The 72089-nt window shown below is 43.7% G+C and overlaps 1 protein-coding gene and 1 long non-coding RNA gene across 4 annotated transcripts; one reads left to right on the plus strand and one right to left on the minus strand.

The window, feature by feature from the left end:
• The first annotated feature begins 7668 nt into the window (after positions 1 to 7668).
• CD47 (CD47 molecule) lies at positions 7669 to 29830 on the plus strand. 2 transcript variants are annotated; one of them, XM_034074594.1, is made up of 10 exons: positions 7669 to 7790; positions 11146 to 11496; positions 12736 to 12783; positions 15706 to 15795; positions 17893 to 17994; positions 18386 to 18478; positions 19056 to 19151; positions 20838 to 20930; positions 22376 to 22407; positions 27444 to 29830. In XM_034074594.1, exons 1-10 carry the CDS (start codon positions 7745 to 7747, stop codon positions 27459 to 27461), a joined length of 969 nt encoding a protein of 322 aa, XP_033930485.1. In that variant the 5' UTR covers positions 7669 to 7744; the 3' UTR covers positions 27462 to 29830. The 2 variants fall into 2 exon arrangements, with proteins under 2 accessions (XP_033930485.1, XP_033930486.1); XM_034074595.1 differs by lacking the exon at positions 12736 to 12783.
• A 29855-nt stretch (positions 29831 to 59685) lies between these two features.
• Positions 59686 to 61586, minus strand: LOC117435873 (uncharacterized). Of its 2 annotated transcripts, none has more exons than XR_004549404.1 (3): positions 61227 to 61586; positions 60697 to 60806; positions 59686 to 59799 (listed from the first exon to the last, which is right to left on the minus strand). It is a non-coding gene; the product is annotated as an uncharacterized lncRNA (long non-coding RNA). The 2 variants fall into 2 exon arrangements; XR_004549403.1 differs by lacking the exon at positions 59686 to 59799 and having other exon boundaries at positions 60283 to 60806; positions 61227 to 61299; positions 61384 to 61586.
• Between the last annotated feature and the right edge of the window lie 10503 nt (positions 61587 to 72089).

Genomic DNA, 72089 nt, shown 5'->3' on the forward strand with positions numbered 1-72089 from the left:
CACAGACCAGCCATATGTCTCCGTGCCCTGGGCCTGGGCCAGTCTGCCTGGGAAGACTCCTGGCTCCATGGAGATCCACCAAGCTGGAGATGGCAACATCCCATGGGCTGTGTATACTGGCTCTGGAAGCTTCATCAGCCCCAGCTTTAACAACCACTTGAGTGTACAGGTAGGTGTTGGGATGAAGGCTTGTTTGGAGATGCAGCACTCTGCTGAACCCACAGCAGGAAGACACAAACGTACAACCCTGGGAGTTGCCTCCTGTCTTAATCTGATAGAACAAGAAGCTGCTGTGGGGAGGTTCAGTTGCTGTTTTGTTTCCTTATCTGCATCTTTTTACCACTCTCCCCACGTGAGTTGCCAGTGTAGAGCAGTGTGATGAGCTGGAGCAGCCCTCACACACCAGACTGGAAACTAATCCCATAGAAGCTCCCTCTACCCACTCACCCCATGCAGTCAGCTCAGCAGCCCCCTGAGAAGACACAGAATTGGAAACAGAGGAAAGGAAGGCATGGGGGAGTTTTCTGTTGGCAATCCACAGTTAAACCAGCTTCCGCTTGTGGTCTGGGTACATCCCACAAGGCCAGAGTTTGTGATTCCCCATTAGTGGCTCCTACCAGTAGTGAAGAGTTTCACCAAGCAGGCAGGCCAGCAGCACAAAACAACTAAAGCCATAGCACTCTGCTAAGGATTCCAGTACTTGGTGTTCCTTGCATCTGAATCGGATCTTGAGAAGTCCTGTCAGAGAAACAAGTAATTGATCCCACCTCCACCTCCCAAAAGCTTTTAATTTCAAGAAAGAACAGATGCCTTGTCCCTCACCCCTCTCCAGACTCTCTTGAATACAACTTTAAGACCTTCATGGCTCAATTAAATACTGGGCAAGAGAATGGCAGAATGCCAGACACTTTCATAATATTCTAATAATAAAGACCTCATATAATATTATTATCTTTTTACACTAATTTTGGCCCTCTCCCTGTTGCCTCAGAACATCTCCTTTGTCATTCATTGATTTTATTCCTAGTAGTAGCATTACCCTGAAACACAGGCTAGACTGAGGCTCACGCATGTAACCACACAAGAAGACAGAGCAATCACATTCACCCACGGTGCTTTTCAGTGTAATATCTGTTGTCTTCAGGGGAAGTTGCACCTCCTCTCTCTCCACTGAAACCAGGAGCTTGGGGAGTCTGAGCTAAAGAAGCCTGGAGGCTGAGGATGCAAGAAAGTGACAACTACCACAGTAAGAAAGTAAGAGCTACCACAAACATCTTCTCCAGGCATCCGAGTCTGGGCAGTGTCGTTACAGGACATGGGGCTAAATAGCTTTTTGGGCAGACCCAGCACAGCCTGTTCCATATATGCTGCAGCACCTGAATTTGGCTCTGGGAAGTGGTCCGAATTAAAACCTGAATCTCATGGGATTGTCATCGACTGACAATCTTTGTGATTAGCAAACTACACACCATCACAAATCATATTGCACAGTCACTGAGGAAACATTCCTCCGTCAGTTCTGTCTCCCTGTGCAAACAGCTTTATGTGCTATTCATAATGCTGTACAGCAATGGCATACATGACATTACATGCACATCAAAACCTCGGAAAAAATGGCACACTTGCTAATCTTGTGGAGACATTGTGCTAAAAGTGGTGTATCCATCAAAGGAGAAGCGAATTCCATTTCATGCAAGCTCATCAAGAAAACATACACAATATGCAACCATTTCACAGCTGCCAAAAGAGATCAGTCTAATTTCTGTTTTTAGCTAGAAGGGGAAATCTATCCAGGCAAAGCTGCTGGGAGCCAAGAAGACTATTTAAAACAATAGCAGAAACTGTCCACAGTTTCATCCAAAGACAGAAGAGTTTGCCAGTGAAATGCACGTGCCAAGTGGAATAGTTGTGATGTTAATGTGGCTGCACGCAAGGTATGTCCATTAGGGAATGTATGGAGGGTTGTTGGTAATCCTGGGAACTAGTTCTGTTTCTGGTGTTCCTCTGCCCTTCTCTCTCCCATTCTCACCCCTCCCTGTTCCCTTCCCAGCCCTCTCCCATACAACAGGCGCTTGCATGCTCACAATCTTTCTCTTTGTGCCTGTGCAAATACCCTGAGATCCAAGCATCTCTCATGGAATTTGAGGCTATCGTGTTCGGGTGTACTGGGTAGTCAGTGACTCCCATAGGACAACTGTTCTCAATCAGCTTTCATTTTCTCATAAACATCTCAGGAATGGTTATGAATTGTCCAAATGTTTTAAATCAGTACCAAGAGAAGCCCTGTGCCTCCCCAGCCACCCCAACCTGTGTGCCCCCACAGCCATTCAGCCCAAAGAAAGGGCAGATGTTAGAATCATAGAACAGGATGTTAAGATGTTAAAACCAAATGAGTATTAGGGCTGTGGGCAGGGTGGCTGGATTGTCCTGCCCTGCTGGAGCATGAGGCCTGCTAAGCCAGGATGGAGGGAGGACGAGGGCTGCACCGTCCTTGCCTGGGCTCTGCTGGGAAGTGGAATGGAGGCATAGGCTCCTCCTGGGAGCTGTCACATGTAAGATGGCTCCAGGAGGCTTTGTGCCTCAGTCACACCTGGGAATCAATGCTTTTCCACTCTCTGGGAGAGGGCAAGGAATGACTTCCTCTGGAAATGAGTGTTCCATGTCCAGCTTTGCATCCCAATGTCACTACCCGTTACAGATGCTATAGGGATATGCTTACATGTTTCTGTGTCTGTGGTGCTGGAGCTCTTTAGGCCCCCACAGCTTCCAGCCACTTCATGAGCCTCTTAGGACTGCGGTCACTGCCTCTGAATGTGGTGATAATGTCCCTAGCTGGCTGTTCCTGAGATGAAAGAAGTGGTATTATAATTACTACAGCCCCATCCTGCTGCAAATTGACTTCTTGTGCTTGGTTACCTACCACAGATCTAATCCGTGAGCGTAACAGGCTTTTCTCTGTGTTTTCACAGCCTGGCTCTTCAGAGGAAGGCGCTTTGTTCCCAGCTAGGATGATAAATGGGTTTTAGCTGTATTTTCTCAGAGGGAAGCTTATGTGATTGCGTTGTCTGTCATCTGTCTACACCGGTAAGGTTTTAACCACCACAGCCAATTGTAATTATCTGCAAAGAACAAAATCGCTAGAGGCAGCCGTCTCCATGATAATTGTATTTCTATGGATCTTGTGAAAGACTGCAGCAGGCAGGGATGGGGCTAGGGAGGAGGAGGGAGAGGATGGAGTGCAAGACCACACTGAGAAATGTGTCAGGGAAAGCTGTGAGGCCTCAGCTGATCCTCCTGAAGGCAGGCAGCCAGTCTGCAGGCACTGGAGGGTCACTCAGCACCGGTGTCTCCCCAAATGGCTCACCAGATGCACCACCTCTCACCAGTGGGTACTGTTTCATAGGGGCATTGCTGTGGATGCAGCTTCCACTGTGCAGAGGGGGAGTGGGCACAGACCTTTCTTCTGCTGGCTGTGATGGAGGGGAATGATTCTGTTGATGCAGGCTGGTAGGTGCCTCCAGGGAGGATGGATTGGCTCAGTGCTAGGCACGGTTGGGCTCCGTGCTGTAACTGAACATAATAGGTGTGTTGCTAACAAATACTTGTAACACGGAGGACAGCATGTTCCTGTGCTCAGAGATCTGCCAACATGCTAATGAAAGCTTTTGAGGCCAGGTTTGCAAATGCATTTAGGCGACTGAGCCAAGATATGGGAAGAGAGGTAGAGCCTAATTCTCTCTGACATCAAAGGGGATTCTGACTTGCCCTGCCTAGGAAGTCACGTCTTGAAACAGCTTTAAAGCTGTGAACCTCTCTTAAATATTTCAGAAGCATTGACCCTCTCTCTGAGTGGATCTTGACTGCAGTGAGAGGTTTCTTGAACTGTCCTTAAGAACTGAGTAGACAATTACAGCTTTTGCTAAACTGAACCATTCCCTGCAGTGATACATACTGCTTCACCATCTCAGAGCTCCCTTGGAAGGGGAAAGATGGCCAGGGTGAAAGCAGATCACCACTGTCACCACCTAAATACAGTTAAGGTGAGATTTCTCTAAGCGTAGTCTGTTGTTCAAGGTAGTCTGATCCAGGTCTGCAGGAGTCTCACTGAAATGAAGGGCAGCTGCAGGTAACAGCCAAGACCCAGGTAACATTGGTAACCTAAGGTGGCTCGGGAGTGGCCTGCAGTGGGTGTTAGTGACCTCAACTGCACATCTCAGTGAGTTCAGGAGCCCTCCTGGCAGGAGAATGTTTCCTGGGTTTCCAGAGGCCACTGAGTCACTAAAGGGATAAGCTTTATAAGATGAATAGAGAATGCAACACAAAAATGGAAATGCAAAAATATGCATTCAGAGAGACAACAGCAGAGTGAGGAGGGAGAGGGGGAAGCATGAAAGATGTGCTATTTCCTAAAACAGTTAGTTTTGAAATGGAGGAAAAATGACTGCATTTTAGCCCTATCAAGCAATGTGAAAGGTTAGCACTTTTTCACAGCATTGCTTTGGTTTTGACTAAGTCTCCAGCAACCATTACTCAAAGTTAATTCAGGCTTTGGAGCTTTTTTAATGTGCTCATGCTTAGAAGACCATTAATATTTATAATTGTCCCTTGAATCCCATTTTTATTCTTGCCCAGGCAGGGTCTCACATAAGAAGAAAATATAGTTGCTCTTCTTTTTTTTCTTTTTATAGAATTATAGTAAGTTTAGGGTTGAAGCTGTTCTAAAAATGTCATATTCTATGCATCTGTGATGTATAGTTTTGGTAGCCTGCCTGTGCCCCCAGGATGAATTGAGGGATCATAGGCCTGGAGAGATGGGTATGGAGTCTATTCTCAGCTCTGCCACTGGCTAACTATGCAACCTTAGTCAGTTTGTTTAACCTCAGCATGCCTCAGTTTGCAGATGAAAAAAGAGAGGGATAACAGGCTCCCTTGTGAATGCTTTTTGGTGCTTGAGGGAGAACAAGGTATTACCCATCATGTTGCTGCTGCGCTGTGACTTCTGCATATGGATGGTTTCTGTGAGTGTAAGGATACATACGTCAGGGGAGCCCAGAACACAGATGGAGATCTGGTAAGTGCATTTCTCACTGAGGGAGACAGCCCTCACAGTCAGTTTGACAAATCACAGCCACAGACACCCTCTGCTTTAGGCACGAAGGCTTATATGTCACTTTTCAGTGTTTTCCTGCCAGTCTCAGCCGTAGCTGTCTTCTGTACATGGGCTTGTGTATGTGATTAATGCCTGCTGCAGCTTCACTTGCTGACCCCAGACAGTGATCAATGGCACTCTGAAGAACAGTAAATCAGTATAAAATAACAGATCAGTGCCTAGTAGTGGTAATAAAACACTTGCCTAATTTAAAGACTAAGTGTATGCCTTGGAAAGCATAAATGAGGGACTCAGTTGTTGAAATGTATGACCTATTGCTTTTGGAGCACCTAGACCCAATACTGAAGTCAGAGATGGGTCACAGCTCTAGAGGGACATGCAGTACTGCTGGGAAAAAGAGAGGAAAGTGGTCACAGTGTTGTTAGAAGAAGCGGTTAAAAGCATGCAGCTGTTTTATTACAGCAGGATGTGTTTTGTATACCTGGCTCAGAAAGGAAAGCAGAACTGCCTGAGCTTTCTCTCAGCAGGCATTAGAAGCACCAGAACTGCGTCGTGCTGCACAATCCTGTTTCCTGTAAACATCAGCAAGCAGAGGCACTGCAGGCCTTCCTCAGCAGCAGAAGAGGGAGCATTACAAGACAAAGTAGTGCAAATGCGTGCCTAGCTTGATGGCAAAGCTATCTCCAGATAAGCTGCATGCAGAGTCTTATCTTTGTGGGATTCATGCAACCCGATTCAGTGGTATGGAGAGACAGCACCTGATGCAAAGCAACACTCTCTAACACAAGACTCCTGGCTGTATGAAATCTCCCATGTGCTGTTTTCCTTTTAGGCTAGCGTGGGTGTGCTACATTCCACCTTAGCAACGGCAACAAACGTGTGCTGCAGCTGCAGCCTTCTCCTCTTTGCAGCAGGAGGAGAGCATCCCCAGTTGTCTCACAGCCACCATGCTGCTCAGCTTCCCATAGAGCTGACCATGTCCCCCACTGCCTTGCTGTGGCTCTCAGCAGGCTGGCACTGTGTCAGGAGCTACAACTGAAGCAGACAAGCCTTCCCAACTGCGCTCTGTTCCAGCCTGTTTCTGCTGGTCTCCAGAGAGCATCATCTGAATCAGTCTGGCAGAGGCAGGATCAGCTGCTTCATGCCAGCCCCCTCCATCGTTCCTGCAGTCAGATGGCTCCCACTGCTCAAACCCTTTGACTAAACTTGAATGCCAGAGAATGTCTGAGAGCTTTATGAGTATCTGGAGAAAACACAAACCGTAGTCAAGGCATCGGTATCCATTAGTAACTTATGGAAGGCTGGGGAAGGATTTAAGAGGATAGAGTCTCAGGAAGAGGGGCGTGTGGGGAAGAACCAACCCAAGCCAATATTAACGTTGGAGCTAAAAAAACACCCATATAGTAAAACCATGTGAAACATAAAAAACATGGAAATTTGATTTCTCCTAGAATTTTTATTCTGCCTGGGTTTTCATCCTCTGTTGAACTTTGGGACTTGTAAAAACATTATATATATATATGTGAGTGTGTATAGAATAGATATATAGTATATATAGATATATACATAATAGTATCATAGAATGGTTTGGGTTGGAAGGGACCTTAACGACCATCCAGTTCCAACCCTCTGCTGTGATATGGGCCACCATCCACTAGACCACGGTGCCCAAAGCCTCATCCAGGCTGGCCTTGAACATACATGTACACACGTGTGTGTTCCTCAAGTACAGTCAACAGTCTGTCTTTTAATGCTTCACCAGCACATGTACCTGAGAACAAAGAACACATTTAGGGTGCGAGTATTTACAGATCCAAAACTTTGAGATAATTCTATCTTAAAAAGGACAGCTTTTGGAGAAAAACAATGTTTGTCAAACGAGTGCTGAAATAGCCAGCTGTGAGTTAAGGGGGTGCAGAGCACACTTCTCGCTTTTAATTGCAGGGCCATAGTGGAACATTTACAAGCTCCTCATCGTGTTTTACGCTATCTTCTAAGGCTCTTCCAGCCGTACGTGGGGCTCGATACCGGCTGGCCGTTGAGGAGGCTGTGGGGAGCCGGTAGGCCGCGTCCCCAGCTCCGCTGGCCGGGGCAGGTTTCACACCGGGGTCCTAACGACGAGAACCGGCTCCGTTCTCCTTCCCTGGCTTGTCTGTTAAGGGCCGTGTGAGGTGATTACCGACAAACGGACCGAAACCGACACCGACCGCAGCCCCTTCCTCCCTCCTCGTTAGTCAGCCATTTTATCCAGCCGTTACTCAACACACGGCCTCGGGGGAACACAAACGAGCCGCCATGACTACAGAGCTCAAGCGGCCAAGGGAAACACGTCCTCATAACCAGATAAGGAGCAAGGACATAGCACTGCTGGTGCTGCTCCGAGGCCGTTCCTGCCTCCCAGGGCGAGCGATACGAACAGGGACCTCCCGTCCATGGAGCCCAGTACCCCTCACCGCTCTGCGGGGGCGGCCATGAGGGCCCCGCAACGTCAGCCCCCGCTCCAGCGGCCGCAGCCAATCAGCGGCGGGGGACGCCCCCTCCTCAGGCGTAGGCCCCGCCCCCTGCGCGGAGCCGCCCGCTGCGGCGCCCAGCTCCGGAGGCCGAGGGGCAGCCTGGCCTCGCCGCCGCTCCGCCATGTGGCTGCTGCCTGCTTGGGTGCTGCTCAGCGCCGTGGCCGCCGGTGAGTCCTCCCCGCTCCCCCTTCCTCCTCGTTCCCCCTTTGCAGCTGGGACTCAGGCACCCGGTGCGGGTGGGACAGCGGAGCCGCCCCCCCGGCCTGCGCAGCCGTTGGGCAGGCGGGCAGCTGAGGGGCGGGTGCATCCTGAGGCGGCCGAACGGGGCGTGAGGCGGCCGGTGCCCGGCATGGGGCTCCGGGTGTCCCTGGTGACCGCCGAGCACCACCGCGGCGGTTGGATTAGCTGTAGTGTGCTATGATCCGGGACACGGGGGGCTCCCTCCAGCCCTGGTCGATTTCCTCCTTCTCCCGGTTTCGGGAATGCGTTGTTGCTTGCAGTAAGTGCGGGGGAGACGAGAGCCCAGCGCAGAGCTCCTCGTCTTGTGCCTAGGAGCGTTAGGGCAGCTTAGTTCGGGGTGCTTGCTCGGAGAGCCGACGATGATCAAACGGGTTGGCTCTATAGGGTTGACGGCATTCCTCGATCTTAAAGTGCGTGCCACTGATGCGTCAATGCCATCTCGCAACCTGACTTAAGTGCCTCAAGAAGAAACTCGGTGGGAGGAGGGAGAGTGAAAGAAACCCCCAAACCCATCACGTTTACATTGAGATGAAAATGCTGCATGTGCTCTTTACTGGCAAATCCTCTGTTTAAAGCTAACATTCAAATTCATGTCTGGGTTCCTGAATTAGCAGTAGACTGGCTTAAATGCTGAGTGCTGTTGCGTGTTTTGTGGTCAGTGGGAAATGCAGGTGTCCATCAGGCCAGGCTTAGGCAGTGTTGACATAATGTGCAGCATCCCCAGATGTGCACTGCATCTGTCTTCCTGTGGCAGCTTCACAGTTCAGTATTCTTCAGGAGTAGCCTCTCCCAAAATGCTTAGTATAAGGCTCTTTTAAAACGGTCACTTTAATGACCATTTTAATGAAGTTTGGGCTCGTAGTCCACTTCCTGCAGGATCTGGGAGCTGTTGCCAAAGGGTTCCTGTGATAACTTCCTCACACCATGAGAAAAACCGTCTGAAGTTGGTAGTGATGGCACCATCTACAGCGGAGTTGTCAAGTCCCCTTTAGGGGGATAGCAGCTATGCAGCCTCTTCTGTTAAAGCAGTCATATTTGAAGAGGACTGATGCGCATGTAGTGTGCTGCTTCTGTTGGTGCCTGTCTGCAGCCTGCTCCTTATCTCCCCAGCACTCTGCTGGTGGAGCAGTTTATATGAGTGCTTCTTATTTGGCTTCAGGCACAAATACGCCAGCTCTCATAGACTGCACAACAGCAAACTGGTGGAATCGGTAATTTACAGCCCCCTGCCATTCTGTGCTAATATGAGGGAGTAAATTGTGGTAGATTGGTTTTAATTCCTTCAGGGTGTCTGGGTTTTATTTCCTTTGGTAAATGTTTGGAAGTGGAGTTGCTTCCTTTCATTGAAAATCCCCTTTCTCAATGAAATGGAGCCAGCAGTGAATGAATTCTTCTATGAAATACAAACATGCTAGCTCTAGGGCAGAAAAACCCCTCCAAATCCAAACAAAACACCAAACCTAACAACCCCACACTCATAAACCTTTTAGTGTGAAATAGCATTAATATAAAACAGATGTGATTCCCCCCCAAGAACTGTTGAAGCACTACAGCTTTCAACTGTGTGCATATGGTTTTTATTAGGGCATAGTTTGAGGTTTGGCTACAGTTTGCTTTTGTTCTGCTTTCGTTACTTCCATTTTTTCGAGGTACAGTTTAAATAATGCCACGCAGCGAATAAACCAGAGAATAATTCCTTCTTCATTGTAAAAGTGCTGTCATGCATTATATACATGGAGCCGGTTTATTATAAGCTTTTGATATTCAGGAGTAATCCAGTGACCCGTGTGAGAACACTAAAGCAATATTTCAAAGATCAGTGCTTTTTAGGTTTGATCTGAGACTCTTTGGCTGCTGCAAATAGTGACACAACTTGTACTGGTTTTTACTGGTTTTTCCCTTTCTCCCTTTCCCATAACTGAATTTAGTCAACAAATACCTGCCACACTGCAGAGCTGGTATATACCTGTGAATACCAGTGGTTCCTCTGAAGTCACTGGAGATACTCCAGTTTGTGTGTGTGCTTATGGTGTTAGGGTTTGTGGTCTTGCTTTACAGCACTTATCTTTTCCTGTATTTGGGTTTATCAGTTGGATATAATCAAGTGTTTTGAATGTTTAATGCCACCATGACTCTGGGGAGCGATGGCTATCAGGACAGCTATTAAACCAAGTTACAATTTCACGTAAGTGAGGAAAAACATGGAAAAGATTCCAAGCCTTCATCTTTTGCCGTTAAGCTAGTTTAATTAATCTCTGTCTTCTGGTGCCGGGTGCAATTTAAATACTGATGTTATCATTTTTAGTATTCCCAAAAACAGATGAAAGATCATCATTTCCAGTAAAAGCTCGGCGTGCAATGAGGTCTTTCTTGAAACACTGCTCAGTCACTACTGCTGCTTTAGATCTGTGCTACAGTGTGGGAGAAGAAGGGTAACAACCAGCAGTGGTAACCTAGCCCTGTGTTGTGGTGATTTTTCGTTGCCTGCATTTGAATGGTGTCATTAGTATTGCCTACAGTGGTTTGTAATAAAGGTCGTTTATTGTTACAAATTCTCAGTTTTCAGTTCTATTGTCTATATGCTCAAATACTAAGTAAACAGTAACCTTATTTAATACATGGTATTGTGAGTGCACCTCCTCTGTCAGAAAGGAAAAGAGAGAATTTGCAGGGAACCATCCAAACCTATGGCATTTGGCTCCACCTTCAGAGGCAAGAAGGAACAAATGACAAACCCCTGTTGACTAAGCTGCCCTGCCAGCCTTCTCTCAGAAGCATATAAGTAAAAGGTGCTTGTGTGGAGCTGATGCCCAGACCTCCCTTTTTATGTCCCCGTGTGATCAGCAAACGTTTGACCATCAATGAGACAAGCTGTGGTTAATGTTATGTGTGTGCTTTGCAGAAACCAGGCCTTAGTGCAGTATTTCTGCCTATGGCATTCTAGGGGAAGTGTCCGAGTAAGTGGCAACTCAAGGCTTTATTTCTTCTTTTCTTTCTTTTGTTCTTGTTTTTTGATTTATGATAGGCTGTGGTATCTCTGCATTAAACGGATGTGAGAATGGCTAAGTCTGTCTAGCAGGGCTGTGGTAGAATTAGAGTGATTATATAATTACTGCCTTTTTTCCTCCTTCTGTTGCTCCCTTAAAAGATGGTTCTCTCTGTGGTTTCATGGGAGAGGTTGTTTCCTTTTTCCCAATTCATGTGTTGTAAGTATTTTTTCTTTCTTCCTTTTATTGTATATTAAATAATTCTGAATGTTTCCCCTTTCGTTTTTCTTTGTAGGTTCTGCCCAGTTGATATTTAGTGGGACAGATGTTGTTGAAAGAACTGACTGTAATAAGACTGTCATTTTACCTTGCTATGTGACTAATCTGAAGGAGAACAACACAAATGTCATGTTTGTGACATGGAAAAAACAAGGGAAAATCATTTTTTCTTTTGATGGAAGAAAACAGGAGTTTTTCAGAGATCCCGAGTTTCGATCAGCTGAGTTAGTATCTCAGGCGGATTTACCCAAAGGTATTGCCTCTCTGATGCTTAATGGTGCAGAAGCAGCTGTTGGAAATTACAGCTGTGAAGTAACAGAATCAAACAGAGAAGGAGAAACAAGAATTGAACTTAGGAACCACTCAGGTGAGTTGCCTGCCATTGTTTTAGAACCTGTTGGGAGAGAAAGCAAGTGAAATCTTACAGGCAAGAGAAAAGGAATGACTGACAATGTATTACTTGAAATTGAAAATAGGAAAACTGTACCACGCAAGCCTTCTCACTTGAATGCTAATATGAGTTATTTTGTATAAAGTTATAAGGGAGTGCTTCTATGGGGAAAGATCTGAACACATTTTTTGGTTCTATAATCACATCTAAAGATCATTTACATACTAAAACGTAGTCTTAGTATCTTTGTAATACTGACGTGAATATGACTATCACAGTAGCTGCAGAGATCTTTTCTTCAGAGGATTGCTTCTTGGAATCTTCCGTGATGCTGGGAAAATTACAGGCAAAACTAATAGGAATTCTGTATAAGAACTTGAATACTTGATCTGAAGATAGGCAGTTTTCTAGTGAGGTTGAAAATGCTGCTACTAGGTAGTAACCTGTAATGGTTGTCTGGCATTAAATGTCATCTTCAGAAGGCAATGTGTAAAGTAATGGTGACTGAGTGCTAAATTTCTCCTGTAGGGAGCCATTTGACCTTATTTTGTCAGACACAGTCCATGTGCTCTAGCTCCTCAGCTATCAAATAATGGAATCTGCTGTACATGTGCAGTCTGCCTAGCGTTCTGCAGAAGTGTGTTGTTTATCTGTTCTGCGCAGGAGACTTCCCTCTTGCTTCTGAGAAGCTGCTCAGAAGCGCTGAATGCGTAGCACATGGAGTCTTACTCATGCACTGTAGAATTGCCCTAGGATACTCTTGCTGTTAGTTTTTGCATTAGTTATACTATTTGTAAAGCTCAAAGAGATGTAACTTCTGGCCTACTGCAAACATCTGTGTAATTCACAGTTGGGTCTTAACCATGTACCCTGCAAAACAAATGTGATCCTGAAATGGATTGAGAGGGGCACAGACGCTGAGAGAGTGAGGATGCTTCAAAATCATTCAGTTCTTAGAACACGACAAAATAGGGAAGAGTTATAGGCAGTTTCCTCCCTTCTCTTAAAGGTTCTTCATTACTCAACCATATTGGGCTGGTTTTGCCACTCAGTTTTAAGCTCTAGAAGAGGAAATGGTGCTTGAGGACGTAATAGAATTGGGTCCCATTTGCAAGCTTCACTGTTTTGTTTTCACTTTGTGTTTAGAATGTTGAAAGCTGCATAAAGAGTACAAAGCAGGAAACTGATGTGTTTTTTTCTAATTTCATTTTCTAGTTGTCCGTTGCAGTGAGGAAAATACCCCAGCATCAAAGGAGATATGTGGTTGGTGACGTTAAGCTTGAAAATGTATGCTAGGGAGTGTAGAACTTAGTCTTAACGTTTGAAGGTTTAGCTGGAAGTAAACTAGTTGATTGTTCTCTCTTCCAATTCTGGTGCATCATTTTGGAGGGTTTGTTCCTCATTGCTCTGGAGATGATAAGCTAAGAGAAGAAAGCACAGCGAGGGTGTTCTGAAGAAGGTTAGTGAGGAACAGAGGTGTTCCTGAGCAACAAATTCATGCTGTCACTACTAATAGCTTCCAATTGCTGCTTTCACAAAGATGGTCTTAAAAGAGCCAGCTATTCTCCATCTCACTTTACAGAATTCCTGGATTCACCTGGAAGTGGGTAGCAGAGTGAGCAAGGTTATTTGTGCCAGTGCCCTTGTCTTTGGGCATGCTCTTAACCTCATCAGTTCTCTTCACAGGAGAGTGACAATAAAGTTTCCTTTTTTTCTTGTGTTTTCCTTATTTTCTCTTTTCTCATCTAATTCTTTTCCCCTTTTCCTCGTCTCTTCTTTTCCTTCTTCTGCCTTCTCCTTGTCTATAAGTCCATCTTGTTATTTTGGAACTGACTTCCTTATATTGGTTTTCAAAGTAATACTTTTTCCTAGGAGTTTACTGCTATAAAACACCAGAGTAAGGGGGATGTTTTGCCAGAAAAATGTGTTCAGCTGTTTCTCTTCTTTGCATGTTGCATTTATCAGCAGTATTGCAAGCATTTCCATACCATAAGTGCTTTTAGGCCCTGAGACTGGACCATACATGGTTCCATGTTGCATGCTGAAGTCCTAGCACATACCAGGCTTCACAGCTGCTTGCTTTTTTTGTGCATTGAAGTTAGAAGCAAAAGGGCTTCCTTTAAGCAGTGCATTCAATTAGGCTTGTTTTGGCTGTAAGGAAGTTGGCAGATATTCCTGCATTTCTCTGCCTTTAGTATATTTAGTGGTTGCCTTGTATGAATGCTGTAACCATTAGGAATTTGAATTTGAAACTGTCCTGGAGGTATTTACTTGGCATTGAAAGCTGAGGGATTGCTACTTGATTTCACATTTCTGGAGCTGCGGATGCAGCTTTTCAGTACGGAGAGTAAGTGCAAGGGTTATGTATCTTCACGATGCCTAGAAAGTTCTGGAAGCAGATGTGCAGGCAGAGGACCAGTGGCAAGTGTAATGTAAAAAATGAAGGCTTTGGATTCCACTGAGTGAGTCTGAATGAAGTTATGAGCAGAGATGCAAGAATCAGCTGCATTTTCTAGTTCAGTGGAGATATTTTATATCGGAAGGTGGCTTACATGGTTTTACAGCACGAGTGACTGAACAGCCTAATGTGATAAACATATATGTATTGGCTTTAGCAAATCATAGGTGTGGTTATGTGGATATAACTATACAAGTTTATAGTGACAAAACCAAAGCTTGATAAAGGCACAAGATGAGCAAAATGGAGTTGCATAGTAGAAGAATCTGTAAAGGTAAAGGGGGGGGGAGGGGGGTTTGCCTGCTTGATATAAGCTAGTGCCTGTAAAATATAAAGTACTTTTTAGCTTAGCTTAGGTTGTAGAAAGAGAGCAACGTTTATGTTGTTAGCCTGTGGAATTGAGTGGCCCCACTAAATGTGAGTTGTTTCACACTAGTCCTCTAAAGTATCTTTAGTTTTAAAGAACAATGTTTGTGTTGTAAGTCTGTGGTGAGATAACAAGATTGAGTGACCCTATGGAACATGAATGAGTTATTTCACACCATCCTTCTACCTATCAGTGAGTTTAGAGACAGAGCCTCCCAAACATCTGCTAGCTTGGAATACTCCTTGTGTGCCTGTCCTGCTATAAGTTGTGCAGGAAGGTCACACTGGTTTAATAACAGATCTGGCTGGTTTTAGTGAGTTGTGTGATTACTGGGGCATCCAACTGTGCCAAAGGTGAAAAGTACACTGTGAGGAAGACTGCTTACTTCATCTTGAAGACCCTTACTCACATGAGGAAGACTGCTTCCTTCATCCTCAAGACCCCTGCCCACACTCATTGAAGAGCAGTGTGCAGATGCCAAGAGGAGGAGACTTATGATAATAAATTACTGGACTTAGTTATAATGTTCCCTGCCTATACACAGGAATTATAAATATGCATGTGACTGATGGAATTGTGAAAGTATAGAAACCTGTAACAAATACTAATCATTTGTGCCTCTGGCTACGGTCATGTGCCCAGTGCTGTTTGCTTTTGCTTTATTGACTTTGTCCCTCAGCAAAACCTTGTTACCTTGTTTAGAGGAGTGAATTCGTATTTCACACTAAGGCATCCAAGATGCAGGGGAAAAAAAGGCGAAATGGATGATGGTGGAAAGACCTAAAATTACACATTTAGAAATAGGCAATTTCTCAAATTAACAAAGCAATGTTTCCTTCTCATTAAGGTTAGCTCCTGTATTCCTTACTGCACATCTGGATTTCTTCAGGCATTACAGCTGCTGGAGATAGAATGGAATAGCTGGGGAATCATCAATATCTTCTTCTCATTTAATATCAATTTTCATATCTTCCCTGCTTACCTTAAATATACTGTTTTTCTGATCTACCGTGCTGTTTGTAGTACCACAAGCTCACTAGCTTGTATTGCCAGACAATAGCATAAACATATTGTCTGCTCTAGTGGAGATTAAGACCTTCAGTTTGAAAAATGTCAGGTTAACTAGAAGTAATGAAGAAAAGAAAATAATTAAAGAATAAATAGGTTGTTTCACACAAGATCAGAGTGAGAAATACATAGGTAGAAGTCATAGCTTGCTTAGCCTATTACAACTGTAATTGCCAGCTATTACATACAGCATTGAGCAATGTAGAGCATAGCTGAAGAGGAGTAATAAAGATAAGACTAATAACCTCAGTTTTTGTTTTCTTCCTCCCATTTTTCTTTGCTTGCTCTCTAGGATCATGGTTTCTTCTAATGGAAAGGGCTATCATCATAGCGGTACTGTTCTTAGTTATTATTTTGTGTGCGGCTCAGTTAAGTGCTATTGGTAAGTATTGACTCTAATTCTTTGCAATTAATGTTTTGTCCTAAAGATGTACCCATGTAAGATGAAAGATGGTGCTTATGTCTAAAAGATGTGTGGTAGAATTGTTGCAGATAATACACAGAAAGGTATATGGCTGCTTTGTCAGGTATATTGGCTTTTGGTTTGCTTTAGAATCCTCTCCTGATCATCCATGTTATTACTTACGGTCTTTTTGGGGCTTATTTATGGGCTTAGTTTTGGCATGAATCGGCTGACACAATTAGAATTAACTTGCATGCAGTTCTCAAGGTAGTTCCTAATAAGCAGTGTTACTTAGAGGCCTTTGTGCTGCATAGTCTTCCTTTTCAGTGAGCCTTGTGATCTTTCAGGACACATAGCATACATTTCTGGCATCGAGCTGTGAAAATGCTGGGCTGCCATAGCATATGCAGAGTTTGGGACCTCTGAGCTCAGAATATGACCTCTTCAAAAACATGGATCTTGGGGCTGCAGTGTGCCACAGTCAGGCCATTGTGGACACTGGCTCTCTGTTGTAAAGGGGTCTAGCCCTAAGCAGCCAGATCTGGACCAGTCTGCTCTGTTTGCTTGGAGGTCAGGGGTTGCTTTCTGGGGTTAAGGCTTTTAGCAGCTGTATGTCTTCATAGACAAAGATGTGATGTGCAGCCTAAAGGGTCTGTGTTTAGAGCTGGTCTGCCACGAGATGGTGTTTCTGCTACCAGCACTGTTGGAAGCTGTGAGCTTTCTTGCATGTGTTTAATTTTTGTGGGGTATAATTCATAACCTCTACTGTCATTGGTTAGAATAAGGAAGCTTTATTTCACTGTTGGTTCACCATAACATTATTGAACCATTAGGAACAGAAACATGTTTCATTTTACAGTCATAAAACCAGTATTAGAGAAGGATGGTCTTAATATAAAATTGTTCACTGGTCTTTTGGCACTGTCTGAATTACAATTTAACATGGCCATTAATCATTTTATTCAGTGTTTTCAGAGGTAATACATCCATCAGTGTCAAGACATCCTCAGATGTGCTTTATACCAGTCTCCAACATTGCTCATCGCAGACTGTGCTTTATGGCCTAGTTTTTCAGATGGTTCCCTGTGGTGCAGTTTGTTACATCAGTCTTTGATTTAGGGTTTTTTTTCAGCCTTTTTCAATCTCTAGCCTTCTAAAAAGATAAATAAATTCTGCTGAGAGCTGAGTCCATAAGAAATGGAAAGAAATGGCACCCAGCCTGACTTAATAATAATCACATATTCAGCCATCTGTATATAATTTCATTTATTACCTTTTCATGAATGTCTGAAAGTGCTGTGGGACTCTTCAAGGGTCCATCTGTGAGCAGAGATCGAAAACGAATACCTGGTTTTAAAATGCCAGTCCATGTAAGTGGGATGTTCATTCTGGACTTGCTCCATGTTTTTCTTCTTGAAGCTTCCTACAGTATTTGTTTGCTGATTGTGATTACTGATTTCAACATATATCAAGTTGTTGGTATATTAATTTTCAAGCTTTTGGAGCAAGAGCTGCTTTTTTTTTGTCTTCCTTTTAGCAGTGTATAAGGCAGAAACAAACACAGTTTATTATGATTATCTATTTGTACTGTTCCTTCTTTTCTGAAGACTACTAAAATGCTGCTGCTTTGAAACCCTCCACTGGAATCAACCATTTCTGAGATGGCTGCTATTTAGCAGTGCAGTTTTACTGAAAAGTAGTCTTGTCTACAGTACCTGAACATGTAGGTCATCCTATACCTACTCATCTTCAAAGCATTCTGGTGAGATGGGAATCCCCTTCCCTTGGGGACAGAGGTGATACAACTGAGTTTGCACAGTGTCACAGGGAAGAGAATTAAACCTGTCATTTCCAAGTCCCTGTCTGACACTCGCCAGGGTAACAGATTCACTGCAGTGTTATTTGTCAGTAATGCATCTACCTGAATTAACCTGTTCTGTGTCCCAAAGTTACTTTGATAACTTGCCACCTGGATTTTATAGAAGGTTGGAATAAGAACCGTAATGACAAAATCTGTGTGTTTTAGTGAGAGAATGATGCATGTCTGACTGTTTTCCTCTCTGTTTTGTCTTCAAGTATTAAAATATGAAACTGTACCTCAGAAGAAAACAGGCATTATTGTAGCAGTTGCCGCCTTCGTAGTTGCTGCTGTTGTAGGCACTGTTCTTTTTGTCCAAGGTAAGGGTATTAAAATTGCCTTTCTAGTTGAAGGGAATAAGAGCACCAGTGAACCTCTTCCATGCAGTACTATGGAAGTTAATACCACTTCTTATTTGCCATCTACTAACTTTGTACTGAAAAAAGTAATAATTATAGAACATAACAGAACCAGCATTGTGGTTGTCAGGCCCTCACGTAATCGCAGGGGGATACGGACACCCAGTTTAGTTCTGTTTTCTGTCCTGTTATTTTGGGTGAATATTTGGGGCTGGGGGGGTGACTTCTGGTGTTTTACTGACCTTTTTTTCTGCAGCCTAAAAACTCTATCCTAATGATTTACTTTTGGTGCTTTGTGCTTCATTCCAATCCAGTTTTTATGTTTTACTAATTTCCATACAAATGTTTGCAGATGGCTATACTGCACAGAATCAAGCTGGTCTCGGCCTGATTGTACTCCCTGCTGTGATTCTGGTACCGCTTCAATATGTTATGTTTGGAATTGGTGAGCATTTATTTATTCACTAGCTCAAGAATGTACTGATACTAAAACCGAGTGCCTTTTTTTTCTATCACGTGATCTACATACTGCTTTCATTTTCATGAATAGGTGCTACAATAGCATCCTGTGTTCTTGACCTTCCTAGTGTCTCAGAACAATACGTTTAACCTGCAATTGTTTGGCTAAAATGCTTCAGGGAAGAAGTACAAGTTACCTGCTTGGGAAATGAGATTTGGGATAGGACATCTGAGTGATGCCTGCTCTTCTTTCCTGGGTCTTGGGGCTGGGATGAGCAATTAAGTTGTTTGTATGTGTTTAGGTTTTCCTAAACACGTTTATTTATTTCCTAAACACATGTGGTTTATTTATAAACTTATTTCTATAGGCATAAATGTTTATGTGTCTGTGTATACATACAAGAGCCCGAGTGACTTGCAGTGACTTGTGAGTTTTGTTATTGCACTGGGTGGCTGAGCTTGGAATTCAGGATAACCTGTTTCCTAGCTTGATAAAATGATCCATCTTTTGTTTCTCTGTAGTTTAACAGTTAAAATTCTGTTTCTCTTTCTCTCTTTCCCAGTTTTTGATAGCCTACCGCAAGCAGCATTTGCTCTGATAGGTTTGCACATCCTTGGTTATGTAATCGCTGTGGTTGGTTTTGCACTGTGTGTCTCAGGTAAGCAATTTATGTTCTGTAAAAGTGTCTTTTTACTTTTGCCTATACCTGGTATTTCTTTATGTCTAACACTACAATGCTGCACAAATGGCTTCACTCCATTGAGTCACTTCTATAAATGTACTTTAGGTTTACTGTGCTAACAGTCTTGTATCTGGAGAAAGAAGAATAGCCCAAAGATATTACATATATCAGTTTCATTAGTATGACTGCACCCAGCATGACTGTGTTCTATGAGCAGTTGCTTTTTAAAGCAGAAAAAACAATTAATTGTGCAACAGTTAATTCCCTGAAGAGCCACCTGAAACCACCACTGAGCTTTATTGCTGTTGTTCTTACTGAGGCCCTGGGCACTTAGAAACTGAACTACTGGAACGATTTTCTCCTGTTCAATGGATAAATCAGAAATCCCTTGTTAATCTCTGCGACTGATAACTGAGTTGCTAGGAAACTAATACCACTGAAACAGCCTAAGGAGGCAGATGCAGAGGCAGTAAACTTGGAAGCATTCTTGTTCTAAGTCTGGTTGTGGCTGGCATTCTGTTTCAGCACTGAAAACCAGTTGCTGTTTTGAAGGAACACCAATTAAACACTGCATACAGTGATACCTCTTCTCCCTGCCTCTAACTCCTCCTTTGTTCCCTGCCTGCTTTCCTCTCTGCCCATGAGAAAACCCCACAACAAAAGGTGAATTTACGACTAGGCAACCTTGGTAGTATATCTAGTAGCAGAATACATACTAATGCTCATTGGAAAAACTTTAAAGCCCTGATTTTGCTTCCTTTTAACCATTGATTTGGTTGGGTATTTATTAAACACTATTTCTCCTTAAGTGGTTTCTAAAGATTTGTCTGTTCTGGGTGAAATTTCAGTGGGGTTGTGATTTGAGTTCAGTGCTTATTGTTTAGTATTCACAGAAGCATTTGTGAGGGGCACCCAAATGTTGTCAAATGTAATAGTAAAATAAGCTGATGGGAGATTTGTGGTGAACCTCTAGGGTCAGGTAAAATGGAGAATGTTTTTATTATGCTCTTAGATGAAGTGTTCCTAGAGGTCAGGCAAGGTAGATGGTACCTGTATTTCTGGAAGTTAAGCTCAGTGACCCTTATGTGTCAGTAGAAATAGCTCATCTTAGGTTGAGCTCACAGGTAGTTGAGATGACTTCAAGCCACTGGAAACAAGGATCAGAGGAGGAGGAGTTTCTGTGGAGAACTAGGGTGTTAGTTTGAATAACCTGTTCCTGCTCTGTGGTACCACTGTGAACTTGGAGCATTCCTATTACCTGTGGTGGATTTGCCTCAGAACTACCCTCATAATCTGATCCCTTCCCTTTTTTATTCTATTAGTCACAGTCTTGTGTTCTGTAACTGAATGTAGTTACAGTTCAAAATAAGTGGGATTGGAGATGTAAATCTGAAATAAAATTAACAGAAGAATGTTGTCAGTTGCAGTGAGTGGCAGTAGAATAGCTAAACTCTAATAGAATAGTACAGCTAAGCAGGATGAATCAGTGAATGCCTCTGCCTCATTAAAGAGTATATACATAAAAAGAAAGATGGGGAAATGAAATGAATCATGTCTGGTTTTATCAGATGTATTTATTTTAGTAATCACTTACATGTGCAAATAAAAGTTTGTGCTTTTACTTGTGTCAGATAACAGTTTATTTTACCCTGTTTTTAACAGCCTGTCCTCCATTACATGGGTCTGTTGTGATTGCTGGCTTAGCTATTATGGCCATTGCAAATTTGCTTAGTCTGGCTTACGTGTTTATTATGGGTAAGTAGCACCTAATATTCTGCATTATTTTTTATTTTCCCTTTTTAGCATTTAAATATACAGAAGAGTCATTTTTTTCTATTTCACTTTCAGAGGTGGACACAGTTTATTTGAACATATGGTGCAATTTCACAGTTACATTATTCAGTAAATGACTGAGAAGTTGCCTGCATGGGTTGGCTTTGTTTCATAGAGCCTCTGGGCAATCTTTTGAGTAAAGAAATTTATAGCTTATCATAATAAACTGTTTTGAGATCAACATAGCTTTCTTGAGGAACTCAGCTATAGGATGGATGCTGCTGTTTAATATCTGCAGTTTCACAGCTGGCTGGCTGAAGCTTAGAACAGAGAGAACAAATAGGTTTCAAGAACTGTGTAGAATGGCTTATGGGGTGGTGCAGACAAAGGCTTATCAAAATAGGAATATGAAGAAGCAAAATCTGCCTAGTGATCTCCACTGGTTAGAGGCAGGTTAAAATAGGACTGATTTGTATGCACACCTTCCATTTTAGTGAATCCTGGCTTAATGTTAAAAGCAAAGAATAGCAATACTTTGTTTCAGAAACTGGTCTGTTCCCCAGATATCAAAAAGGTGAGAGATTTAAAGGTAAAAAAGCCAGTCACACCAGCTAAATAAGCAAAACCCATGGTAATGCTGTGTGATTGGTGTGCTGGCGCACCACAGCATAACATTATGTGGACTTTACAGCTTGGCTCTGAGAGCAGAGTGACTGTTTCAAGCTGTACATGGAGGCTGTTCAAACAGCCTTGTTAGATTGGACACAGAACCTTCTAATTAAGGATACATTGCTTCCAGACTCCAGCTGATGTGTATGCAGTCAGTGCTGTCCTTAGTCTGCACTGAACTATGCAGCCTTCCAGGTTTAGTATGTGCACACCATGTTTGGGTGTGATCAGAAGTAATAGACAAGGAGGATTTCTATTAAAGAAGAAATGAAGGCAGAATGCCTGGTATTTGGTATCTGAGGTAGATGAAGATGAGTCAGAAATGTGACAGACCTGAAGCAAACCTTTTTACAACAATACAAATAACTTACTTTGGGGTGCTCATCTCTCCAACTTCGCTTTGTGTTAATGTTCTGCGTTAATATTGCATTTGTATTCTGATTATGCTGGCTGAAGAAGTGAAATGTGACTGTTGGGGTGGATTCCAGCACACCAAAATAATCACAAAGAATGGTGTGTAGCATAATTCATTTTTACAGCTGAATGGATGAGTGAGACAATTTGGAGGCTGTATGTGACAAGATTATTTAGTTCCTGAACAGTGCTTAGAGGCTTTAAGAATTTGCAGGTCATCATATTGAGTAGTTTGGATAACAGAAGCTTTGAGGTTTGAGTGTTGCTTCTCTATTGGATATTGTTATTTGCTTGATAATTACATTTATTCATTTGCTTGGTCACTTTTTCTGTAACTATTTTAGGTTCCAGAATGAAAGATCATCCTCGTCCAGGGGTAAGCTTAAAATTAATAAATTTGGGGTGACTAGATGGCTCAGGGGATTGTAGTGAGATACTGAACCTTTCTTCACTAGTTCGAATTCAGACCAGGTTGGTAGCAAGCAAAAGTTCTGGCTGTGTAACAGATGTCTAATGTGGAGTGAGTTGGTGGTCTTCATTGTCCCTATTGAGTGTGTCTATAGTACTGTAATTGCCACCCTTCCCTAACGGCTACTCTGACTGTTGTGCCCAAATGGAATTTCAGGGGCTGTCACAAAAAGGTGGTGGATGTGAAGGGAAGTTTGGTGTTCTTTTACAATGCACTTTCACCTGAATTTAGAAAGACCTTTTGCTCACCTTAATGAAGATGCTTTTCATTAAGCTGAGTGCAAAATACCATTGAATTTTTTTCATCTAGGTGGCCTATAACAAAGACTAAGGGTTTGGGGTTTTTTCCTATGGTCTCTTACACCAGAACCCTTTAATTTTTTATTCAGTATTGCTTAATATTGAATTCCCAGCTATATTGATGCTACAGTCTTGATCTTTTTATCTTATTTTCCTGTAATGCCCCTTAATTTGATGAGACCATCTGAAAGCAGAATGTCTGTCTTTAGGCAACACAGAACAAATGGAAAAGCACTTTGTTAAAGAAGGCTTTTCAGGCAGTTGTTTGGAATTCTAGAGCAATCATTCCTAAAGCAGTAATTCTCACAGGTTTAGGCAGTGCTTTCTGGTGATCCATGAATGTGAACTGCCTGGTTTCTGGAGTTCTGCAGAAGCAAAGAGGCACAACTGTGAAATACCAGTAAAATCTCCTTGTAGCAGGAGAGCATGGCGAATGCTGTCGCTCCATTTCTGGGCTGGCAGCCATCGTTTGAGGCACATTTCCAGGTCTCCTCTTCAGTCTACAGCCTGAGACCCAGCTGGCAAAGAAAGATGGTTTCTAGCAGTGGGGCAGGAGAGCTGACTGCAGACAGGACAACAGAGACTTATTATTCTCCTTTGCTTTTTCTCATCTGTTTTAAGGACCAGTTTTCAGAGGGTTGTTCCCTTATTTATGAAGGGAATATCAGTGAGTAGAGAAAAAGGAAAGGTTCACAAAGGTAATTGTTATAAGAATGAGCCAAGAAGTGTATTGCAGGTACACTTCTTCCAAAACACTTGCCGTTGTATGACATACATGTGCTTACTTGAGAATAGAAGCAAACAGGGCAAGAGGAGGTTTATTTTGTTTAAACTTAGTTTTTGGTTGTAAATAAGCTTTGAAATAGAAACATCCTGGAACTCCATTCTCTTCATGAGCTCATCTCTTTATGCTGCAGCAAGGATGTCACAAGTAAAGAAATAGCCACAACTTACATGGTAGTGAATGCTTTGTTACTGTCTGAATTGGAGACAAGAATGAAGTCAAAAGAAATTTACAAAGCTTAGTAGTAATTGGAAATCTCAGCCACTGAAAATAGCAGAGAGTCAGATACAGAGGAATTCAGGTGCCAGTAACTTGTGCCCATGAACTTCTGGAAGTTACGGGGACCTCGTGAAAAAGGAGGTGTTTCAGTGTGTGGTTCATTTGCATTAAGGGTTGTTCAGCATATATGGCTATACTTTGAGGCAGTCAATAGGTGTTATTTTGAAAATTCACTTTGATTCTGTGTAATCTAAAGACTATGGAAAACGTAATAACAATGAAGTGCTTCATTTTGACACTGGGGCACGCTCACAAAACACTGCTTTATCTTTCATGGAGCCAGAGGGTTGGGGGAGAGGTAAAGGAGCCTATTTTGCAATCTGCCATCTTTTACCCAGTTACTGATGTGTTTTTAATTCTTAACATCTCTGTAGATTGCATGTGGTGTTTCTGATGGGTGTCTACCAGACTAAATGCACAACCGTGGTGTATTTCCTTTTGAGAAACACTTCTGAGATACACTCCCTTGATTGCATGGCTACTATTCCTTTTAGTCATGCTGCTTTAGTACTAACCTGGGAGCAAATCACAGGCAAAATCAGTTAGGTGTTAGAGCTTGCAAGTAGTTTCTGCATGCATTTTGCTGCCACCTATAGGTGTTTCATTGGAGACCAAATACATTCTGGGGACAAAGTGAATCTGGAGAATGCAGTTACTGGTTGATGTAATGTCTTTCAGAACCCTAGTCATGAACTTTATTAACGTCCAGCTTTCTTCGTTTTCATAGAATCACTACTTACTGTATATGTCAATTAGAGTAATTTAACTGTGGCGAGCCAGAAGTAAACATGAAGGCTTTTTATACATATATATATTTTTAAATGTTTTGCAGAAAGCTGTAGAAGAACCACTAAATGGTAGGTGATATTCAAGGCTTATCTTCTAATTAAGGGATTAAGTATGGAAAAAGGTCAAAAAATGATTGTAGCTCTCAATACAACAGCACTGAGATGGCAGATCGGTATGTCAGCTAATGTGCTTCTGTGTGTTAGGAAGAGTTTGATCTCCTGATACAATTATGCCTGCAGCTCCAGACTCCCTGTTCTAACGCTGCTGTGCTTGCTAGCCAGTGGCATTGTTTGACTGCTTTAGGCCAAATCTAATACCAGGATATTATGTCCATCTGCTTTGCTTTGCAAGAAGTTCAACTTCTAAGTGGAAAAGAGGCACAGGTCTTGAAAGTTGATGTTAATTCTTCTTCATAAGCATTTATCTTGGTGGAATGCTTATGATCATAGCAAAATTTATACTTGTCACTCTGTTCTTTTCATATCCCTTTGGGTTGGGGAAACTCCAGCATGGTGTTGGGAAACTGATAGTGCTTAAGATTGGGGAAATTAATATGGGGAAAGAGACTGAATTTTCTCTAGCTTTCTTCTTTCTGCTATTCTGTTCACTAATTGGCATGCTGAGTAGTAGCAAATGCTAACCTGAATTTTATAATTAACCTGAATATTAATTATGAAGCATTTCTTGCTGTTTTGCTCATTACTAATCCATTTGCTTGGCTTTTAAAGATGCAAAAGGAGTGATGTTAGAATGATGGTAAGTCCAAGTATATCTCCAGATCCTTGTTTTAATTAACATGTGCTTGGGTATTTCGATGTTTATAGTTACTCAGTACTACCAACATGATAGCATTTGAAGTACAGGGTTCAGTGCAGGTACTGTTTTTATTCAGATCATATTTCATTGAAAAGAAAGAAGATATATTTTCTGTATTGCACATAGGGGAAGAATGTGTGTTTCAAAGCAGTGAAACAGATGAGTCAGAACTATTAAATAGTATGTTTCTGATTAAATGTGGGAAAGTCAAATAGTTTGTATGCTTCCTTTTTGCTTAAGTGTTTAAGATGGATGGTCTGTTTCTTTGGTGGTGGTCTTTGTTGTTGATGTTAATATAACTAAGGCTCCTCTGTGTTTAATTGGTGATCTCCCATGGAAGCTCACAGGAAAGTGGTTTAAAAGTAGACTTTCTCTATCCCTTCCCCCTTTAGATGTTATTTATATTCCCTGGATTCTGTTGGACTGTATTACAATCAGATTGCACTCAATGATATTACTTGTTTTAGGGTCAGATAGGAGTGTTTAAAAATGAACAGAACTTAAACCCTTGATAAACTCTAAGACCAGCTTAAACAACTTCAACTTCTGTTTGAGAAACCTGAATTCTGATCTTCCAATGGAGCACTGTGACTTCTGCCCATTGGATATTCTGTATGTTTAAAGATCTACCAAATACAGTAAACAGAGATGTGTTATTTCAGTGTCCCGGCCTCATTTAAGCTTTCTTCTGATATAAACTGTCCTCCAGGCTGGGATTAGGCCTTTTTGGTTTTTCTAATGGCCCGTAAGATTGCAACATGTACTACAGGTAGACTCCTAATTTATAATACACCATGAAATGAGAGGGACTGTTAACTTGGTGCCAGATTTCCTAACTGGTACCTAAATTGGGTAGCCAGGTTTGCAAAGTTTCTTGCTTCCTGCAGCTCATAGCCAGAATTTGCCTGGCCACATTGCTCTCATTGAAGATCCTGTGTTCTAGATCAGATGCTCAGGTTTAAAAATGGAAAAGTCTTTTATTGATTCTTTTCTATTCAAAAGCTGTATTTCCTTTTCATGGGAGTAGGATAAAAGAGCACTTGTTGATGCTGTTGGTATTTGGGTTTCTTCCTGGAAACTAAGCTTGTTTTGAGGCATCACTAGACCCATAGCATAGTCCTCCTGCATCAAGTTATGATGTTTTGCTAGTCAGGAGTAAAGTCACTCTAAATCTGTTAATTTGGAGTGTTAATTTACTTGAAGTATTTTTCTATGTGATTCTTCCAAATACACCATCGTATTGTTTTCTAAACCACTAGGGATGCAAGCACTTTTGCAGTACAGAGAACAGCTCTATTGGTTTCTCCAAAATGCGTTGATAAATGTATACCACTTAGTGTAATCTGGAGTGGGAGGTAGGTCCTGCTTGTTTTTCAAGGCAGTGGCTTGGGATCAGGAAACAAATAGGTATTTGCCAGTCTGTTGCATTCAAAACTGACCAGAAGAGAGATAAGTATGGGCTCAGTACAGTTAGCACCTGCTGAAGAACAAGTTTTGGTTGGAGATCTAGTTTTAAGTTGACTGTTTCTTCTTAGGTCTCGTTTGGTCTTATAACAATGTGCCTTCTCTTGTGGGGCTGAGGTGGAGCTTCCAAAAGCACAGGAATCGCTAACCTTCCCTTGAAAGCTCACACACACACACTGAGGGTGGAGATGGATCAGATGCTGAAGCACACTAACTTACAAAATAGTGTGTGAAACTAAACCAGCATTAGGAGTGAAGACAGGATGGGTCAGACAGCTAAATCTGGGAGCTGCTACAGCTGATTCCAGGTCACGAGCTCCAGGACAGTGTCCTCTTTTTCTGTTGCCGAGAGCCTGAAGCATCACTTACTGTTAGTGCCATTCAGCATCAGCTGAGTGTGCTTTTGAAGTTTGAAATCAAAATAGGTAATTTTGTAAGCTGTAAGTTGGGTAAGCAGCACAAAATGTTGCTGCTCTTCCCAAACAATCTTTCTTTCTTCCTTTAATTCACAGAACTGCAGAGCAATGTGATACGTGAAAAGTACACCGTTGTTGATACACCGTGGCCTTGAAGATGCACTACTCAACAAGAAGAAATTCAGGAAACTAGTTGTTTTGCATGTGTGGCAAAAGTGCTTTTGATATAAATGAGGTAATTTTATAGTCACAGCAGCTGTAGCAAGGAACATGTGTGTTTGCCCACATGTGATCTTTATTTCTTTTGTTATGGTATACGTGGGATGTTGGAGGGTGAGCATATGAAAAGCACTGTTTGCCCACTGCAGGGTCTCCCTGCAGGAATCCTTAGTGGTATTATTTTCAAAAGCTATCATTAGTCACTGCTTTGATAATGGGCCTGCTCGGCCCACAGATCGCAATACCATTTAGACTATTGTTTTCTTTATTTGTGTGCATGGGCAAGGTATGGTCATACGTCTATGATACAAGCAGGAAATCAAGACTGTACAAATACATCTTTTCTGACATTCAGCAAAACGTTTCTATAAAAACAAACAAATAAAATGCTTAGACACAAAGTTCCATCAGTACAAAGTTTACTCCCAGCTCTCCTTAAGTTATTAACTGGGTTCTCCTGATTCCATGAACCAGTAGTGTTCCTCTCTATGGACAGTAGTCGTGTGTGCTCTGGTGGCCAATATTTTAGTCCAGTGAGAGCGTTCTCTGTGCCTCTTCTGTATTCTTTGGTGAGAAACTGCTCAGCTGTTGGAGCCTAATTCAGCACTGGAATTATGGAGCACAGCAGCTAGTAATTTTCATGCTGAATGCGGTTCTTGTGTGTGTTCATGTCGTGTGGTGTGTGGTACTGGAAGCAACTTCAGCCTTTCTTAACTCAGTGATTTTGTAAAAGTCATGGATGCTTCATAAAAATAGGAGTTGTCCTATTTAGTGTATATTTGACAGAGTTTTAAAATCTTGTTTTGGAAACAAGGAGCTATTTCATTTCTGACCCAAGTTTGTGATGCTGCCGTTACATCACAAATAGATAAAATAGAAAGTAAGTAGGAGGAGCTGATGAGAAGCGAGGAGGCTCAGTTTCTGTATATATGTAAGTGGTGCAGTTAAAAACCATTTTTTTCTAGGACTTGCACATTCCATGAGATTTTACCACGTTTTATAACTGTTTTGAGAGTTGTTCCAATGCAGTTGGCTTCTCTTGGGCTTCATGTATACTTTGTAGAGATCTTGATGCTGTCTCCTTTTGGGACTATCTTTCAAAGGCACACACGGTTTTCTCCTCCTAACAATTAGAAACTTTGTTTGGAAAACTGTTACCAAACAGTCATGTGAAAAAAAACAAATCATGTCTTTAAAGATATTTGAGTAATGTGGCACATCTCAGAGTTGGATGTTATAGGCTAAGGTTCTTATCCATGTTTGGGTGCATGTTGCAGGGATTCTGGTCTCTGCATATTGAGCTCCAGTCTGGATGCAGACACCTTGCATCAATAATTCAACAGTATAAAACTGAGGTATCTGACTGTACAACACTGACTCATAAACAGCCCTCTTGCTAGGGCTGCAGGATTGAACAGCTTCAAGCAGCCCATGGTCCAGCCCTTGCTCAAATCAGTGGAACTGGCCACAGTGAAGAGGGTTATTAATGTGATAAAAAGTTAAGAAGCGTTTATGATTTACACTTTGCTTTCATACCTTCAAGTTTGTCAGTGGGAGTATTCATCTGAGGTCTGAATCCTGATACAGACTTTTCCATAATCACAACAATCTCTATCTAAAGAAAGGGAGATTACCTCCGTTAACAATTCAGTCTAAGAATTGACCTGATTAAGTACCATGCAGAGCTCCCTGTTTATAACTAGTGATTTCCTCTGGCAAGCTAGAAGTTGAGCAGTTGAGGAATAAAAACCAAACCAACTGGAATTATATTGTGGTATTCTGCCTTATAAAAACCATTATGTATAATAGCTTTATGTTAACTTCTGTAAAGCAGACTGCAGTAGAACCTGTTTGTGTCATGGTGGGATGAGGCCGAGCTGTTACTAAGCATCACTGAAACAAGAGGAGCTCGATGGCTGTGTACAGGCTGCAGGAGCAATTGGCCCCGAAATGGGAGAAACCCACTCTCCTGTTGTTGTGTTAAGGGCTTTGCTCTGGATTTCATGTGGGTACAGAGTTACAAGTGAGCATTCAAAATGATAACACTCAGCCTTTTCCCACCAGTATTTTCAGACCAAAGTTGTTCATAACTGTATGCTTCCATTCGTGAGTGTACCTATGTGTGTATATATAAATATATAGACATTTTAAATATCTATAGCTCTATAGTCTTTACCCAAGAAAATGTTTTTATTTATGAATTCTGAAACAATTTTGTAAATATTGTGCTAATATACTTAAAAAATAAAGTCATTTTAAGTTGTTTTGGTGATTTTTCTTGTTGCTCTCCCACAGTTTCTGTTCTCTCCTTTGTACCCTCTCTGCCCATGGTTTGCCTGTTGGAATGTTTCAGCCTGCTACAGATGGTTCTGGCTGGGAGTTGTTGGTGTTTCTCCTTAAAATAACCATCCAGTTGGGGAAGAAAGTATGTAGATTGCTGTCTGATAACTTCTAATTGGGCTGACCAGCTTCAACCATCAAATGCTGTCACCCAGATATGCTGTGGGAGGAAGTGTGAGCTGAGGAATAACCAGCTCCTAGCATGACTTCAAGCGCAGCACAGCAGTGCATACTTCCAGTCAAGTCTTTGCAGTGGTAAAATGACAGATTCCTGTGATAGTTTCTTGTGCTACTGCTAGAACACTAGTGCATAGCTTCCAGATTTTCTGTGTTTGACATCCATGTGAGCATGGAGGCACAAGAGGAGGCTGTAAGTCCTGCTTGCACATCCTCTTCGGTGGGGACAGTTACTAGCAATTCCCTTCTTGTTCGGGGTGATTTGAACAATGGTTCTTACTTCAGGATCTCTTTTGTGATTTCCCTACAGTTTTCTCTGTGCCATGAACCACAGTTCAAACTATGCAGTGTAAAAGGTGTAGCATTTGGCTGTGTGGGGACCTAACTGCAGGGTGAGCTGTAAGCTCAGTGACCCTGTAAGCTCAGTGACCCTAAAGCTCAGGAAAACTACACACTTCAACTATGGGGTGAGAAAAATTATGCTAATCTAAATATAGAATCATAGAATAGTTAGGGTTGGAAAGGACCTTAAGATCATCCAGTTCCAACCCCCCTGCCATGGGCAGGCACACCTCACAGTAACCCATGTCACCCAAGTCTTCATCCAGCCTGGCCTTGAACACTGCCAGGGATGGAGCATTCACAGCCTCCCTGTGCAACCCATTCCAGTGCCTCACCACCCTCACAGTAAAGAATTTCTTCCTTATATCTAAACCTCCCCTGTTTAAGTTTTAACCCATTACCCCTTGTCCTATCACTACAGTCCCTAATGGAGAGTCCCTCCCCAGCATCCCTATAGGTCCTAAGTGGTTGGAGAATATCTTGATGGATTCACATCCGATATCCCTAATTTAGATTGTTCCAATTGGTTAAGCCAGGAAAACCAACCCAAACCTGAAGTATCATGTCCAGAAGCATTTTGAAGGAGCTTCACTTCATTAGACCTCCATAACTGAACACTGATTACTGTTGTTCATTGAAGAACTTATGTGGGTTTTTTTGTCCACAGAGTAATACTTCTGTGCTTAGTGTTGTGTGCCTTGGTCATAGATACAGCCAGAGCTATCAGGGAGCTCAGCACATCTTGTTTCCTGTATTCTTAAGGGCTCTTGAAAAGTGCATGAATTGGACCATCTCTTGCTGCCTTGTTGGTTGCTGACTGTCCATGTTGCAGAAATCCAGCAAGGGTCCTCATGTGCTCCAAGCCCTGCACCTGTGTGACTGGATTTTATAGCCTCCTTTTCTGCCCTAACTGTGTTAGGAGTCATCAGAAGGTGCAGGAAAAGGGCAGAACCAGATTGTGTTTCAGTGGATCAAGGAACTTTAATGCACAAATGTAAATGGCATGGAAAGAATCATCCATGCTGGAGGAGGAGAACTGCAGTGTTGAAATGTGTCCTGGTTTCCTTCTTTTCCTCACTGACTTGTTTTTCAGGCTGCAGCAAGAAGGCTTGAGATTACTGAGCTGGAAAGTGGGTGCAGTGGAGAGAGACTGTCATGGATACGTGGTTGGTGGGAGAAGTACTCGAAGGAGCTTGGGAAGGGCAGATCTGCCAGAATGGTGTGGATGCTTCCTCCAGCTTCACTTGTACTTGAGGAGCCTTCAGGAGTTGTAAGGTACAGTACTAGCTTCTGTGTGTGACCAGCCAACTGACCTAACAGGTACTGGGGGACATAACACTTGTCATGTGAAGTCAGTGTGCTACCTCCACATTGCAGTGATGTCCCTTAACTGGTGTTAGGGTAAGGTCTGGCACACCTTTGCCTTGACTTAGAAATGGTTTAAAGTGTTGAACTTTGCCCATCATTCAGTTTGTGTGTTTGCAGGTGGGGATGGTTTTGAACCTAATTGCTCTAGCTAGATAGGTGGTAGTCCCCCCCCCCCATTTCTTTTAAGGTTGCACAATGGTTAGGTGCAGTTTAAACTGATTACCAGAGCTGTGTTAAAATGGGGAGTGACATTTTGAGAGCTTCTGCCTTAAGGTCAGCTTGCTGGGAGTTCATTTGGTTACATTCAGTTTAACTCTCCTTTAAGTTGCCTTACCTAAGTGCAGCAGGAATTGCTTTCAGAGCAAGAGGGTTTGCTCACATTTGGGGTTTTTGGGGGGAGGAGTTGCTTTCATTATTCTTTTCCCCGGTGTAGGAAAGCACCATTCTTTAGTAGATCAGATACAGGCAAAGAACCCAGCAGAAATTCACTCTCATGTTGACCAGAAGCTTCCTCCAAGCACAAACACTGAAAAGCTCAAAAACAATGGAAGAAAGGGATTTTTGTGGTCTGTCCATTACAATCAGTTTAAAACAGGCTTGAGCATAACCAGTCAAGATAGCGCTTCACTAAGGCAAAAGGGGGGGTTGGAACTGGATAACCTTAAGGTCCTTTCTAACCCTAACTATTCTATGATTCTATGACTTAGGTTTCTGTGACATCTCTTACAAGTGGAGCTCCATAGCAAAGAGAAATGGATGAGGAGGTGCCGTGGTGGGCAGACGTCTCTGCAGGTACTGGGAGTCAGCCTAGGCAGAACTCAGTAGTTCTGATTTGGCCTGCATTAACACTGAGAATTTAAGGATTATAATGAAATGATATAATTAAAGGAGCCCAGCATGGAAACGGATGCCTCTGTATCCTGCACTGCAATTATAAACCAGTGGGCGTTTTAATCCCTCTATAGCTGGAGTTACACAGTTATAAATGGAAATGTTGCAGCAAGTACAGCAGGTTTAGCTGGCATAGAAACACAAGCAGGTACAGCTGTAGGAACCTAAAATGGCCTTCCTGGTTCCTCCTCCCTTACCTGGGGTGTAGGTAGGAAAAGACAAGTTACTTCTTGGTAGACTGAGGAAGCTGAACAGTGCTGTGGTGTTGTTATTTAATGTGAGGATGTAATGGAATGTGGATAAAAAGGATTGGGATTGCAAGAGGTAGGGAAGGGAGCCCCAGCCCAGCTTTGGGGAAGAGGAGCAGTAGGGATGGATGTTTGGAGAAGAGTCAAAGATCTGCCTTGTAGATCTGCCATGCTTACAGCTATGCTTATTCAATATAGGTGATGCCTTGATACCATCATAGCCCTGTTAGGTTGCCCTTTATGCTACCTTTTCTCCTCATCCCACCTCTCCAGTGAATGATAAAACCCACATAGTAACTGAAAATTGCATTATTAAAAAAGAAATAAAAATCAACAGCTAATTCTGGGCCATGAGGCTGGTGTTGGCATTTGCAATGACAGCACACCAGAGCACCAAAGCATAAACAGCTTTAAATGTCACACTGAGCATGAAACAAAGCTGATTACAGCATCAGTAAGGATGATTAATGTGTGATAAGATGTGTCATGACCATGCCAGTCACAGTGAAGGTGATGGAGAAGACAGCACCTGTCCCCCCTGTTCAGCTTAAATGAGCTACATAAACTCCATTGGAGACAAGTGTGAGCTCTTGAGGGGCTCTGCAGGTGAATTAGTGGCACAACCCATGTCAGGAAGCCAGGAGGGGAAAAGTGCTGGAACAAAACAGCATGAGAGATGAGTCCTGTGCCAAAAGGTACAAGATGCTATTCATTTATTTACCAGCAGTACAAAAACACCCTCTTCATCACACGCACTTGGTGAGGGACTGCTCTGTGCATGAACCTGCTCTTGATCCAGATTGCAGCTTCAAGCTGGGAAACCCAAATAGAATAACCTTGGGATGTAGTGGGATCTGCCAGGCCAGAATGTGGCTCCAAGCGTGCAGCAAAGAGAGAGCACTGGGAGCTCATGAGGCTTGAAGAAGAGCCAACCGTGGCAATAGGAGGGAGGTAAGGGAGGCTTCACCTGCATCTTTTCCATGTCAGGCTGGTTGGGAGGTTGAGGGAGGGGGTCCCATCAGCATGAAGAATCTGTAGTTGGTACAGTTGACCAAACTAGGGGCTAGGCCTTTAGCACAGTGCAGAGCTGCTCCAACACCTTTTACTTCCCAATCCATGCTCCTGCAGGATGCTTGGGCCCCTTTGGCAGATGACAGAAACCTCCATCTTACTGTGATACTTACCCCTGTTGTTTGGCATCACTGTTTCAGCTCAGGCTGGTTTCAGCCTTCCCATAGAGGAGGAACAAGACCAGTTGTTTCATCCCAAAGCATCCCAGCATCTCGGAGTCTCATCTCTGTATAAATGCCTTCATTTGAAAAGTGACACACACCCCCCACCTCCTCCCTAGAGAGTGATGCTGCAAGTGCTTTGCCAGGCTTACACTTCCCTTGGATCCTGTAGTGCTAGGAAAGTGTTACACCTGCAGAACAAAAGGGGATGTCAGAATCACAGGCTCTGAGAGTATCACCCTAGGAGTCTGTTCATGCCAGCTTGAAGACCTGGGAACCTTTTGCTGGAATACTGATCTCAAGAGGTACAGTTTGTACCAGGAGCTGATGTGTGTTCTGCTTTGGTGAGATGCAAATGATACATGCACACACACACACACACAACAGCGAAGCAGAAAGGGACCTATTTTGTGGGTTTTCTGTTCACTTCAATAAGACAGTCAGACTGTGGGTAGATTTTGCCTTTTAATGAAGCAAATGTGCATGCTCTTGCTGTTGTAAGCTTTAGCACGTCATTCCTGACCGTGGTGCTCTCATAGATCTGAAAGGGACCCGGCAGCTTTGCCAATAGAGAGATATTTAAAGCCGTCTGTGCAGGCAGCAGTTGTATCTCGTTGGAGTCTGAGCATCCCTCAGTGACTGTTGTGGTTTCAGCCCAGCTGGTATCTCAGCACCATGCAACCGCTCACTCAACCCTCCCTTCCCTCCCATGGGCCGGATGGGGAGAAGAACTGAATGAATGTAAACCCCATGGGCTGAGATAGGAACAGTTTAATTATAAATACTGCTAATAATAAAAATAAGGGAAATGACAAGGGGAGAGAATATAAGACTAGAAAGGGGAAGATAAACAGCAGTGATGCACAGTACCATTACTCACCACCCACTGATGGATACCCAGCCTGACCTGGGCAGCAATCAGTCCCTTCCAGGTAACTCCCCCCAGTTTCTGTGCTGTGGTATGGAATACCCCTTTGACTGGTTTCTCTCTGCTCCATCACAGCTTCTTGTGCACCTCCTCACTGACAGAGCATGAAACTGGAGCGTCCTTGATCAGGGTAAGTGCTACAGGGCAACAACTAAACCATGGCTGTGTTATCAGTGTTGTTCTCAGGCTGAAGCCAAAACACAGCCCAGCACCACCTACAGGAAGCAAATAACTCTATCCCAGCCAAGTGACTGAGTTCCCTCAGTGCCAAAGAGGAATCAATGACATTTGAAAGCCCTGCATGTGTACACCTCTGGTGATGCAGAGATGTGCTGCTTGACTTCTCCAGTGTGCAAAGCCATGCTTCAGCCCCCATTGCTTTACTAAAGTGGTCATCAGTTGGTGCTCACCACTGTGCTAGACCTGCAGGCAGAACTTGCTGTCAAGGCAGGACAGACATGACTGGTGTAATTCAGATCTGCAGGTGTATTCAGGTGCATTCAGGTTGATGCCTACCTAATACTGCAACAGGTACTCTGTGTTGGGTAAGCTGCAAGGAAAGTAACACGGGCGTTCTGAAGGCTTCCAGAGCAATGTGAATGCTTCAATATAGCACAAGCTTTTTTGAGAGGTGTGAATGCATCAAGAGTGAGCAGTGGGTATTTGTGAAGGTAGCCAGTGGAAAGGAAGGAGCACAGGCTCAGGGCTGGCCAGTAGCCAAAACTGACAAAAGCCAAGAATCCGGTGAATTTGCAAGGGTAGTGAAGGGAAATTAAGGCATAAAACTATGGCAAATATAGCATATCCTAGAATTTCCCTGAATATTCCTGCTACAGAAATCACTAAACCCAAGCAGCTGAGGGTATTTATAGAAACCCCTGTATCCTGGGAGTCTGTAAGTGCTGTAGCTCCATCCTGGATAACAACAGCAGAGCAGCTCCCATGGTCCCACACCACATCCTCGCACGCATGCATCGCCCACCATGCTAGTGCTAGACCAGAGCAGTGGTCCGGATAAACCCTTTCTATCTGTTAAATGGGACCAGTGAGTGCTCTTTTTCCCCCTCCACTTTCCCAGTTAGGCTCCTCACCACAGTGTGTCATTGTGTTCTAAATGGCAAACCACGGCTGCTTCTCAGCGGCGCAGGGGGTGTTGAATCTGAGTCACTGGAGCCATCTGTTTGAGGCAAATATTTTAGTGCTCTCGTTTGCAGTCAGGCAATTCTTTATTCCCCTGTTTAAGGATTGGTTACATGAAGGAAAAAGGCAGGGTGGCCTCTCAGCTCCATCAGCACCTGCTGGGGTTCAGCTCTCTGCCTCCCCCAGGTACAGCATCACCAAGCCATGATGTGGCCTCCGGGCAGGGTTTCAGGCTGGGTTGGATGGATATGGATTTAAGCTTAAAGGAGACGTTTCTGGCTTCATGGGCAGCTGCAAACATGTTCCCTGCAGGTTGCTGGGGGTATAAGAACATCATGTGGAGGTGGGGGGGTCCTGAAACATTGAGCCTTGAGCCCTTGCCCTCTTCCTGTGGCAGCCGGACATCATTTGAGGTTCTCAACAGTGTTTCCTCAGCATGACAAGTTCCTCCCCTCCTTGTGAGGCATTTGGGTGGCTTCAGCCTCAGCCTCCTTCCCTCAGTGCCTGCTGTCAGTGGTGCTCAGTTCTCCTTCCTGCCTGTCCATTGAACCCCAGGCAAAGCAGCCTCCACAAGGCATGCATGGGGATGGCTTTCCCTTGCAGTTGGCAGAGATCCATAGCTGTGACCATATCCATTATGGGTCTGAGATCAGCAGCCCCTGAGCTTTAGGATGTGGCATGCCCAGTTACAAGCCTTTACAGGCTTGGGATAGTGTTTGATGGAATGCTTAAAGGCCCCAGCATCCACCAGTGCTGGCAGTGGTGTTACACGTTGTGTCTGCCATCCTCACACAGCTGCATGTGTTTGGATCAATAGACATTTTCCACAGCAGCAGCATAAGAAAACCCTAAAGCAGTCGGTTAGAAATAACATTATCTCTGCACAGCAATAGCCTGGCTGCAGGAAAAGCAGCCCTTTCAGAGCCCTCTGCATTTATTGCCTTAGCAGTGCCTTAGACCCCCATGTGCATGGATGAACAAGGAGAGCCCAGGCTTGCATGTGAACCCCCTGCACTGATGCTAATGGAGATGCCACCACTGCTGCTCTCACTCAGCCTTGCCAACACTAACACCAACGCCTGGAAAACGGGAATAGGGCTTGGAGCAAGGGCCAGCAGGAGGGGTAGTGACACACTGCAAGGGGAGGATTCACACACATTGCAGCTCTGCAGTCCTGGCTTTTGAAGGCATAAACCTGGCATGATTGCTGAGCTCCCACCGGGAAGTTTCCTCTTCCCTTTTCCTTATTTCCCTCAGAGGATCTTCCCCCACTGCCGGTTTGATCTTTAACTCACTTTTGCCACTGGTGCTGGGGATTCCTCTGAGGACACCAACACAAGGCTCCTTTTACATGTACAAGTGCTTCCTGTGGCTACCAGAGGGACTAATATGGAGAGGAAGGTGTTACCCTCCCCATTTACCTGCAGCAGCCTTTCTTCCCTTACCTCTCAGTTGTGCTGGCAACAAAAAGCCTGTGTCTGACCCAATTTGCACTATGGGAAAAAAACCCCAAATTCTGCCAATCATTAATACCCCATAATAAGCAATTTTAAAAAGGACAAATAGGGAAAAGATGGAGACATGCATATAAAATATGCTTCATATTGGAGGTGCTTACTCCAGCACTCATTAGCTGCTGAATATAGCTGCTGTGGGCTGTTGTGCCCACTTGAGTCGCCAGCTTTGCTGCTGCCCACGTTACCAACTCATTCCTCCAGGTGGGCTGTGCAAGTAAAGCCAAGTCCTGGCACAGGCACCTGAGGATGCAGGAGCAGTGTTTTAGGGGGTTAGGGTCAAGGGAGAAGCCTCCCTGCTTGGAAATGGGAATCAAAGCTTATAAATGCTTCTATTGCTGTTCTTCCCCCCACGCTATGAGGATCTAGTCTGTATGTGCATGCAGAGTTTTGTTGTTTAATCTAAAAGAACATTTAACAAATAACAGCACAGCTGCAGTTCAGGTTGCAAGTCCTTCAGGGATAGGGTTTGATTGGCAGGCTGGTTTTGTTTAAGCCTGCTTGCACCAGTCCCCAGCCTACTTTGCTTTCTCATATTCAGGTTTCAGGGCTAAAAAGAAAAATCTGGTTTAAAAACCCTCATAAAGGCAAATGATAGGCCCACGTTCAAAACTGTATCATAATGACCACAAATAAGTCATTGTTTCAGCGGAAAGCAGTGTTCTCAAGGAGCAATGTATGAAACGTGAAGTACAACAGCAAAGACTTCTCTGTTCCTCCAGGACCTGAAAGCTGTTCAGTATCTGTATGTGGTCTGTAGATGGCACCATGACTGTGTATAACAGCTGATCTAAAGCGAACAACCTTAAGGTGTTTGCATTGCCAATTGGGTAAGAATTCACAGCTGCCAAGTGACTAGTTTCCAGTTCTTTATGTATCAGATGTGTAATGATAGCTGTATTTATGGTGTTTATTTACTTCTTGGGTCACAACACAAGCTTGTGCTTTGCAAGATACCCTCTTTGGTCATTCACAGTTAATACTGAAAGAAAGCCAGCGGGGTAGTTACATGTTCTTTCCTAAGTAAAGTGAACTAGCTCGTAAATCCAGTCCAAATTGTCCTCTGGATTTTATAACTCTCACTGAACAAATCCTTTAGAAGTCTGCTGTTGATAGGTTTCCAACACTCTCATATTCAAAGCATTTGACTTCAATGTGTCCCATTTATACATAAATGATAGTACATTTACTTGGTTCCATTTCTTGTGCAACTGCCTCCCTTCTGTAAAGAGTAAGTTTTCAGGCATTCAAAGATCCTGTTTTCAAGAGGGTCAGGAGCCTTTCTGATGTTCTGCATTTTCAGTAAGTGAGACATCTGATAAGGTAAGATCTCTGTGGTTCATTCCTATACTTGTTGACAGCCTTGTCACAAGCTTTGCAAGAGATCTCCCCCCACCATCAGCTGATAAACTGGTTTCTCAAGGACTTAGTGCTTCACTAGGCAATGCCTGGAACTGGCCTTCTCTTCCTCTTAGAGGTTTTATCCCATAAGCTTTTGTTCTGTGTTTGGTTTGTCATTTCTGACTGCTTTCATATGTGATATGTATCGACAGACAAAGTAGGGACATTATTTACAGCCAACAAATTGTCTTCAGCTTTAGGATTCCACTTGTATAAAGTGTATGATTTCACGTGCAGAATTATATCTCTTCTCTGACTTACATGTTTAAGAATGTTTTAATGTAGGTAAAATACTTCTGAAGACCATAGCAGCTCTATATGATTTTGCTATAGCATGTTCAAGAGTGAGAGTGAACATGTGAATTCTTTGATCACCTGAGGAATAAATCTTCACATCCCCACAAGACTGACAGCTGGAATGAAGAGGGATGTATTTAAACACCAGTGCACAGAACTATTGGTATGTGTGGGAGTGTGCATGCCTCTGTGTGTGTGTGTCTGTATAAATTCCTACATTTGGACTCACACTATTCCTTGTCCTAATGGTAATTTTCATTCTGAGATATTACTGCAGTAGTGCCTCAGCATTAGTGAATGCTGTCAAATGTCCCCTCCTAGGCACAAGAAAGGACGTCACTCTCCTGGTTCCTTATAACATCCATTAGTAGTATCTCTGCAGTAATATTTTACTAGGTGGCAATATTTCCTACCCTTGGCAACACTGAGAACTCTGCATCCTTTATGCCACCTTAGCTGCTGTTATATTCTGCTTGCTGAACAAGTTCATATGGTTTCCTTATTCCCATTATTTTTCTTCTTGCTTCTAAGTCCTTTGCTGTTTCAAAGACTGTTGTCTCCTCTCTTAAATGATGGTTGTACCAGTGATTCACATGCTGTGCTGTGCACGTGGCTTGCTGGTTTGACTGCAGGGTTTGGTTAGCTTGACCACTACATACATATAACCTAGTGAACCCTAGGGCTGAGTACATTTGAAGGGCAGATTTCATTATACATTCCTTCCATCCCATTATTTTCATCACTTTATCTTTGGGGTTTTTTTGCAGAACTTAACAATTTTTAGAAAGAACTTAATGATGGGATGAGCTATGTCAGACACATGGCTTCAAATTACAGTTGTTAGAAATCCAGCTTAACAATCTGCACTTTAATAATTCATCACTGAAGAGCCCTTATTTTAAGCTCTCTTAGAAATGCCATTTCTCTGACGTGGAAGTAACTTGGGAGAGAACTGACAAATTCAGTGATTTTTACCTAATGTTTTCCCCTCCTATTGAGGCACAGGCCTGTCTGTCTGTCCAATGTCTTGCACCTGCAGAAATCTTTATATGGCACTATCCAGATGCCTGAAATAGCTGAACTAGAGTAATTCAAACAGTTCCTAAGAACAGCAGATACTACCTGCAATGCACACACGTCTGCACACACATCTTTTCTTTTTCATGAAACTACTTAGTTTGTATTGCAAAGAAACAGAAGGTTTTGTCTTCAGAGGTTATGAAATTCATTGGGAACACAGTAGAGTCAATAGATACAATTCACACCTGCCAAGGACCTGCCTTCATCTTGGGTATCTTGGCTGGGTTTGAAAACTGCTTGTTTTCTAGAAAGATCAAGACCAATAGAAAGGCTTCAGCAGTGGAAGCCACTGGAGACCACAGACACCCAAGCTTGTCCCTCCAGTTCCACACAGCTGTGCTGTGCAGGTGGTAGAGCTTAGCCTGTGATTGCAGCCTTCAAATACTGCTCTGGGAGTGCTGGGGTTTCATTTGCTGCTTTGCCACAGGATCAGTCACACCTCTGTTCTCTGCTAATGGTCCTTTGGTTGTAAGTATGTGTTTATGTACCTACTGTAATATTTAATAAGGAATAATACCCATGTGTATGTGTATCTGTATCAGTTTTGTCTTCCAGCTTAGCCTCTAAGATGGGCGAAGCAGTGGAAATGAATGGAGTTTAGGTTAATGAATAGTGAGTCACTAGTAATTGTACAGGCTTTGGAGACTGCTTGAAGATGAGCTCCTGGTTTGTGAGTACCACTTATTGAATTCTTTTTAGTCATTTGTCTTTCTCTTTCTTACTAAATCTTAGTAAATGAAGTAATTCTGGTTTTGAAAAGAGCAGATGTCATCCATCTTAGGGGAATTATCAAGATCCCAAGAAGGCTGAAAATCACTGGGAGGACATGGGAGTGTGTGCCTGCCTGCGGATGCTCTGCAGTTCCCAATACCCGGACAGTGAAGGAGTAAACGCAGGAACTCTCTTCCTACAATAGTAAGTTGAAAGGAGGGGTCCTGTCCTGGGCTTTGAAGCTTAGCAACCCCCAAAGGGGCCAACAAGCCAGAATATAAGGCAAGGGCAGGCAGAAATGCAAAATGGTTTGGTCACCCTTTATTTTTTATAGCTTTTACATTAGTATTCTTAGGGATGCCCTTTCCACAGAGCTCTCTGGGCTCCTTTATGCATGTTTGCTTTTAAGATGCAGTTTCCTGGCTTTCCAAAATGCACAGTTATTTTCTAAGAGAGGAACCAGAATCCCATTTGTTGATCACAGGGGTTGAACAGCTCCCAGAGTCATTCCTGGGTAAATAAATACAGAAACTAAGTGCAATTAGGAGAGGAAAAAGACCTGAGTAATTATCCTCTTACCTGAGAGACTGATCATTGTCTAACATTTATGCTTTCTTGCACAGCTCTGCAGGCATACATCTGTACAGAACAGTCATCCAGCTCCCTTACAGCTACTTTAATGTGTACTACCGATAATATACGTCATGATGTTTTCATGCCTTGGAAAACCTGCCAGCAAGGATAAGTTTAAGTGTAAGACTCCAATGTTTTCATTTCCTTGCATTATCAAAGTGTGTTGACCTCAGGTTAATGACACAGAAAGTGGAAGTGAGCTGGAGAGCTCAAGGACTCAGTGAGACAAGTGTTCCCAGCATCCCCAGTGCAATCTGTGGCATCTCCCCTTTCTCCTTAGGGTACTTTATGTAGTAAGCAAGTATTTGCTTACACATTCAATGGTGTTTACAGTGGGGTTTTCTTTTGATTCACCTGACCAAATGTGTCAGGATATGTGTATATAGAGCCATCTACTTGTAAACTATGCTAGTCTGTATTTGCAAAACCATAGTCAGTGCTAGGGTAATGGTGGTCAACTGATCTGTCTTGGGCATCTACCTCAAGATGAGATGATTCCTTGCCACTGACTTTAAAACTCAAGATTTAAAAAACCCTGAAATTAGAATATATATATATGTATATATGTATATAACCATAAATAATTGGGAACTTTTAGAACCATAGAATATCTCAAGTTGGAAGACATCCATAAGGATCACTGAGTCAAACTCTACCTAAAACTAAACCTTATGACTAAGAGCAGCGTCCAGATGCTCCTTGAATTCTGACAATTCCCAGTTGCAATTGTACTTTTTGAATAATACCCAAGTGCTGCTCTTGTTACATCTGGTTCTAACTGTGCATGTCATTAGAAATTAGAAATAACAAAAAGCTTTATTTTTCACTGCCAAGATGGTCAGAAGCAGACAGCAATTTCCTTGGATTTAGTACTTGTCAGACTTGTACCCAATTCAGTATTTGATCCTTTTCTAACCCATGGAGGGAGCTGAGCAGTTTTGTTGGCATTCAGCTTCTGAGCTGCTCTTTTGTTCATCAGGAGAAAACCTTTAAATCACTCACAGACTAATAGAAAATAAACAGGGTTTCATTTTTATACTTAACTGCTGCACATCTCACTTGACAAGTTCATGATCTCATTGTAAGAGACTTGCTCATCTCTGGGGGTTGGCCATTTTCCTCCCTGCATGGAGAGGTTCCCTTAGGGTGAAAAGAGGGGAAATGTTAATGGGTTACAGAATGTTCTCTCTAAATTCTTGATTCCTTTCAATTTTGGGTATGTAATATCTACAGAGTTCTTAATCACTTGGTGTTTCTGGGCCTTCCTTGAAGCTAGAGAGCTGAGTTAGTTTTTTGTGCGATGTCATGCGAACTGTTGGGTGATGGCTTTTCATAGACATGTGAGTTAGCTGTCTGCATAGTGGCTGCCTATTTTCTCCCATAGGGCAATGCAATGAAGTGTAGTATGTTCTAGAAAGCCTACATGTAGGATGTATGGATTTTGATGGCTGCTGCAGGAGAGGAGTATTTGTTGTTATTGTGGAAATTTGTTGCTGGGTTTTACACTTGCTTGAGTTTGGTGTGTTTTCATCTGGAAACAGCAGGTTGTATGCTTGGAATAAGAATTTAGCAAAGCTGGAGAGACAGAAGTGCAAATGCTGAATGAAAAAAGCAGAACCTAATGGGTGGTACCTGTTTAATAATCTTCTGTACTGGTGCCAATCAGGGCAGTGTAATGATCAGGGCTTCTATGCATGAGCTTTCTAGGATGTAACATGCTCTATCTGTGCTCTCCTGGCAATATGCTCTACTTTGCTCTTAAAGTCTTCAATTTTTACATGAGTACTTTTTTGACTTCTTTTACCCCATTAAAGTGGATGATTAAATAAAAGCTGTTGTCACTTATCACCAATCTTAACCTCTCAACACCCTTATGGCAACAGCACTACTATAGAACTTAATCCTCTTCTTTCATGCCAGCTTTGTGTTGGAGGAGTTACTGTCCCAGAGTCTGTACTCAGTTTATACCAGAGCACAGAACTCTAAGCTACTAGTAGTAGTAGTCACAGAAACTGAAATCATGAACAGTTCCCAGTGATGCTTAATCAAATCTGTGTTAAGGAAGCTGTGGTAGAAAAATGTTTGGGAGCAAAATGTAACACTGATGGTTTCTGAGGTGTATGGGTAGGTTTAAGTTTTGGTTACTGTAAAATGAAACACATAAATCTCTGTGCATCAGCCTTTCTATAAGGAGTGTAATTAGATCCTTGCCTAGTTAACTGAAGTACCTGTGTGCCGAAGCTTTGTTGTGAAACTGGGAGAAGGTTCTTCCTGTGTGTCAGGCTGTGGCCTTTAACATAGAACTTGCCATTTTAGTATGGAAATTGGAGGCAGCAATGTTAAAATTGCTTTCAGATGACATTTATGAGCTAAACTCAATCATTTATTTGTGGTAAGCTGACACTGAGAGAACTTGTCTTTAGACTGGAGTGGATACTGGGGAAACTTTTTTATTCCATTAGAATAACTATTTATAGGATGGGTTTACATGGGGAACCTGGCAAATTGCTTCAGAAGTACAAATCACTGGAATTATGGTCATTTTGTGCATATCACTTCAACATCAGATCTACAAGATATTGACTATAATAGGGGACCTGGTTATTTATAAATGTATAGCCACATTTTAAGGGTTTTTAAGGTTCATTTCTTTTTTGAAGAAGCAAAGAGATTTGATTATTGTGTAATTTTGCTGCAGCCTGACCTTGGTAGATCAAGAGAGAAGAGGCTGCATGTCAAGAGAGAAGAGGCTGCGTGTCAAGAGAGAAGAGGCTGCGTGTCAAGAGAAGAGAGAAGAGGCGTCGTGTGGAACGGCGAGGCGAGGAGCGGCGTGGGGCAGAAGAGGGGGCACGAGAAAGGCACCCTGGGCAAAGGGACCCCCTGTGGGCACAGGGGGAGGTCACGTAAGAGCATGATGGCACCTTTGGGGTGCCGTGAGGAATGTTGTGTGCTGGGCGACCTCCCTGTAAGCAGGGCTCAGGTCTTTGCTACTGTTGGTTTTGGCCTTTGGCCGTGTTGCTCCTTTGGCTGCCCGGAGAGCGTGGCAACCCTGTAAGGAGGGTGAGAGCCAGCGTCTCCGCACCCGAGGGGGAAATGGAGCTCTCTGGACCCCCAGGAGAGGGTTGGGGTGGATGGGATGGACTATTGATCTTGTATGGGTTGTTTTTGTACCCCTATGATGTTTTCCTCCCTGACTATAACTTGTTATAATTGTCTGAATAAAAAAGAGAGGGTTGAGTTGGATGGGATGGACCATTGATCTTGTACTGGTTGTTTCTGTACCTCTATGATGTTTTCCTCGCTGACTATAACTTGTTATAATTGTTGTTTGAATAAAAAAGAGAAGGTTGAGTTGGATGGGATGGACCATTGATCTTGTACTGGTTGTTTCTGTACCTCTATGATGTTTTCCTCCCTGGCTGTAACTTGTTATAATTGTTGTCTTAATAAAAAAAATGGAGTGGGTGTCTTATTCCTGTGAGGCTGTGTATGGTTTGGATATTGTTTCTGTTTTGCAGGTAAGTATTGCAGGTAAGTCGATTAGATAGGTAGACAGATACGCAGACAGATCTCATAGAGAGACAGATGATAGACAGATAATGATACATAGGTAGACAGATACATAACAGGTAGGTAGACAGCTGATAGATATGGAAACAGATAGGTAGATAGTTAGACAGATAGATGCTAGATGTCAGATAGCTATATGATAGATGATAGACAGATCTGATAGACAGATAGATGATAGGCTGATAGATAATGATAGGTAGACAGATGATATCTATGGAAACATATAGATGAGTAGATGAGTCCATGATAGATGTGTCCATCAGTCTGTGATAGACGAGCCGGTGAGTCAGTGATAGGTGATAGATGGGTACACGATAGCTGATAGCTGATAGATGGGTACAAGATAGCTGATAGATGGGTATAGGATAGCTGATAGATGGGTACATGATAGCTGATAGATGATAGATGGGTGCAGAATAGCTGATAGCTGATAAATGGGTACACGATAGATGATAGATAGGTACATGATAACTGATAGATGATAGGTGGGTACACGATAGCTGATAGATGATACGTAGGTACAGGATAGCTGATAGACAAATGATAGATGAGTCCATGATAGATGATAGGTATATGATACATGATAGGTACATGATAGATAGGGAGACAGGTAGATGATAGATGGCAGACATAGGTAGACAAATAGATGATAGATCTGATAGGTAGATTATAGATAAGTAGATGAGGCAAGTATATAGTATATGTACTATATAATATATAGTTCTTCATATAGTATATAGTATATAATAGTATATATGGTATATATATACTAATAGTATGTATAGTATATATTAGTGGTATATATACTATAATATAATCTATACTAGTATAGTATATAGTACATATACTAGTATATAGTATATATAGTAGATAGTATACAGTACTATATAGTATAGTAGTATACATACTACTATATGTGTACTACAATAGTAGGCAAGGCTGGGCACTTGGCTTTTGGGGCGGTTCTAGGTTTTGGGGAGGTTCTAGATCGAATGCTATGAATGAAGCTAGCTATGAAACAGAGGTGAGTGAGGTACGAGGGGTGAGGAGATCGTAGATAGATATGGAGACAGATAGGTAGGTAGACAGATGATAAAAAGATGATAGGTAGATAGGTAGACAGATGATAGATGACAGATAGATAAATGATAGATATGGAGACAGAGAGGTAGACAGACAGGTGGACAGACAGGTGGACACATAGATATGGAGACAGATAGGTAGACAGGTAGATGACAGATATGGAGACAGGTAGGCAGACAAATAGGTAGATAGATGGGTAGACAGGTAGACAGATAGATGATAGATAGGTAGACAGATGACAGAGAGATGATAGATATGGAGACAGGTAGACAGATGAGAGATCGACAGATAGGTAGCTGATAGGTAAACATATGATAGATGATAGATAGATAGATCATAGGTAGATGATAGGTAGATGGGTAGACAGATAGATGATAGGTAGATGATTGGTAGATTATAGGTGATAGGTTGATAGACAGATGATTGATAGGTAGACAGATGATAGGTAGACAGATGATAGTTGATAGATGATAGCTAGACAGATAGATGGTAGATAGATTTATGATAGATGATAGGTAGACACACAAATGATAGATGATAGTTGATAGATGACAGGTAGATGATAGATATGGAGACAGATAAGTAGACAGATAGATGACAGATGATAGGTAGATGATAGGTAGATGATAGGTAGATGATAGGTAGATGATAGAAAGATAGATGATAGCTAGCTAGACAGATATATAGATTTATGATAGATGATAGGTAGACAGATAAATGATAGATAACAGGTAGATGATAGATATGGAGACAGATAGATAGGTAGACAGATGATAGATAAGTAGATGGATAGATGATAGGTAGATAGATGATAGATATGGAGACAGAGAGGTAGGCAGACAGGTGGAGAGATAGGTGATAGAGATGGAGATGGATAGGTAGGCAGACAAATAGGTAGACAGATAGATGATAGGTAGACAGATGATAGGTAAACAGATAGGGAGACAGATAGGTAGGCAGATAGATGATCGGTAGAGAGATGATAGATAGGTAGAGAGATGATAGGGAGGTAGATGATAGATAATAGGTAGATAAGAGACAGATGATAAATGATAGGTATACAGATAGGTAGACAGAAGATAGATGATAGATGGGTCGATAGGTAGACAGATAGATGATAGGTAGAGAGATAGTTGACAGATATATAGATGACAAATGATAGATGAGTGATGATACATAGATGATAGATTGATAATAGGTAGATAGATGGTAGGTAGATGAGGGATGACAGGTAGATGACAGATGATAGACAGATGACAGACAGGTAGACATAGACGACAGATAAGTAGACAGGTAGATGATAGATGGATGATAGGTGGACAGATGATAAATAGACTGATACATAGGTAGACAGATCTGATAGATAGATAGATGATAGGTAGACAGATAATTAGGTAGATAGGTAGACAGATAAATGATAGATGATCGATAGGTAGACAGATAGATGATCAATATATAGATGATAGGTAAAGAGATAGATGATCGATAGGTAGACAGATAGATGATCAATATATAGATGATAGGTAAACAGATAGATGATAGGTACATGATAGATAGAGAGGATAGATGGGTAGACAGGTAAGTAGATAGATGATAATTATAATGTCCCATTCATTGGTAGATATTTTTTCATATTTTTTCCAGTATTAATTAATTATTAAAATTTAATAAATAAAATTATTTATTAAATAATTACTAAAAATAAATATTGCTATTTGTGACTCACAATAAAAAAGATGCTTTCAATTGGTCAAAGACTCCGTACACCAACACTGCAATGTAACGTGAAAATACGCAAGACACAGAAAACCAAACACTTTGTTATCTTCCACACTTGCCCAGACAGGGGCACTTGGATTTTGGGGGCGGTTCTAGGTTTTGGGGCGGTTCTAGATCGGACAGCAGACGGGGCACTTGGATTTTGGGGCGGTTCTAGGTTTGGGGGCGGTTCCAGGTTTTGGGGCGGTTCTAGGTTTGGGGGCGGTTCCAGGTTTTGGGGCGGTTCCAGATCGGACAGCACACGGGGCACTTGGATTTTGGGGTGGTTCTAGATTTTGGGGCGGTTCTAGGTTTTGGGGAGGTTCCAGATCGGACAGCGAATGTGGGACGTGGATTTTGGGGCGGTTCTAGATTTTGGGGCGGTTCTAGGTTTTGGGGAGGTTCCAGATCGGACAGCGAATGTGGGACGTGGATTTTGGGGTGGTTCTAGATTTTGGGGCGGTTCTAGGTTTTGGGGAGGTTCTAGGTTTCGGGGAGGTTCTAGGTTTCGGGGAGGTTCTAGGTATTGGGGAGGTTCTAGATCGCACACTATGACACACGCAACTTATGACACACACGTAAAGTGTGGCATCATGGGTGAGGTATGAGGGCTGCTGTGTGTGGTGGGGGGTGCGGGTAGACCAGGCAGACCTCGGCTCGCTCTGCCTATGCAGACCAGAATATGAGGGCTGCTGTGTGTGGTGGGGGGTGCGGGTAGACCAGGCAGACCTCGGCTCGCTCTGCCTATGCAGACCAGAATATGAGGGCTGCTGTGTGTGGTGGGGGGTGCGGGTAGACCAGGCAGACCTCGGCTCGCTCTGCCTATGCAGACCAGAATATGAGGGCTGCTGTGTGTGGTGGGGGGTGCGGGTAGACCAGGCAGACCTCGGCTCGCTCTGCCTATGCAGACCAGAATATGAGGGCTGCTGTGTGTGGTGGGGGGTGCGGGTAGACCAGGCAGACCTCGGCTCGCTCTGCCTATGCAGACCAGAATATGAGGGCTGCTGTGTGTGGTGGGGGGTGCGGGTAGACCAGGCAGACCTCGGCTCGCTCTGCCTATGCAGACCAGAATATGAGGGCTGCTGTGTGTGGTGGGGGGTGCGGGTAGACCAGGCAGACCTCGGCTCGCTCTGCCTATGCAGACCAGAATATGAGGGCTGCTGTGTGTGGTGGGGGGTGCGGGTAGACCAGGCAGACCTCGGCTCGCTCTGCCTATGCAGACCAGAATATGAGGGCTGCTGTGTGTGGTGGGGGGTGCGGGTAGACCAGGCAGACCTCGGCTCGCTCTGCCTATGCAGACCAGAATATGAGGGCTGCTGTGTGTGGTGGGGGGTGCGGGTAGACCAGGCAGACCTCGGCTCGCTCTGCCTATGCAGACCAGAATATGAGGGCTGCTGTGTGTGGTGGGGGGTGCGGGTAGACCAGGCAGACCTCGGCTCGCTCTGCCTATGCAGACCAGAATATGAGGGCTGCTGTGTGTGGTGGGGGGTGCGGGTAGACCAGGCAGACCTCGGCTCGCTCTGCCTATGCAGACCAGAATATGAGGGCTGCTGTGTGTGGTGGGGGGTGCGGGTAGACCAGGCAGACCTCGGCTCGCTCTGCCTATGCAGACCAGAATATGAGGGCTGCTGTGTGTGGTGGGGGGTGCGGGTAGACCAGGCAGACCTCGGCTCGCTCTGCCTATGCAGACCAGAATATGAGGGCTGCTGTGTGTGGTGGGGGGTGCGGGTAGACCAGGCAGACCTCGGCTCGCTCTGCCTATGCAGACCAGAATATGAGGGCTGCTGTGTGTGGTGGGGGGTGCGGGTAGACCAGGCAGACCTCGGCTCGCTCTGCCTATGCAGACCAGAATATGAGGGCTGCTGTGTGTGGTGGGGGGTGCGGGTAGACCAGGCAGACCTCGGCTCGCTCTGCCTATGCAGACCAGAATATGAGGGCTGCTGTGTGTGGTGGGGGGTGCGGGTAGACCAGGCAGACCTCGGCTCGCTCTGCCTATGCAGACCAGAATATGAGGGCTGCTGTGTGTGGTGGGGGGTGCGGGTAGACCAGGCAGACCTCGGCTCGCTCTGCCTATGCAGACCAGAATATGAGGGCTGCTGTGTGTGGTGGGGGGTGCGGGTAGACCAGGCAGACCTCGGCTCGCTCTGCCTATGCAGACCAGAATATGAGGGCTGCTGTGTGTGGTGGGGGGTGCGGGTAGACCAGGCAGACCTCGGCTCGCTCTGCCTATGCAGACCAGAATATGAGGGCTGCTGTGTGTGGTGGGGGGTGCGGGTAGACCAGGCAGACCTCGGCTCGCTCTGCCTATGCAGACCAGAATATGAGGGCTGCTGTGTGTGGTGGGGGGTGCGGGTAGACCAGGCAGACCTCGGCTCGCTCTGCCTATGCAGACCAGAATATGAGGGCTGCTGTGTGTGGTGGGGGGTGCGGGTAGACCAGGCAGACCTCGGCTCGCTCTGCCTATGCAGACCAGAATATGAGGGCTGCTGTGTGTGGTGGGGGGTGCGGGTAGACCAGGCAGACCTCGGCTCGCTCTGCCTATGCAGACCAGAATATGAGGGCTGCTGTGTGTGGTGGGGGGTGCGGGTAGACCAGGCAGACCTCGGCTCGCTCTGCCTATGCAGACCAGAATATGAGGGCTGCTGTGTGTGGTGGGGGGTGCGGGTAGACCAGGCAGACCTCGGCTCGCTCTGCCTATGCAGACCAGAATATGAGGGCTGCGTTTCTGCCTTCTGCCTTCTGCCTTCTGCCTTCTGCCTTCTGCCTTCTGCCTTCTGCCTTCTGCCTTCTGCCTTCTGCCTTCTGCCTTCTGCCTTCTGCCTTCTGCCTTCTGCCTTCTGCCTTCTGCCTTCTGCCTTCTGCCTTCTGCCTTCTGCCTTCTGCCTTCTGCCTTCTGCCTTCTGCCTTCTGCCTTCTGCCTTCTGCCTTCTGCCTTCTGCCTTCTGCCTTCTGCCTTCTGCCTTCTGCCTTCTGCCTTCTGCCTTCTGCCTTCTGCCTTCTGCCTTCTGCCTTCTGCCTTCTGCCTTCTGCCTTCTGCCTTCTGCCTTCTGCCTTCTGCCTTCTGCCTTCTGCCTTCTGCCTTCTGCCTTCTGCCTTCTGCCTTCTGCCTTCTGCCTTCTGCCTTCTGCCTTCTGCCTTCTGCCTTCTGCCTTCTGCCTTCTGCCTTCTGCCTTCTGCCTTCTGCCTTCTGCCTTCTGCCTTCTGCCTTCTGCCTTCTGCCTTCTGCCTTCTGCCTTCTGCCTTCTGCCTTCTGCCTTCTGCCTTCTGCCTTCTGCCTTCTGCCTTCTGCCTTCTGCCTTCTGCCTTCTGCCTTCTGCCTTCTGCCTTCTGCCTTCTGCCTTCTGCCTTCTGCCTTCTGCCTTCTGCCTTCTGCCTTCTGCCTTCTGCCTTCTGCCTTCTGCCTTCTGCCTTCTGCCTTCTGCCTTCTGCCTTCTGCCTTCTGCCTTCTGCCTTCTGCCTTCTGCCTTCTGCCTTCTGCCTTCTGCCTTCTGCCTTCTGCCTTCTGCCTTCTGCCTTCTGCCTTCTGCCTTCTGCCTTCTGCCTTCTGCCTTCTGCCTTCTGCCTTCTGCCTTCTGCCTTCTGCCTTCTGCCTTCTGCCTTCTGCCTTCTGCCTTCTGCCTTCTGCCTTCTGCCTTCTGCCTTCTGCCTTCTGCCTTCTGCCTTCTGCCTTCTGCCTTCTGCCTTCTGCCTTCTGCCTTCTGCCTTCTGCCTTCTGCCTTCTGCCTTCTGCCTTCTGCCTTCTGCCTTCTGCCTTCTGCCTTCTGCCTTCTGCCTTCTGCCTTCTGCCTTCTGCCTTCTGCCTTCTGCCTTCTGCCTTCTGCCTTCTGCCTTCTGCCTTCTGCCTTCTGCCTTCTGCCTTCTGCCTTCTGCCTTCTGCCTTCTGCCTTCTGCCTTCTGCCTTCTGCCTTCTGCCTTCTGCCTTCTGCCTTCTGCCTTCTGCCTTCTGCCTTCTGCCTTCTGCCTTCTGCCTTCTGCCTTCTGCCTTCTGCCTTCTGCCTTCTGCCTTCTGCCTTCTGCCTTCTGCCTTCTGCCTTCTGCCTTCTGCCTTCTGCCTTCTGCCTTCTGCCTTCTGCCTTCTGCCTTCTGCCTTCTGCCTTCTGCCTTCTGCCTTCTGCCTTCTGCCTTCTGCCTTCTGCCTTCTGCCTTCTGCCTTCTGCCTTCTGCCTTCTGCCTTCTGCCTTCTGCCTTCTGCCTTCTGCCTTCTGCCTTCTGCCTTCTGCCTTCTGCCTTCTGCCTTCTGCCTTCTGCCTTCTGCCTTCTGCCTTCTGCCTTCTGCCTTCTGCCTTCTGCCTTCTGCCTTCTGCCTTCTGCCTTCTGCCTTCTGCCTTCTGCCTTCTGCCTTCTGCCTTCTGCCTTCTGCCTTCTGCCTTCTGCCTTCTGCCTTCTGCCTTCTGCCTTCTGCCTTCTGCCTTCTGCCTTCTGCCTTCTGCCTTCTGCCTTCTGCCTTCTGCCTTCTGCCTTCTGCCTTCTGCCTTCTGCCTTCTGCCTTCTGCCTTCTGCCTTCTGCCTTCTGCCTTCTGCCTTCTGCCTTCTGCCTTCTGCCTTCTGCCTTCTGCCTTCTGCCTTCTGCCTTCTGCCTTCTGCCTTCTGCCTTCTGCCTTCTGCCTTCTGCCTTCTGCCTTCTGCCTTCTGCCTTCTGCCTTCTGCCTTCTGCCTTCTGCCTTCTGCCTTCTGCCTTCTGCCTTCTGCCTTCTGCCTTCTGCCTTCTGCCTTCTGCCTTCTGCCTTCTGCCTTCTGCCTTCTGCCTTCTGCCTTCTGCCTTCTGCCTTCTGCCTTCTGCCTTCTGCCTTCTGCCTTCTGCCTTCTGCCTTCTGCCTTCTGCCTTCTGCCTTCTGCCTTCTGCCTTCTGCCTTCTGCCTTCTGCCTTCTGCCTTCTGCCTTCTGCCTTCTGCCTTCTGCCTTCTGCCTTCTGCCTTCTGCCTTCTGCCTTCTGCCTTCTGCCTTCTGCCTTCTGCCTTCTGCCTTCTGCCTTCTGCCTTCTGCCTTCTGCCTTCTGCCTTCTGCCTTCTGCCTTCTGCCTTCTGCCTTCTGCCTTCTGCCTTCTGCCTTCTGCCTTCTGCCTTCTGCCTTCTGCCTTCTGCCTTCTGCCTTCTGCCTTCTGCCTTCTGCCTTCTGCCTTCTGCCTTCTGCCTTCTGCCTTCTGCCTTCTGCCTTCTGCCTTCTGCCTTCTGCCTTCTGCCTTCTGCCTTCTGCCTTCTGCCTTCTGCCTTCTGCCTTCTGCCTTCTGCCTTCTGCCTTCTGCCTTCTGCCTTCTGCCTTCTGCCTTCTGCCTTCTGCCTTCTGCCTTCTGCCTTCTGCCTTCTGCCTTCTGCCTTCTGCCTTCTGCCTTCTGCCTTCTGCCTTCTGCCTTCTGCCTTCTGCCTTCTGCCTTCTGCCTTCTGCCTTCTGCCTTCTGCCTTCTGCCTTCTGCCTTCTGCCTTCTGCCTTCTGCCTTCTGCCTTCTGCCTTCTGCCTTCTGCCTTCTGCCTTCTGCCTTCTGCCTTCTGCCTTCTGCCTTCTGCCTTCTGCCTTCTGCCTTCTGCCTTCTGCCTTCTGCCTTCTGCCTTCTGCCTTCTGCCTTCTGCCTTCTGCCTTCTGCCTTCTGCCTTCTGCCTTCTGCCTTCTGCCTTCTGCCTTCTGCCTTCTGCCTTCTGCCTTCTGCCTTCTGCCTTCTGCCTTCTGCCTTCTGCCTTCTGCCTTCTGCCTTCTGCCTTCTGCCTTCTGCCTTCTGCCTTCTGCCTTCTGCCTTCTGCCTTCTGCCTTCTGCCTTCTGCCTTCTGCCTTCTGCCTTCTGCCTTCTGCCTTCTGCCCTGTGGACAGCAATTTTTCTACTACTATACTCTTTACTCTTTTATACTATATATATACGCTATATACGAATATATACACTAAATACTATACTAGTATATATAGTAGTATATATACTACTTTACCTATAGTAGCACTTTACTACTTTAGTAAGTACTACTATAGGTAAAGTAGTACATATACTACTATATATACTAGTATAGTATTTAGTATATATACTAGTCTATAGTGTATATATATAGTATAAAAGAGTAAAGAGTATAGTAGTAGAAAAAGTGCGGTCCACAGGGCACAAGGCAAAAGACAGAAGGCACAAGGCAAAAGACAGAAGGCACAAGGCAAAAGACAGAAGGCACAAGGCAAAAGACAGAAGGCACAAGGCAAAAGACAGAAGGCACAAGGCAAAAGACAGAAGGCACAAGGCAAAAGACAGAAGCCAGAAACCTGTCTATGACCGTGCCTGCCATCTCTCTATCAGCCTGCCTGCCATCTCTCTAAGAGCCTGCCTGCCATCTCTCTAAGAGCCTGCCTGCCATCTCTCTAAGAGCCTGCCTGCCATCTAAGAGCCTGCCTGCCATCTCTGTAAAAGCCTGCCTGCCATCTCTCTAAGAGCCTGCCTGCCATCACTCTATCAGCCTGCCTGCCATCACTCTATCAGCCTGCCTGCCATCACTCTATCAGCCTGCCTGCCATCTAGCAGTCTACCAATCTAATCGACTTACCTGTAGCACTTACCTGCAAAACAGGAACAATATCCAAACGATGCAGAGACACACAGGAATCAGACACCAACTCAATTTTTTTTATTAAGACAACAATTGTAACAAGTTACAGCCAGGAAAGAAAACATCATAGAGGTACAGAAACAACCAGTACAAGATCTATGGCACATTACATCCAACTCAACCTTCTCCTTTTTATTCAGACAATAATTATAACAAGTAACAGTCAGTGAGGAAAACATCATAGGGGTACAGAAACAACCAGTACAACATCAATGGTACATTGCATCCAACTCAACCTTCCCTTCTTTATTCTGGTAATAATTATAACAAGTTATAGTCAGTGAGGAAAACATCATAGAGGTACAGAAACAACCAGTACAAAATCAATGGTCCATTGCATCCAACTCAACCTTCTCTTTTTTATTCAGACAATAATTACAACAAGTTATAGTCACCAAGGAAAACATCATAGGAGTACAAAAACAAGCAGTACAAAATCAATGGTCCATCCCATCCACCCTCACCCTCTCATTTTTCAGTTCAGACAACAATTATAACAAGTTATATTCAGGAAGGGAAACAGAATAGGGGTACAGAAAAAACCAGTACAAGATCAATGGTCCATTGCATCCAACTCAACCTTCTGCTTTTTATTCAAATAATAATTATAACAAGTAAAAGTCAGTGAGGAAAACATCATAGAGGTACAGAAACAACCAGTACAAGATCAATGGTACATTGCATCCAACTCAACCTTCTCTTTCTTATACACACAGCAATTATAAAAAGTTACAGTCAGGGAGGAAAACATCATAGAGGTACAGAAACAACCAGTACAAGATCAATGGTACATTGCATCCAACTCAACCTTCTCTTTTTTATTCACACAACAATTATAACAAGTAATAGTCAGCGAGGAAAACATCATAGAGGTACAGAAACAACCAGTACAAGATCAAAGGTCCATTGCATCCAACTCAACCTTCTCTTTTTTATACACACAGCAATTATAACAAGTAACAGTCAGTGAGGAAAACATCATAGAGGTACAGAAACAACCAGTACAAGATCAAAGGTCCATTGCATCCAAGTCAACCTTCTCTTTTTTATACACACAGCAATTATAACAAGTAACAGTCAGCAAGGAAAACATCATAGAGGTACAGAAACAACCAGGACAAGATCAATGGTACATTGCATCCAACTCAACCTTCTCTTTTTTATACACACAGCAATTATAACAAGTAACAGTCAGCAAGGAAAACATCATAGAGGTACAGAAACAACCAGTACAAGATCAATGGTTCATTGCATCCAACTCAACCTTCCCTTTTTTATTCAGTTAAGAATTATAACAAGTTACAGTCAGTGAGGAAAACATCATAGAGGTACAGAAACAACCAGTACAAGATCAAAGGTCCATTGCATCCAACTCAACCTTCTCTTTTTTATTCACACAACAATTATAACAAGTAATAGTCAGCGAGGAAAACATCATAGAGTTACAGAAACAACCAGTACAAGATCAATGGTACATTGCATCCAACTCAACCTTCTCTTTTTTATACACACAGCAACCAACTCAACCTTCTCTTTTTTATACACACAGCAATTATAACAAGTAACAGTCAGCGAGGAAAACATCATAGAGGTACAGAAACAACCAGTACAAGATCAATGGTCCATTGCATCCAAGTCAACCTTCTCTTTTTTATTCAGACAATAATTATAACAAGTTATAGTCAGCAAGGAAAACATCTTAGGGGTACAGAAACAAGCAGTACAAAATCAATAGTCCGTCCCATCCACCCTCACCCTCTCATTTTTCAGTTCAGACAACAATTATAACAAGTTATATTAAGGGAGGGAAACATCATAGGGGTACAGAAACAACCAATACAAGTACAAGATCAATACTCCATCCCATCCACCCCAACCCTCTCCTTTTTCAGTTCAGACAACAATTGTAACAAGTTACAGCCAGGAAAGAAAACATCATAGGGGTACAGAAACAACCAGTACAAGATCAATGGTACATTGCATCCAACACAACCTTCTCTTTTTTATACACACAGCAATTATAACAAGTAATAGTCAGCGAGGAAAACATCATAGAGGTACAGAAACAACCAGTACAACATCAATGGTCCATTGCATCCAACTCAACCTTCTCTTTCTTATTCACACAACAATTATAACAAGTTACAGTCAGTGAGGAAAACATCATAGAGGTACAGAAACAACCAGTACAAGATCAATGGTCCATTGCATCCAAGTCAACCTTCTCCTTTTTTATTCAGACAACAATTATAACAAGTTACAGCCAGGGAAGAAAGCATCATAGGAGTACAGAAACAATCCATACAAGTACAAGATCAATAGTCTGTGACATCCACCCTCACCCTCTCCTTTTTCAGTTAAGACAACAATTATAACAAGTTATAGTCAGGGAAGGAGACATCATAGGGTTACAGAAACAACCAATACAAGTACAAGATCAATAGTCTGTGACATCCACCCTCACCCTCTCCTTTTTCAATTCAGACAACAATTATAACAAGTTACAGCCAAGGAAGAAAACATCATAGAGGTACAGAAACAACCAGTACAAGATCAAAGGTACATTGCATCCAACTCAACCTTCTCTTTTTTATACACAGAGCAATTATAACAAGTTACAGTCAGTGAGGAAAACATCATAGAGGTACAGAAACAAGCAGTACAAAATCAATGGTCCATCCCATCCACCCTCACCCTCTCATTTTTCAGTTCAGACAACAATTATAACAAGTTATATTCAGGGAGGGAAACATCATAGGGGTACAGAAACAAGCAATAGAAGTACAAGATCAATACTCCATCCCATCCACCCCAACCCTCTCCTTTTTCAGTTCATACAACAATTGTAACAAGTTACAGCCAGAAAAGAAAACATCATAGAGGCACAGAAACAACCAGTACAAGATCAATGGTCCATCCCATCCAACTCAACCTTCTCTTTTTTATTCAGACAACAATTATAACAAGTTAAATTCAGGGAGGAAAACATCATAGAGGTACAGAAACAACCAGTACAAGATCAATGGTACATTGCATCCAACTCAACCTTCTCTTTTTTATACACACAGCAATTATAACAAGTAGCAGTCAGTGAGGAAAACATCATAGAGGTACAGAAACCAGTACAAGATCAATGGTACATTGCATCCAACTCAACCTTCTCTTTTTTATACACACAGCAATTATAACAAGTAATAGTCAGTGAGGAAAACATCATAGAGGTACAGAAACAACAAGTACAAGATCAATGGTCCATTGCATCCAAGTTAACCTTCTCTTTTTTATTCAGACAATAATTATAACAAGTTATAGTCAGCGAGGAAAACATCATAGAGGTACAGAAACAACTAGTACAAGATCAATGGTACATTGCATCCAACTCAACCTTCTCTTTTTTATTCAGACAAAAATTATAACAAGTTACAGCCAGGGAAGAAAGCATCATAGGGGTACAGAAACAATCCATACAAGTATAAGATCAATAGTCTGTGATATCCACCCTCACCCTCTCCTTTTTCAGTTAAGACAACAATTATAACAAGTTATAGTCAGGGAAGGAGACATCATAGGGGTACAGAAACAACCAATACAAGTACAAGATCAATAGTCCATCCCACCGACCCTCACCCTCTCCTTTTTCAATTCAGACAACAATTATAACAAGTTACAGCCAAGGAAGAAAACATCATAGAGGTACAGAAACAACCAGTACAAGATCAATGGTCCATCCCATCCAACTCAACCTTCTCTTTTTTATTCAGACAACAATTATAACAAGTTATACTCAGGGAGAAAAACATTATAGGGGTACAGAAACAACCCATACAAGTACAAGGAAAAATAGACCATCCCATCCACCCTCACCCTCTCCATTTTCAATTAACACAACAATTTTAACAAGTTACAGCCAGGGAGGAAAACATCATAGGGGGACAGAAACAACCAATACAAGTACAGGATCAATAGTCCATCACATCCACCCTCACCCTCTCCTTTTTCAGTTCAGACACAATTATGACAAGTTATAGTCAGGGAGGGAAACATCAGAAGGGTACAGAAACAACCAATACAAGATCAATACTCTGTCCCATCCACCCCAACCCTCTCTTTTTTATTCAGACAACAACTATAACAAGTTCTTAAACAACTTGTTTTCAGGGAGGAAAACATCACAGGGCTACAAAAACAACCCATACAAGTACAAGATCAATACTCCATCTCATCCACCCCCACCCTCTCCTTTTTCAGTTCAGCCAACAATTATATCAAGTTATAGTCTGGGAGGAAAACATCATAGGGGTACAGAAAAAAACCCATACAAAATCAATAGTCCATCATATCCACCCCAACCCTCTCCTTTTTCAGTTAAGACAACAATTATAGCAAGTTATATTCAGGGAGGAAAACATCATAGGGGTACAAAAACAGACCATACAAGTACAAGATCAATAGTCCATACCATCCACCCTCACCCTCCCCTTTTTCAGGTAAGATAACTATTATAACAAGTTATATTCAGGGAGGAAAACATCATAGGGCTACAGAAACAACCCATACAAGTACAGAAATCAGTAGTCCCTCCCATCCAAGGCTGTTACATAAGGCTGTAAGGGTATAAGAAGAGCACTGTATTAAATAAACTCTGGCCATTGCTTGATCCCGTTGATGTTCTCCACGTTCTCTGTGACTCCTGCGTCGACGAGCGGCGTCCGAACGGGGACCTGCAGACCGGTGACCTTCCCGGAGGGCTCAAAGTCCCATCGGGAACGAGGGGGTAGGAGCCGGCAACATTTCAGGCAAGAAAGAGTTAATACAAAAACCATTTTGTAGCCACTTACAGCAGGGTGAGCCACTTCTGAAACAAGTTTGGTCCCCATGTTCAGATGAGCTGCCCTCCAATTCGGATCCCAGTGCTCCCCCGGTGGAATGGCCTGGATGGACACTGGAGCTGAGGAGTGGGAAAAAGAAAAGCATTAGAGCAGTTTGTAACCTGGGGGTAAACACAAGACTTGGAGGAGCAGTTCAGTTGGGACGAGAACTGCTAACAGAAGAAGCTGTAAAGAGTATCTGGATCCCTCAAAACCAAGAAGGGGATTTGTGGAATTCTTCAAGAGCCAAGGCCACATTGTGAGCGATCCTGATACCCTCAGCCTTGTTGCTGTCATGTAAGAACATTCAAGCAGGCATAAGCAAGGTCAATTGTCTTGTCAGGCCTCTGTAATTTCCCATGTTCTCGTGCACAGAATGATCTCTGCCAAGGCTGTAGTTTCCCACTGTGGTTTTACAAATACAATACTACAAAACATACAAATACAGTCCTACAGATACAATAACAAACAAGTTATAAACATTAGCTGTGTAAATGGTAGTAACCTCCACACTAACCAATTAGAGCTCACTATCCAAGGCTGTTACATGAGGCTGTAAGGGTATAAGAAGAGCACTGTATCTAATAAACTCTGGCCATTCCTTGATCCCATTGATGGTCTCCACGTTCTCTGTGACTCCTGCGTCGACGAGCGGCGTCCGAAAGGTGACCTGCAGACCGGTGACCTTCCCGGAGGGCTTGAAGTCCGATCGGGAATGAGGGGGTAGGAGCCGGCTGGAATCGATGCTGTCCTGGCGCTGCGGAAGTCAGATGGCTGCAGAGCTGGGATAATGATGGTCTGGGTTCTGTGGTTCCCATATTGTAGTTGGGTGAGGTGGGATCCCCTCTGTGTGTGTTGAGGCAGATGCTGTTCTGGATACTTTTTGTTGTCAGGTTCATGTAGAAGTTGTCATCAGTAGCAGTTTAACATTTCAGGCAAGAAAGAGTTAAAGCAAAAACCATTTTGTAGCCACTTACAGCAGGGTGAGCCACTTCTGAAACAAGTTTGGTCCCCATGTTCAGATGAGCTGCCCTCCAATTCGGATCCCAGTGCTCCCCCGGTGGAATGGCCTGGATGGACACTGGAGCTGAGGAGTGGGAAAAAGAAAAGCATTAGAGCAGTTTGTAACCTGGGGGTAAATCCAGGACTTGGAGGAGCAGTTCAGTTGGGACAAGAACTGCTAACAGAAGAAGCTGTAAAGAGTATCTGGATCCCTCAAAACCAAGACGGGGATTTGTGGAATTCTTCAAGAGCCAAGGCCACGTAGTGAGCGATCCTGATACCCTCAGCCTTGTTACTGTAATGTAAGACGATTTTTGGCTGGCATATCCAAGGTCAATTGTCTTCTCAGGCCTCTGGAGTTTCCCATGTTCTCATGCACAGAATGGTCTCTGCCAAGGCTGTAGTTTCCCACTGTAGTTTTACAAATACAAGATTACAAAATATACAATTTCACAAATACAATAACAAACAAGTTGTAAACATGAGCTTTGTAAACAGTACTAACCTCTAGACTCACCAATCAGAGCTCAGTATCCAAGGCTGCTCAGCTTTCTCCTTGAGTCAGCTCCATCCACCTGCTAAACATGCACATAGTTACCCACATGGATTCAAGCTAAACAGATTAGCCTAAAGAGAAAGAGGTTCAGTATCGCAGCAAAAACCTGGACATTCCTCAGCTTTGCAGAGGTCAACATTTACTCCCAACACAACCTTTTCTTCTACGCATTCCCCATGAGCTGTTCACACACCAAATCCCATGTTCATTTTCTCCCGCTCCACAGCTCCCTGCTGTGCCCGAAGACTTGCTGGTGTAGCTGAAAAAGGGACCTGTTCTTTCTGTGTGCTGACCGGCAACACAACAGGACTCCTGCAATGAGATCACAGAACAATTTACAGCTTAGCTGGCTTCTAAACATGCAAAAGCTTGGCCCAACAGGAGCTAAGCTTGTCTGACTGTTCCAAAGCAAACACCATTACATTTATAAGGAAGCAACCAAAGCAAACACCATTACATTTATAAGGAAGCAACCAAAGCAAACACCATTACATTTATAAGGAAGCAACCTATCCAAAGACACTGTGATACCAAAGGAAGGCAGTGCAAAAAAGCAGACAATGCTTCAGATAGAGCAAACCTCTGAAGAGTCAATGACTTCAAGAGAAGTGATTGTGCTGCTGGACAAGGTAGTGCCTTTGCCCTGAGCTTTCAAAGCAGATCAACAAGATACACGGTTGCCAAAGAGCTGAAGTTCCAAATGGATGCACTGTTATTCCCTCTAGTTCCACCTATTTACCATAAGCAGCTTCCTCCGTATGCTCGTCCGCAGTGCCACATCTTCTCTTGCTGTATCAAACACAAGGCCAGGAAGTGCATCCGATAAGAGACCAGAACAAGAGCTGAAGGACAGGAATTAATAAAAAGAATAATAATAATAATAATGACTAAAATAGTTGCACTGAAATAAAACAGAAAACTGATGTCAAAGCTGGAAACACAGAGCTCCAATTCCAAATCTGCTTCATGCTTCTAGCCCTTCCATTACCACTCTGCAGCCCCACGCAATAACTCACTCTAAACTGTATGTGCATTCTCACTAGCTCCAGGTCAGTGGCACAGAGGGAAGGGACTGGCTTGACAAGGGTCCGGTTTGTTCTCATTCAGGAACTTGCCATCCACCGGTGGGTTGAGCTTAAAGCCGACCTCTGTGAATGAAGAAAACATTATTATCCAACTGCACATGCATACGGCCTCACTGCACACTATTAAGTGTGTGACATTTTGTCATTTACCATACTTTCCACACACTTCTATTGGAGGAAGTAATGCACTCAGGGTTATCACATCCTTCAATCAGCTTTTATCTTTACTACAGACTTAATTCTGACACTTACTTGTTTTGGTAGGTACTGATGGTCACTTGTGTAGAATAGGAGATCCCAGGAGGAGGGCCAGCTCAGTGAATAGTCCCTCTTGGGAAGTACAGCAAGTCACCTGGCTGCCAGAAAATGAACTGATTCAGGGCACTTGGTCAAACCTAAATGTGGTCAAAATAGAGACAATAGTCCCTGAGCAGACAGACTGACAACAGCTGTTCTTTAAAGTCACAAAGTAAGAGATCTGCCACTGTACTCTTTAATAACACGGAAACTAATAGAAACTAATAACATAGAAACTCTCTTAAGCCAGAAATCCAATACCTTAAACTGTCCAATTTACTGTCAACATTTACTATACACCAGTCTGAAAATAGGAAGCAAGCTTGTACCATGATTGAACAAGCATACCCCAACTGAGCTGCATAGAGGAGACAAGCAGCTGAGATGAACAATACATCTCAGTATATACATGCTGACAACATATCTCAATATATACATGCTGACAATACAATGGGTTAGCAGAGGAGCAATACAAAGTAAATTTGGTAAATCACGTCAAAAGGTCAATATCCCACAAGGAAAGCCAAATATTCTATTAAGATATTAATCTGTTACAATACTGTTGTCTGAAACTTCCAGTTAAAGCACTTGAACAGGTATAACCTTCCTCCCACCCATCTTTCTTCTCACTAATCTCAATTAAATCTCCACACTGATAAAAATTTAGACTAGGGGAAGTCAACATAAGAGAAAAGCACAAAAAACTCAAAATTGCCTCCAAGAAGCAAAAATCAGTTTATTTTTGGCTTCTCCTATAAGCATTTATGTAGTTGGGTAGCACAGTCAAAATTCATAAAGCAACAGAGGTGAAATCTGATTCCATTTTAATTTTACCATTCCCTAAATTCAGTCCCATCACCTACTTAGAGCCCAGGGAACTGTAACACGAATACATTACAAGTGAATGCTACCTGAGTTCTCACTGAAAGGCCTCTTTACAATATGAGGCTTCACAGCACTTGGCAAGATCAAGTTTCCTTTCCCCTTTCTCACAAGCATCACACATCAGCTTTGTATGATCTACTTGCTCTGAAGCAAGCCTGTCTCTCTTTAATAAACTGCCTTCCTTACCAGTACTGGGACTACACTACCCAACTAACAGTATTTTTAACTCTCTTCATTTGCCATGTTGCACATCCTCAGCAAGAAAGTAAACCAAAGGAAGGGTCACACAGGGGAACACCAAGAGCCATGAACATCTACCAGAGCGGTGACAAACTAGTCTGCAAAAGCAGTTATTTCCTGCTGCAGCTCCCTATGCCTACCACTAAAAAGAGGGGATCACCATTTTTCCAAGCACTCTTCACTGCAAAGTCCAGCTCTTATTGATCATATTGCCTACTGGACAGTCTCATCACCACCATTCACATGAGCCAGTAATCACAACACTGCCATTAAAATAACCAGCATCTTCAGATTCCAGGTGGCAAGAGCCAGGCTGGGGGAGGACAGAGCATGGGACAAGAGACAAGGCAGATCTGATCACTTTGCTGCCTTACTTCTTCACTGGGGAAAAAGGGGAGAACAAGGGAGAAGTACCAGGAAATCAAAATGGAAAACCATACAGAAAAAGGAGAGATAACCTCCTGTCAAGTAAGCTGTGCTTGACATCAGTTAACAAACCAGTCCCTGCCACAGCCTGCTAGGACCTTATACACAAAGCAGCATGCTTGGCTCTCTATCGCCTACCAGGGTTTGGTGGGAAGGGAGAACACCACCAGTACACTCTCTAAATGGTCTATTTGTTCTACACTGCCCAAGGAAGGCAGACTGCAGCAGGAACACAAAACAAGAACAGAAATGTTCTAGCAAGATGCTTGGTCAGGGAATCTGAGAGCATCCCTGTCAGAGACAGCTCCAGACAAACAATGAGAACATGACAGCACAAATGGGTCATGAGAACTGCACAACATCAAACACAAGAAAAATAACCATAAAAACCACCTTATATCATTCATAAGCCCTTTCCAGAAGCAAGCACTGTCACCCCATTAATGCCAGCAAAATGGCTTGTGACAAACATCATTACTCCATAAACATCAAAGGCATTGAAGTCCAGCCCAAAATGTTCCCAAAATTAAACAAGCACGTGTAATTTACTAGGTTTTGCATCACTCAATAGGTCAGGACAATTGCAAACATTCCCACCTGTCAAACTACACAGCTCATGATGTCAGTATCACATCAAATGTGTCATACAGGAACTACCTAGAGCCAAAGGCAGGACTGAACAATGGGAAGAGCAGAGACCTTGCAGAGAGAGGTCCTACACACAGGTCACAAGGCACAGAAACTAATGAAGCTTCTAAGTGACTGGTGCTGTCTGCAGGATCAAGACCATGCCTCAAAAGCCAAGCACATAGATCAGAATGGGACAAGTATCAGATGCCTTGCTGACCAATGGGCTGCATTCATCAAGCTTCATGAAATGCTCTTTTTATTCCAAATAACTAAAACAGTCATAACTGGTTTGGGGTTTAGGAAAGAGAAAAGAAAAAACCAAACCCAACTAACACATAAAATTAATCTGGGGTTTAGTTCATGCTTTAGTTTAACAGCCAAGAGGAAATACTTAAAACTGATTCACCAGAACAGTGACAACTCTTGGTAAAGCAGCAAGTCTCAGTGCATAGAAGGATCAGCCTGATGGATTACAGACAGCATGTCAAAGCATTAACATGTTTCATAACCATATACAAGGCTAGGGGTTTTCATGCACACAACTCCACAAACGTGATCCAGGAGTCAGGATGCCCAACTTGGAGAACACTGACAATTCCCACAAATAACCAAGGAGTCCATTGCTTAAATACTACAGCAAATGAAGCCTTTGAAAAAGGACAGGTCAGACAACTGGCACCCAAATCTCTTGTGCTCATGGCGTTTTGTGCACCAACCCTCCCCTCAACTTCACAACCACCATCATTCAAAATACTGCCTTCAACAAACAGACCATTCTAAACGTGCCTACTTTTCTGGCAACCACAACCCAGGCCACATACAATAATCCCATTATTACAACTTCAATATGAACTCAGGTGTGGGATTCCCAATCCTGTCTTCTGATTCAACATTATGCTCCCTAGCTAAAGGCACCATTGGTTTATAGAGCCGCCAGTGTTTCTGGCCTGCCAGCTGAAGGTTAAACACCTGCACAAGACCATCAACCCCAATGCATAAGGAGGCATTGCTGCCCCTCACACATCCAACTGATGAGGAATTCTGAGTCACCTGACTTGGAAAGCCTGTGGAACCATGCCAGAAATAAGGGATGGAGATTGCTTTTCTGACAACAGAAGAAACAGATTCTATCTCCCCTGCTCTCAGCACCTCCACAGCACAGCAGGATTCCTTTCACATCACTTTTTAGATGTCTACAGTGCAGAAATCTACATTCAAACTACTTCTTTAGGCACCAATTAGAGAGCAACAGAGAGAAGAGTTGTGAAATGTCATCTGTTTCATCCTAAGGTAGGCATTTGCAAATCACTGTTTCTCTCCAGTCCCTTAAACAAGGGCCAGACAACTGACTCCAACCAAATGCCTACCACACAGATACTCAAAATCTCAAGGAAGAGAGGTCTTATCACCATTCACTGACAAGCAAAGCATCAGAAACCTGCTGTGAGCATCTAGGGTTGATGACATACACCAGAACATGCAGACTGTGGGGCTGCCTGCTGAACAGCAAGCATAAGGAGAACAAAACTGTAGCTGTATTTAAGGGAAACTCAAATAACAAAGAGCAAAAGAAGAAATGTAAGGGTCTGGGGCTTTTGGGTTGGTTTAAGTGGGACAGGACAAATTCTTGTTTTCCAATGAAGTAACTCTTAGAATGCTTCTTTATAAGCTGATTTAAAATGCATTTGGATCACACAACTTCTTCATACCAGCTAGTCCTTAAGAACAGTAGGACAGCAAATAAGAACCAGCACAACCTGTCTGCTTTCACTACCCACCTGAAGAAAGGACACATGAACACATTCTAACAGTTAACAAACCAGTCCCTGCCACAGCCTGCTAGGACCTCATACACAAAGCAGCATGCTTGGCTCTCTATCGCCTACCAGGGTTTGGTCAGAAGGGAGAACACCACCAGTACACTCTCTAAATGGTCTATTTGTTCTACACTGCCCAAGGAAGGCAGACTGCAGCAGGAACACAAAACAAGAACAGAAATGTTCTGGGAAGATGCTTGGGCAGGGAATCTGAGAGCATCCCTGTCAGAGACAGCTCCAGACAAACAATGAGAACATGACAGCACAAATGGGTCATGAGAACTGCACAACATCAAACAGAATAACCATAAAAACCACCTTATATCATTCATAAGCCCTTTCCAGAAGCAAGCACTGTCACCCCATTAATGACAGCAAAATGGCTTGTGACAAACATCATTACTCCATAAACATCAAAGGCATTGAAGTCCAGCCCAACATGTTCCCAAAATTAAACAAGCACGTGTAATTTACTAGGTTTTGCATCACTCAATAGGTCAGGACAATTGCAAACATTCCCACCTGTCAAACTACACAGCTCATGATGTCAGTATCACATCAAATGTGTCATACAGGAACTACCTAGAGCCAAAGGCAGGACTGAACAATGGGAAGAGCAGAGACCTTGCAGAGAGAGGTCCTACACACAGGCCACAAGGCACAGAAACTAATGAAGCTTCTAAGTGAGTGCTGCTGTCTGCAGGATAAACACCAAGCCTCAAAAGCCAAGCACACAGAGCAGAAAGGGACAAGGATCAGATGCCTTGCTGACCAATGGGCTGCATTCATTAATCTCCATGAAATGCTCTTTTCATTCCAAATAACAAGAATAGTCATAACTGGTTTGGGGTTTAGGAAAGAGAAAAGAAAAAACCAAACCCAACTAACTCATAAAATTAATCTGGGCTTTAGTTCATGCTTTTGTTTAACAGCCAAGAGTAAATCTGGGGTTTAGTTAATGCTTTAGTTTAACAGCCAAAAGTAAATACTTAAAACTGATTCACCAGAACAGTGACAACTCTTGGTAAAGCAGTAAGTCTCAGTGCATAGAAGGATCAGCCTGATGGATTACAGACAGCATGTAACAGCATTAATATGTTTCATAACCATATACAAGGCTAGGGGTTTTCATGCACACAACTCCACAAACGTGATCCAGGAGTCAGGATGCCCAACTTGGAGAACACTGACAATTCCCACAAATAACCAAGGAGTCCATTGCTTAAATACTACAGCAAATGAAGCCTTTGAAAAAGGACAGGTCAGACAACTGGCACCCAAATCTCTTGTGCTCATGGCGTTTTGTGCACCAACCCTCCCCTCAACTTCACAACCACCATCATTCAGAATACTGCCTTCAACAAACAGACCATTCTAAATGTGCCTACTTTTCTGGCAACCACAACCCAGGCCACATACAATAATCCAATTATAACAACTTCAATATGAACTCAGGTGTGGGATTCCCAATCCTGTCTTCTGATTCAACATTATGCTCCCTAGCTAAAGGCACCATTGGTTTATAGAGCCGCCAGTGTTTCTGGCCTGCCAGCTGAAGGTTAAACACCTGCACAAGACCATCAACCCCAATGCATAAGGAGGCATTGCTGCCCCTCACACATCCAACTGATGAGGAATTCTGAGTCACCTGACTTGGAAAGCCTGTGGAACCATGCCAGAAATAAGGGATGGAGATTGCTTTTCTGACAACAGAAGAAACAGATTTTATCTCCCCTGCTCTCAGCACCTCCACAGCACAGCAGGATTCCTTTTACATCACTTTTTAGATGTCTACAATGCAGAAATCTACATTCGAACTACTTCTTTAAGCTCCAATTAGAGAGCAACAGAGAGAAGAGTTGTGAAATGTCATCTGTTTCATCCTAAGGTAGGCATTTGCAAATCACTGTTTCTCTCCAGTCCCTTAAACAAGTGCCAGACAACTGACTCCAACCAAATGCCTACCACACAGATACTCAAAATCTCAAGGAAGAGAGGTCTTATCACCATTCACTGACAAGCAAAGCATCAAAAACCTGCTCTGAGCATCTAGGGTTGATGACATACACCAGCACATGCAGACTGTGGGGCTGGAGGCTGAACAGCAAGCATAAGGAGAACAAAACTGGAGCTGTATTTAAGGGAAACTCAAATAACAAAGAGCAAAAGAAGAAATGTAAGGGTCTGGGGCTTTTTGGTTGGTTTAAGTGGGACAGGACAAATTCTTGTTTTCCAATGAAGTAACTCTTAGAATGCTTCTTTTATAAGCGGATTTAAAATGCATTTGGATCACACAACTTCTTCATACCAGCAAGTTCTTAAGAACAGTAGGAAAGCAAATAAGAACCAGCACAACCTGTCTGCTTTCACTACCCACCTGAAGAAAGGACACATGAACACATTCTACCAGTTAACAAACCAGTCCCTGCCACAGCCTGCTAGGACCTCATACACAAAGCAGCATGCTTGGCTCTCTATCGCCTAACAGGTTGTGGTGGGATGTGAGAACATCACCAGTACACTCTCTAAACGGTCTATTAGTTCTACACTGCCCAAGGAAGGCAGACTGCAGCAGGAACACAAAACAAGAACAGAAATGTTCTAGCAAGATGCTTGGGCAGGGAACCTGAGAGCATCCCTGTCAGAGACAGCTCCAGACAAACAATGAGAACATGACAGCACAAATGGGTCATGAGAACTGCACAACATCTAACACAATAACCATAAAAAAACCACCTTATATCATTCATAAGCCCTTTCCAGAAGCAAGCACTGTCACCCCATTAATGCCAGCAAAATGGCTTGTGACAAACATCATTACTCCATAAACATCAAAGGCATTGAAGTCCAGCCCAAAATGTTCCCAAAATTAAACAAGCACGTGTAATTTACTAGGTTTTGCATCACTCAATAGGTCAGGACAATTGCAAACATTCCCAGCTGTCAAACTACACAGCTCATGATGTCAGTATCACATCAAATGTGTCATACAGGAACTACCTACAGCCAAAGGCAGGACTGAACAATGGGAAGAGCACAGACCTTGCAGAGAGAGGTCCTACACACAGGCCACATGGCACAGAAACTAAGGAAGATTCTAAGTGACTGGTGCTGGCTGCAGGATCAAGACCATGCCTCAAAAGCCAAGCACATAGAGCAGAAAGGGACAAGGATCAGATGCCTTCCTGACCAATGGGCTGCATTCATCAAGCTTCATGAAATGCTCTTTTTATTCCAAATAACTAAAACAGTCATAACTGGTTTGGGGTTTAGGAAAGAGAAAAGAAGAAAACCAAACCCAACTAACACATAAAATTAATATGGGCTTTACTTCATGCTTTTGTTTAACAGCCAAGGGTAAATATTGAAAACTGATTCACCAGAACAGTGACAACTTTTGGTAAAGCAGCAAGTCTCAGTGCATAGAAGGATCAGCCTGATGGATTACAGAGAGCATGTAACAGCATTAACATGTTTCATAACCATATACAAGGTTAGGGTTTTTCATGCACACAACTCCACAGACGTGATCCAGGAGTCAGGATGCCCAACTTGGAGAACACTGACAATTCCCACAAATAACCAAGGAGTCCATTGCTTAAATACTACAGCAAATGAAGCCTTTGAAAAAGGACAGGTCAGACAACTGGCACCCAAATCTCTTGTGCTCATGGCGTTTTGTGCACCAACCCTCCCCTCAACTTCACAACCACCATCATTCAGAATACTGCCTTCAACAAACAGACCATTCTAAATGTGCCTACTTTTCTGGCAACCACAACCCAGGCCACATACAATAATCCAATTATAACTTCAGTATGAACTCATGCCTGGGATTCCCAATCCTATCTTCTGATTCAACATTATGCTCCCTAGCTAAAGGCACCATTGGTTTATAGAGCCGCCAGTGTTTCTGGCCTTCCAGCTGAAGGTTAAACACCTGCACAAGACCATCAACCCCAATGCATAAGGAGGCATTGCTGCCCCTCACACATCCAACTGATGAGGAATTCTGAGTCACCTGACTTGGAAAGCCTGTGGAACCATGCCAGAAATAAGGGATGGAGATTGCTTTTCTGACAACAGAAGGAACAGATTCTATCTCCCCTGCTCTCAGCACCTCCACAGCACAGCAGGATTCCTTTCACATCACTTTTTACATGTCTACAATGCAGAAATCTACATTCGAACTACTTCTTTAGGCTCCAATTAGAGAGCAACAGAGAGAAGAGTTGTGGAATGTCATCTGTTTCATCCTAAGGTAGGCATTTGCAAATCACTGTTTCTCTCCAGTCCCTTAAACAAGTGCCAGACAACTGACTCCAACCAAATGCCTGCCACACAGATACTCAAAATCTCAAGTAAGAGAGGTCTTATCACCATTCACTGAGAAGCAAAGCATCAGAAACCTGCTGTGAGCATCTAGGGTTGATGACATACACCAGCACATGCAGACTGTGGGGCTGGCTGCTGAACAGCAAGCATAAGGAGAACAAAACTGTAGCTGTATTTAAGGGAAACTCAAATAACAAAGAGCAAAAGAAGAAATGTAAGGGTCTGGGGCTTTTTGGTTGGTTTAAGTGGGACAGGACAACTTCTTGTTTTCCAATCAAGTGACTCTTAGAATGCTTCTTTATAAGCTGATTTAAAATGCATTTGGATCACAACTTCTTCATATCAGCCAGTTCTTAAGAACAGTAGGACAGCAAATAAGAACCAGCACAACCTGTCTGCTTTCACTACCCACCTGAAGAAAGGACATATGAACACATTCTATCAGTTAACAAACCAGTCCCTGCCACAGCCTGCTAGGACCTCATACACAAAGCAGCATGCTTGGCTCTCAATCGCCTACCAGGTTTTGGTCAGAAGGGAGAACACCACCAGTACACTCTCTAAATGGTCTATTTGTTCTACACTGCCCAAGGAAGGCAGACTGCAGCAGGAACACAAAACAAGAACAGAAATGTTCTAGCAAGATGCTTGGGCAGGGAACCTGAGAGCATCCCTGTCAGAGACAGCTCCAGACAAACAATGAGAACCTGACAGCACAAATGGGTCATGAGAACTGCACAACATCAAACAGAATAACCATAAAAAACCACCTTATATCATTCATAAGCCCTTTCCAGAAGCAAGCACTGTCACCCCATTCATGCCAGCAAAATGGCTTGTGACAAACATCATTACTCCATAAACATCAAAGGCATTGAAGTGCAGCCCAAAATGTTCCCAAAATTAAACAAGCACGTGTAATTTACTAGGTTTTGCATCACTCAATAGGTCAGGACAATTGCAAACATTCCCACCTGTCAAACTACACAGCTCATGATGTCAGTATCACATCAAATGTGTCATACAGGAACTACCTAGAGCCAAAGGCAGGACTGAACAATGGGAAGAGCAGAGACCTTGCAGAGAGAGGTCCTACA

Source organism: Melopsittacus undulatus, chromosome 2 (genome assembly GCF_012275295.1).
Source record: "Melopsittacus undulatus isolate bMelUnd1 chromosome 2, bMelUnd1.mat.Z, whole genome shotgun sequence".
NCBI classification, from domain to species: domain Eukaryota; kingdom Metazoa; phylum Chordata; class Aves; order Psittaciformes; family Psittaculidae; genus Melopsittacus; species Melopsittacus undulatus.

Bases quoted from the DNA above. Each gene is read 5' to 3' on its own strand.
- CD47 (XM_034074594.1), top strand. From the start codon at position 7,745: ATGTGGCTGCTGCCTGCTTGGGTGCTGCTCAGCGCCGTGGCCGCCG. The intron at 12,784-15,705 runs GTTGGTGACGTT...CTTGCTCTCTAG, and splicing joins AGCATCAAAGGAGATATGTG to GATCATGGTTTCTTCTAATG. The intron at 19,152-20,837 runs GTAAGCAATTTA...TGTTTTTAACAG, and splicing joins TTTTGCACTGTGTGTCTCAG to CCTGTCCTCCATTACATGGG.